The 63,473-nt window shown below is 53.9% G+C and overlaps 1 protein-coding gene across 1 annotated transcript; it reads left to right on the forward strand.

Annotated features, from left to right (window-relative positions):
* Nucleotides 1–900: 900 nt before the first annotated feature.
* On the forward strand, nucleotides 901–42,871 carry DIAPH1 (diaphanous related formin 1). The gene is made up of 27 exons (XM_088522677.1): nucleotides 901–950; nucleotides 16,304–16,456; nucleotides 17,075–17,176; nucleotides 21,499–21,629; nucleotides 21,817–21,903; nucleotides 22,376–22,439; nucleotides 23,212–23,351; nucleotides 23,505–23,613; nucleotides 23,844–23,954; nucleotides 24,387–24,505; nucleotides 25,449–25,565; nucleotides 26,673–26,788; nucleotides 27,355–27,419; nucleotides 28,112–28,291; nucleotides 28,629–29,414; nucleotides 30,255–30,369; nucleotides 30,705–30,713; nucleotides 34,570–34,668; nucleotides 34,762–34,856; nucleotides 35,124–35,225; nucleotides 36,003–36,242; nucleotides 36,385–36,514; nucleotides 37,141–37,265; nucleotides 37,553–37,717; nucleotides 37,891–38,026; nucleotides 38,888–38,974; nucleotides 42,621–42,871. Exons 2-27 carry the CDS (start codon nucleotides 16,451–16,453, stop codon nucleotides 42,755–42,757), a joined length of 3,573 nt encoding a protein of 1,190 aa, XP_088378803.1. The 5' UTR covers nucleotides 901–950; nucleotides 16,304–16,450; the 3' UTR covers nucleotides 42,758–42,871.
* The last annotated feature ends 20,602 nt before the right edge of the window (nucleotides 42,872–63,473 follow it).

Below are 63,473 nucleotides of genomic sequence, written 5' to 3' on the forward strand. Positions count from 1 at the left end.
ACTAAAAGTGCCCTCGTTTCTGCGAGGAGCCAGGAGCTGGTGCTGGGAGTGCACGGGAGGCCGAGGGCAGCCCATGTTTTCTGGTCAGTGCAAGGAGAAAAGGGGGCCCCTTCGGTGATGGCCCTCTGTGCACCCAGCGTTAGCGCTGGCAGAAGGGGGCAAACGCCACAAGGACCTGACGCGCTGCCCACGCGGATGCAGCCCTGGACGCCGGAGGGAGGGTCGGGAGCGCTCGCCGGAGCTGGAGCGCGAATCCCCGTGGGATGCTCCATCCTTGGGGTGCAACGCGGCTCCGTTTCCCTTCCTGCGCTCGCGCGGGTCACGCTGCCGCCGAGGGGACGCGAAGGGGGTTTTTTTACTCCCAGGCTCCGCTCGAGCTCCCGCTGCACCCGGGGGCGCTCGGAGGCCGCCCCGTGCCCCGAGGGCGCCGGTGCCGCCGTGCCCGGGGCTCATCCTGCCCTGCGGGCCCTGTCCCTTGTCCCCCGCTCGCAGCTCCTTTGGCTGCGGCGGGAGCGGAGCCGGCGGCCCGGGGCTTCCCCCTCCACCCGGGCGCTGCGCAGGGAACCGCCGCGCGGCCGGGGCGGCTGGCAAGGGGCGGGAGAAAGCTGGAAAAGCGCTGGGAAAGCGCAGGAAAATCCCAGGGAGCCGAAGCGGCCCCGAGCCGCGAGGGCGGCGGTTGCCGCGGAGGCGCCGCCGGGGGGCGCGCGGCGGCGGCGGAAGCGGAAGCGGCGCCGGGCGCGCGGCGGCGATGGCGGCGGCGGGGGGCTGAGGCGCGGGGCGGGGCCGGGCGCGGCCGTTGGGCAGCGCGGGCCGGCGGCGGCGGCGGCGGCGGCGCCATGGAGGGCGGCGCGGGCTCCGGCTCGGGCCGCGGCAAGAAGCGGGGCAAGGGTCCCGCGGCGCCCGAGGAGGCGGCGGCGGCGCAGGGAGACCCCAGCAAGTCCAAGAAATTCGTGAGTGGCGGCGCGGCCGGGGCGGGGGCGGGGGCGGCACCTGCCGCAGGTGCCGCGGGGGGCTCCCTCCGCGGCGGGAAGCGGCTCCGCGGCCGGGTTGGAGCGCGGGGACGGCGGGGGTCGCCCCCGCCGGCTCGGGGAAGCGCCGGGAGTGGCGGCGCTCGCGGGGACCGGCGCATCCCTGCGCGCCTGCGGCCCCGCTGCCCCTTCCCTCCCGCGCGGCCACCGGGAAAACGGAGCCGGGGGTCCCCCCCCGGTGCGGGGCTCGCGCCCACGCTCCGCTGCCCGGCGGGGAGCGCCCCGGGCGAGCGGGACGTTTCCGTGTCGCAAAGCGGCATCGCCCGCCCGCCGCCCACGCGGCTCCCGCGCGCCCGCGGACACGGAACCGCGGCCCTGCCCCGTGGATGCGGCGCTTTCCTGCCCCCCGTTACGGATCCGCGGTGGCCCCGCTGCCAGTTCACACAGCAGGGAGCTACTCTTGCTCCTTTTCTATAACTACACACACACACAAAGAAAAACACTTTTTTCTTTTTATTTTTTTGCTATTTGTGGTGAATTTGGTAGCTTTAACCCGATTATACAGCCTTGTGGTAGTGTTTCTGACAGCCTTAGCCAAACCAACCCGAAATACTCTCATTGCAGCAAGGAGGCACAAACGGGAATAGGGTGACAGGTTCCCGTCCCCTCGCTCCAAGGCCGGATTTTCAAAGTTGGTTAAGTACTTAAAGAGGCTAAAAGGAGAGCGCTGAGGTTCTGACGAGCCCCAACACCTCCGAAAACCTGCCCTTGCTGCTTTTGTTTTCCGGTTAACGGGAGTTTTGCCTATGTATTTGAACTCTTCAGTTGTAGAAACGTCAGCGGACCCGCTCGGGTTTGTTGACTGCGAGTGACCTGCTCCAAATTCAGCAGCTAATCTCCTCTATCTGCTGGCCAAGCAGAAATCCACAGTAATTACCGCACAAGGTTTTTCCATGTGCTGGGAAGCAGAGCTACCCCGAGCTGGGAAATACGACAAAAGCAGCGCTCGCTGCGAGCCTGAAATTCGTGTGAGCACCTGATGCCCTAGATGACGTTGGGGTGTATTTATAAACCTTGCTTTAGCCTCAAAAGTTATTTCTTCCTTCACCTTCGTCTCTCACCCACTGCACAGTTTTGGATATGAATTTGGTCTTCCCCGGTGTGACATTTTTGGTGGTTGATGGCTATAAATACGATGCTATCGATCCCCGTTGTTTTCTTATTTGCAAACTTAGGCTCTCTAACGTGGTCCACGCGTGTAGGTCATCGCCTCTCTTCACCAGATCGTGCTTTGCCGCCGCCTCTCCCGGAGCTGCCGGTGCTCCCGGGCTTGTGGGCAAGCCTTGCTGCCTTCCCGACGGCCGGAGCCCGACCCACCCTTCCTGTCCCGGTGACTAAGGCGCTCCGTGCTCATTTCCCATTTCTTCATCGCCTTGGCCGCCGCCTCGGTCCTGCCGTCGCGTCGCTCCGTCCGAAATGCGGCTCCTGCGGCTGTAAGGAGACAGCAGAGACTGTGAAAACTCCATCGGGGCTATTTGTGTGCATCAGCTGCAGCTTCCTAAACGGCACTTACTGAAAAATACCTGTGTGACAGTAGAAAGCAGTGAAAACAGTTCTCTTCAGAGTGCCAGCATAAACTTGCCCATCTCTTTTCCTTCACCTTCAGGATCTGGCTCGGTTCTGTCTTGCATCTGGTTTTGTTCCTTGTCATAACCTATTTCGCTGCATTAGGAAGGCCGGTTTCTTCCTTCTTTTCTCTGTTTTTCTTCCTCTTGAGGGAGACCGATTTCCTCCTCCCTTCCCTTGTTTTTCTTCCCCCAAACCTGTTTTCTGTAACAGGTCTTAATGGAAATGCTTTTTAATGCTGTTATCCTGTTGTTCTGCTCAGCCTTTTCCCTAGCTCTCCGTAGCTGGGCTTTTTGAGGCGTTTTTGGCAGCTCCGATGCCTTCTCGCTGGCTCTGTTGTGCTGGGGTGAAGAGGAGGGGGCGCCGCGTGCGCCCGTTTCCCCCCGCAGCCTCGGGGCTCTCGGTGAGGAAACTACCTGAAAATGCCCCAAATGTTTAGCCCGATATTACAGGGAGGAAACTCGGGTAGAGCTAAGCGTCTCTGCCGGAGCTTCCCTGATGCATTTCTAGATTGAGAAACGTTAACTCTGAAGTCTCATGCTGGTTATAACTCTTTTTCACTCATTTAGTGCAGGTTAACATGAGAAATTTCTTGTTCTCTTGCTTTTTGTTTCTACTGCTACTTTAGGAGTTTATGCAGACAGCTGGCATAAAATACAGTGCTAGGACTTATCCTTCTGTTACGTCTTATACGGGAATTATCTTCGTATGCATCAGGTTGGTTGGTTGTGGATGGAAGCTGAAATCTGAGCTGAGCGTTCAGCAGCCCAAGTTAGAAAACTGTAAACTTAGATCTTCAAGAGCCTCAAAATAAAAGGTGTTAAGTCCTTGGGTTAACTCATTTATCCCATGATCCTGCATCATGTCCCCACCTCTCTGCATGTCAAAAGCCAGAGCAGGATTTGCTTGTCCTGAGGCATTTATCCCGTGATCCAGAATGACATCCCCACCCCTTTGCATGTCAAAAATCAGAAGGGATCCATTTGCCCGACGTCCTGTAACACCCGATTTATTGTTTGAAAATCTGCTCTCCTGTCAACATCATTTTGGTTTTTATTGATTTATGAATATGCAGTATTTGAAGTTACTTGGCTGTTGGCGCTCTCTTATTTTTACATTTTGCTCAGGTCAGGCTTCTCGCTTGGAGTCGGAGGCTCTTCAGGAGCTTCCTTCTTCCTCGGAAAGTTTGGAGCGGGTGACAAGGTACCCGACCAGCTCAGTGTGGACTAAACAGGACCTCGGTTATAGGTTTGTGGTTTCTTTGGGCTTATGGGCAGACTCATAGCCCTGTAGGTGTTTGGCTTCTGGTGCCTTTCAAGCTGCTTTTGCAGCTGATGATTTTTCAACCCCCCTCCTCTTTAAGGAAGGAAAAAGCGTTAAGCTCTAATCTCCTCCTTTGGCCTGTTGATTAGTGAGAAAAGGAGAAGCCATCAGGCTCCGATGAGATCATTTAAGAGCTCTTTTCCTCCTAGTTAGGAGGACAAGTTTGGGCTGGGCACAAGGGGCAGCCGGGCCCTGCTGGCCCTTTCTGCACGATGGTGACTGTTACTGATTCCCTAATATGAGACCATGAAGTCTCTCTTCCAGTTCCCCAAACTGTCGCATTGGGCAGCAGTTAATAATTAAAGAGCAAATTTTCCTAACAGCACCCAGAAACTAATTATGCTGCTTGTTTTCCCTCACACCCAGGGGCCTCGAAGCGACCCGTGACTGCTGCCCTTGGTCGTGTTTTTGTCTCGTCGCAGCCCCATGCGGGTCGCAAGGCGAGTTCCCCGCTCCTTATTTCTCTTTACTTTTGGAACAGAGAGATTAAAACAAACAAACAAAAAAACAAACACAGGTGCTTGCAGCCCTGTTAGACGGCGCCTGCAATAAGGGAAGGTGCGTTTTAAACATGCCCTTGGCTGTTACGTGTTTAAAATGCCCCTTTCCCTAGTGCAGGCCCGTGACTAAGGCCTGATCCAAGGGAAGCTCCTTCCCCGGCCGCCCGGGGACTTTGCTCCACTCCTCGCAGCCCTTGTTCTTCCTGCCCATCCCTCCCTTTTCCCTGTGTTCGGCAGCAGGATCCCCCTTGAAGGCTTCTCTAACTCAGCTCGGACTTAGCATGAAACCTCGTGTTCCTCCTTGGTGCCCCTGGGGTTTAGGAGGGTTTTTTGCTGTTTGCTTTTCGCTTCCCTCACTCTTTGCAGCTTTCTGCAGCTCTTCAGATTCCTGTCGGTAAAACAGGTAGCATTTTGGGGACCAAAGTAAGTGTCTGACTACCTCCCCAGGCCCTCGCCAGCGCTGTATCCGTGAGAGTTGAGAAGGGTGGATGAGCCATTACCTGGACAAGTGAAAAGAGCCACATTTAATCTATGCTTCTCAAGGCAGGTCCAAGGACACTGCTATATCCATATACTGCCCAGAGAAGCATCGGCAGGAGAAGAGGGATGAAATCCCTGCAAAGGCCACAGTGTCTCTGCAGAGCTGGAGCCATCAGTTACTGGTGGTGCTGGCGCATTAGGACTTGCAACCAGTAAAGCCCAACACAGGGCAGAAACATGTAGAGGTTTCTCCTACAGGTGATTCAATACGGGCCTTGAGCACTCGCTGAGTCTGAATCATGAAAAGCCTCATGTGTAACAAGTAATGAGATGTTCAAGGGGTCTTGGGGAACGGGAGCCTGAAGAGCGGGTGGCCTGCGCGCCGCGTGGGGGTTTGCGGCTGTTCCGGCCGCTTCGGCAGCCGGGTTCGTTTGCTTCCTGCACTTGAAACCACAAGAAGCAGCGAGTGTCTGTTTGAGTCAGATACGCCGGAGCGGGGGGGAAGCAGCGCTTGCCTCTTCTTGCCAGGCTGAGTTGGGAGAAGGGGACGGATGAGATGGGATGTGACCGGAGGCAGGCAGGAAAATGAGGGCTCTGCGTGAGAGCAGCAGTGCTGATAACCTGGCGCCCTCATCGCGCTCCTTGGCAACGTTCTAAAGGCAGAGCCGGACCCGGGCCGTGGCGCTGCCGGGGCCGCTGCTCCGGTCTCGCTCCAGCACTGGCTCTGCTTCAAGGCCCAGGTGCCCTTCGCAGCAGAAGGAGCAACGTGGCTGTGAACTTAATCACGCAGGAGGTTGGGGCACTAATGCAGCACGTTTGGGAGGTTTCTCGTTCATAAATAGCAATGTTTTGGGGCTCATTGGAATTTGATACCCTTTGAAACTACTCCATGCGCTATCTGGGAAAAGAATGGAAAAATTTCCCTCTGCTTTGGCAGATGCAGCCTCCGCTTTCCGTTTCCTCACTGCTCGCATTGGTACCTGCAGCTGCTGCTGCTTCCTCCCCTGGGCCCGTCCCTCGCAGGGCTGAACCCCGGAGCACTGGGGCTGCGGAGCACAAACTGGTGCCACTTTTGGGTAGGAGGTCAGCAGGGCTCCTTGGATGGAGGAGTCACTGGTGACTGTGTGGCTGCTGCTGGAGGAGCTTCCGCTTCGCCTGGTGCCTCCGGAGATGCAGGAGCGGAGCTGCTGGGACATCGGGCCACGAGGTTTGGGCAGCCCGAAGCTGCCCAAGGAGGAAGGGAGAAGGATAAGCCAAACCTACCCAAAACGGCTCTGCTGGGTGTGGGGAGTATTGTGGAGAATATTGGGTATTCTCAATACCCGATGCTCTCGGGTAGAGACAGAAGTTAGTAGTGGAGCTAATAGTCTAATTTCACAGGAAAGGCAGTTGCGTTGTGTTGCAAACCGCAGTGTTGCTGTAACAGCTGCCCTGCCTCCTGCGAGGCTGCAGCATCCGCTCACATTAATCTGAAGGCTTTTCATTTTCACAAGGGTTAGTCTGCAAGCTTCCAAATGCTGAAAGCTCAGTCTCATAATGATTAAATTTTATTAGGCAGTGAGAAAAAAAGAAAAATCTCATCTCTCCCAGCCTGGAGCTAGTTGCTTTTTAAAGGCCCCCGTGTTACCGTTTGCCTTTTCAGCCCCTTTTCCATCACCCCGTCTGTTTGCTCTCTAGCCCCCAGCTCCTCTCGCCAGGACTTCCTTTTCCTTCTTCCCTGGAATTTCTCGCCCAGACGCATTGTGCTTTGGAGGAGTTACTACACGTGGGTTGTTCAGGAGCCTCGGTGGACGTGGGGGCTTGGCTGGTTGGATGAAGGGGGGCCGAAGTGGGGGAGGAAAACGCCGCGATGGGGAAGCCCCGAGAAGAGGCCGGGTCGTGGAGCAGCTCGGCGTGAGCTGGTGCCAGTGACGTCCCCTTCCTGTCCCGTCCCCGCTGCTCTTGGCGGCGCGGTGCGAAGCAGCAGTGCTGTTGTGTTCCCATAGTGACGAGTAAACAGCAGCCCTAAGTCACCGGGACGGGATGTTTCCTCCTCGCTTCGCAGAGCAACGCCCGTGTGAGCAGCTCTGCGGCCAGCGCCGCTGAAACGAGGCGGGTTCAGCTGAGGCTGGAGAGGTGACGGGCTGCTGCTTTCCCAAAAACGGGAGTTTTTCCTACCAGGGAGCTGCAGGTGTCCATACGTGCTGTCGCGGACAGCTGTTGCCTGAAGGTCCGTGTGTTCCTTGTATGGTCACTTGGAGGAATCCTGTCCCCAGAGGAGCCAACTCGAGTGCCTTGAGGTGCCACCTCAGAGGTGTTTTGGTAGCGCAAAAAAGCAAGGTGTAGCTCTGCTCTAGACAGACACGAGCCACCCCTTTGGGAAATGCTCAGGGGACCTGCGCCAAGCCCGGCGGTGCCACCTCCTGCGGAGTGGCTTAATTTCTTCCCTCTTAGCAGCTGATGCATCTGATAGCTGCAGCAACGCCCTTCTGCAGGGGGCTGCGATGCCGCTGAAGAACTTCAGCAGCAAAATAGCGCAGGCGTCCTCGGAGCAAGGTAACCGAGACACGTACTTGGCACTCGGAGCGCTCTGCGTGCGTCGCTACCTGGCAGCCTCCCCGGGGTGCTGCTGCTGAATAACGTGACCTTCAGGCCCTTCGGTTCCAGCGTCAGGATTTATAATTTGGGCTCGGGTCATTCCAGCACTGACGCTGTCAGCACGCGTCGCTGCGGAGCAGGTGATCTCAGAGCTGCCTCCACCACCAGCAGATCTGTTCCAGGATTCCTACTGTGGAAGGATGGCCCCATGAGCTTCCCTGGCCACGAGACCGGTGTCACTCGCCCCTTGAGCAGGAACTCTGGTCCCAAACGTACGTGCCCTGTCACCCCCGAAGGATTTGCACACTTCATACCCTAACAGGTTGCCAAATCAGCCCTCCCTGTGCTCTGCAGGTCTTGGTGAGATGACTACCCATATTCTCCCTATGGCTTCACTCTTCATCATTTGAAGGCTTCAAGACGTGCATTACTTCCTAAAAATGAGGTGTCAGGATGGATTTCTGGTCCTGCCTGGTGTTCTTCCCTAGTCTGCTAATAGATTTTAATTCCAGTTTTCATTGTGCTGACTCCTAACAAGCCTCCATCATGTCAAGCTTCTTTCTTTTCCAGTCCTTTCTGCAGGTTGAGTGACCCTAGAGAGGTTATTGCAACAGAGGGTGATGTTTCCACACAGCTAATCAAAACAACACCCACGCCTTGCTCACTGTCTTCTGTTGCTTTTGATTATCCAAAAAAAAAAAAAAAAAAAGATGTCATTCAATACCTGGCTGGAAGTTATTCACTGAGTCAAGTTTAAAACCTTAATGCTTCAATAAAACCCCTGTCCGTAGTGCCTGGGACAGGTTGCATGAAGTGCTGCCTGCAGGAAGGACGTCTGGGGTTTGCATCCAGGAGTTAGACGCCCAGGAAGGACAGTCCACACTCCTGGCTGCCAGCCCTCGGTCTAGTGGAATGTCCTGTAGGAAGCAGTGTGTGTTTAAGGGGAAGGTAAGTCACGGGCACGTTGTGCCCCGGTCGCTGCTTTCCTGGGGGAGGTTTATAGCCTTTCCAGCAGGTTGTGAGCGGGGTGTTCTGCTGTGCTTCACCGCTGTGAATAATGTGTAGCCAGAAACGCTTCCCCGAGGGCCTCGTGGAGGAAGAGCCTCCGGGAACGGTTCTGGTGCTGCGGGAGCCAGAGCTGCTCAACCTGGGCGGCTTCAGAGCCACGGAGAACAGCAAAGAGGTCGCAGAGCCACTTCAGTTCCCTAGGAACTGTGTGTGTAGTCCAAATCCATGTGATTCTCCACACCAATTCAGCATGGCAGAACTTTGTGTGGACAAAGATGGGTGCAGTCAACGTACTGCAGGAGCAAGTATTAAAACTGGGCAGACAGTGTATCCCAAGAAAGCAAAAATTGCCTTTAGATAGTTCTAAATATCAAGGTGTCTTCCTCTTTCCCTTCTTGGGCTCCAAAGGGAGAGGTATTTGCCATGATGGAGACTCAACCAAGGGCCATGATATGGCTCCTCTTTTTTGTCCTTTGTGAAGCCCTAAGTCCTTAGGATAACTTTGTTGCTGTGGTGTTTCCAACTCTGCCCCTAGCTTTTCCTTTAGTATTTGGTATTTACTTCATTTGCCTTCCTAGTGTTTTGTAAACGCTTTCCATTCGCAGCTCTGAGTAGCCCCTTTACTGTTTTTTTTTTTTTTAATGGCATATGAACTGTGTTTCTTTCTTCCAAAAACCCATAAATAGCTTTGGGGGTTGTCTTGGGAGCAGGAGAAATAGGGGGACTCCTTAGACTGCAGAAGAGAATGACAGAAGAAACACTTGAATGTCTTTTTTTTTTTTTTTATAAGGATAAAAGTCTTCAACACTTTTGTTTTGCCTTCTGGAGTGATACCTAGTTAAACAAGTGGTTCCTCCAGCAAGAGGAGGAGGAAACAGCTTCCAATGTCACTGACTTCAGTCAATGGACTGACTTCTAACCGTTCGAAAGAGCTAACCTGGTTATACAGAAAACTGTTCTGTTAAAAGCCATTTCTGTGTGTGTGTCACTACTGGGCAGCACATTTAACTTCCAGGGCTTCCTCTTATATATAAATACATTTTATTTATTGTTTTCCCAGGGCTGTGCCTCTGAAAAACCTTTAGGAGAATCTGCTCTTGCCCTTGGAGGAAGGGCATGATGAAATACCTGCGTGTTTTCGGTGCTCTCTAGAACTGTTTGTTTTTGTGTGGCTTCTGGCCAGAGGTTGAGTGTTGAAGCTCGGTATTTGCTAAGGTTTGGGCCCCACTTGCTGCCACAGAAGAGGCCGCTTCTGGCTCGCGGGGTCCTTGTGTCGTGGTCCCAGACTCGGCTTTGTGGCTTAGCACCAAAGTGACTTCAGACGGCGCGCGGAGCCGTTGTCGCTCCTGAGGAGGAGCACTCTGATATCCTGGGTGTTTTAGGGGAGCGATCGAGCAGTGTCTGGGTGGGAATGTAGGACGGCTCGTGAGGAAGTGCAGATGTCACCTCCCAGATACTCTGTGCAGACGTTCAGCCTGGAGTTGAAAAAGCCATTTGGCTACAGGAAATCCCCCAAGGTGAAACACAGCCTTTAATTTTGATAGAAATCCCTGTTTCTTGTGTTAAAATGAGGAAGTTTGAGCAATGTGGCTGCTTTTCCTGAATCTCCAGGGGGATTCTTTGCTGGTACAGCCTTGGCAGCACCTGGGAGGCAGGAGCAAGTAGCCATGGATGGAGGGTGATGGAAGCGTCTGCGGAGGCTGATGTTACTGCAAAGAGTGAAACTTCGGTGGGAATCCACCGAGCTGCCTCGGAGAGCTGATCCAGCCAACAGGAGAGGTCCCGGGACAGCCCCGACTTCTTCCCCTCGGCTCCTGTCAGCAGCAAAGAAATCAGTGGGAATCAAAAGTCGGTTTGTTGCTACGTGCAAGGAGCGAGGCGGTTGCTCTGGAACTGTTTGTCTCAAAGACCCAAACGCAACGATTTCGAAAATCCACTTGAATTTCCAGGAGAGCTGGGAGATTAGGAGGAGAGATCAGGAGGGAGGAAAGTATGTGCTTACTCCAAGAGAGATACAGAAAATAAACATCCAACACCACCGTGCTGTGTCTAGGCTGCTCAAAGGTTGACCAGGGCTGTGGTGCAGCCTGTGCCTCGCAGGTGAACATTTTGCAGCAGCCTCTGGTTGTTCTTTGTACCTTTCCCTCACAACCCTCCCCAAATTTGAGTGCAGGAACTGCCTTCTTTTGTTAAAATAATCACCGGTTGCAGTAAATACTGCGTGTTTTTGCATAGATGTGGGACCGAGCAGAAGGTCGACGTGATCCTGTGGCGCTCTCAACCCAGCAGATCTTTCCTGTTGCTGAGTCAGAGGAATTTCCAGGGCTTGATACCTAGCGAGGAGCTATGGAGATGGGCCAGTTTTTCTGGTCCGGCACCGCGCAGCAGCCGGGCTGCACCGTCCGCATGCACCGACCCGACCTTGCCATACCCGGACTTGGAAACGTCGGGTGGGAAGCGGTGCAGGCCGGAGGGGGCTTTGGGGGCTGTGCTTATCCATGAGGTTTCTTCCTTGGGCTCGGGAGCTTCATAGGCAGAATCCTCCCCCTGAAGCTCCTCCACCTCCGCGGTGCTCTGCGCTCTGCATCCCCTGCTCCTGCACCGCCGCGGCGCGCGATTGCCTTTCTCCCCTGCCCGTGTCTCTACCACGGCACAGCAGTGCCGGGAAGAGCTCTGCCTGGGGTAATGGCTGTGTGGGAGGACCCTGAGCAGGCACTGCCGGGAAGGATTTGTCTTGCAAGGTCCAAATGCTGCCCACACTGAAGTAGGAGGCACTGGAGTATGATTGGGAGAGGGAAGAAGGGAGAAGTGGGAGGTTAATAGCTGAAAATTAAATCCCGGATTTTTTTTTTCCCCCTCTTGCTGCAATGGTATTTGCATCTGGATTCCCTCTTTTTCTGGGGCTAAATGTCCCTTTCTAAAGATCATCTGAGTGTCTCAGGTGAGATGAGCTGCAGCAGCAGGGCAGACTGAAAGCGCCTTCTGCGTCCTCGAGTCGCTGGTGCTTCTTCCCCTCCAATCCTACCCGTATTGACTGAGCTCCCAGGGCTCCTGCCTCACAGGTTATGCATGGGAGAAACCTCCCGACATGGGTGTTTTCCTCAAGGTGCAAAGAAGGATCAGGAAGGTGACGGGGGAGCCCCCGTGGTGGTGGCACGTGGGAAGAGGTGGCCTGTGTTCGCCTTGGAGGCTTCGTGTTTGCCTTTCTGGTTCCCTTCCTCTCTGCAGCCTCCTGCCTGCGCTGGGTCCCTCAGCCTGAAAAGCAAAGGGCGGTTGCAGGAGTTGCTTCTCCTGCAGGTGCCCCCGGGGCCGTTGCTGTCTTGGGAGAGCATTCCCTGCCCGGGATGGCAGCGTCCCTTGGCGTCCTCGCTTCGCTAGCAAAGCGCGAGCTGCCGTGTTCCTGCTGGCTTAGAGCGTCGGCCGTTTGCTCCAGCGCGAGCTGCTTAATATCCTCCGTGGAAGGGGGCTAATGCTTCCCCCGGGGACATGGAAATCTCCCCTGAATGGCGCTCTGTTCACTAATTGGGGAATTCTGCAAGAGCCGGGAGCTGGAGCCGGTCCTCGTGTCCGCGTCCTCGGCTGCCCTTTCGCGGGTGCCCGTGGGAGCGGGCGGCTGCTCCGAGCAGGTCCGTGAGCGGCGGGATTGAAGCTGCCCAAGCCATTCCCATGGTGCATGATGAGCAAGATCGCACTGATGTACCCGGGTGCTCCTTGCGCCCGTGCAAAGTGTCGGGCATTTTGGATTTTCCTCTTTGCTCCAGCTCCTAAAAGCCGAGTGCATTTTTGGTTTGTTGTTTTAAACTAGGACTCAACATGCCTCTGATTTGGAAGCCTGAGCAAAAGAGCAGAAAGCTGAGGCAGGTCTAGAAAAGTGGAAGGGAGATGAGCAGAAAAGTATCGTGGCCAAAAATGTCTTTGGATTTTGGTCTGCTCGAAATATATTTTTTTTTTGTACCGTTCTGCAAACTTAACTTTTAATTAGTGGTTGGTAGTAGTGACTGGAGGGAGGAGGAGAGAAGGGCTCGCAGAGGATCTGCAGCGCCTCATGCTGCATTAATCCATGCACTAAAGGATCCCTCCTCCTCCTCCCCACGTCTTCCCATGCTGCTCCTCTGGAGTCGAAAGGGATGACTCAGGCCGAGCACTTGCCAATGGTGCAGCTGTAACTTTCTGTTCTTAATTTCCTAATTCCCCTTAGGCCGCGGATCAGGAAAACCAGGGACACGACTCTTCTCTTAAGAACGTACGTTAGGGCTCGCAGGGAAGCAACGCAAGCAGCGGGTGCTGAGGACAGCCCCGAGTCACAATCCGTGGAAAAGGAGCTGCTCGTGCCTGCCTCAGCGTGCTGGGATGCAGGGGCTTGACGGTCTCGTGGATGGGCGTTTCGGGGAGGATGAGACACAGGGAGCTGCTCATCTGCCTTCCTAGGGATGAGACATCAGGCCGCCCCAGTTGGGCTTCTGCTGTGTGGGAAAAATCAGCTTTTCATCCTAATTAGTTAGGACAAACTCATTTTAATACAGACTATCCTCCTTTGCTCATGGAAAATCAAAGTAGGCTGGTCCCCGCATGGATCCGTTCCAGGTAATTTTGTAATCGTGAACTACTTTTATCACTGAGACTTTTCCTTATTTAGCTTTTTGCTTCAAACTTCATTCCTTGTTTCCTGAAGTTGAATATCCCCTCCATGTCTGTGTAGCCATAATTACAATTTGAGTGAAAACTAATTTTGTTAAGGTATCTGTGGTGATTTGAGGAAAAAATCCTTTTTTTTTTCTCATGGAATTTGATCTGAAACCTTTCAAGCTGTTTCGAAAAGGGCAATATTTTGATTTGAATTGAAGCTACTGTGTCAGTCATTTCTTACTGATGGAAAGCTACTGTGTTTCTGTAAGGTTTTAAAGTTTTCTGTGGAAAGCCTCAAAATCTTTGTTGGAGAAACCATGTGAGCTGCCAAACTGCTGGGGCACTATGCAAATACACCCTCTTGGCACCACAGAGTTTATTACACAGTTCTTCATCAACTAGTCAAGAATGAGAATCTCTATCAAAGAAACCTGAGCAGCCTAGCTAAGAAGCACAAATGACATTTCAGATATAGAGCAAATTACTTTGTCCTGGCAAATAGTTCCATCTCCAAATAATATAATATAGCAGTGAGATATAATTGGAAGTGCAAAACACTTTGCTTCAACATGGGAATAGACACCCAGTCCATCTTGGAAGAGGGGCAGATTTTCTTGTATTTCTTTGTATCCAGGCTGGCAGTTGAGTTGCTACCTTAGGTGTTTAAGAGGTATTACCTCATGAAATGAGGTAGCCTCATATATATACCTCATATTACCTCATAGGTTGCTACCTCATTTCAACTTTTTGAGTAAGATAGATGATGTGGTGTTCTCTTGAAGCTGTGCAGTCTCCGTGCAAGGCCAACTTGAGCATCCTTGCATCGTGCTCAACGGATTGGGAGTGCAGCAACACTTTCAACATCCCAGCCACTTGCTTGGTTCCCTCACTGCATGATTGACTCTTCCCATCTTGACTTTCCCCTTGAAACTTAGGATTTTAACTTCACATTTCTCAAAGTAGCAGGATATGTCACATCACCTCTACTTCTACATCCTCACCTCGAACCTTTGGGTCTTTAGGACAGAATCACTTCAGGGGCCCTGCTGTGAGAATTTTGCTGGCCAAGTTTCTTTTTCGTTTCTCCCAAACACAGAAATACAGAGGGATTGTCTGAAAAACTTGGTTAGAGAGAAACATAGCCCCATTTATCTTCCAGAAGGTCTTGCAAAACTCAGGTTGAACTGTTATCATACTTTTAAAAAAATATTTTGTTTTTAAGTGCTCAAGTTACTCTGTTTGCCGCTGATATTTCCCCTGGGGGAGGAAGGCTGCGTGGAGCTCATGGCTCGTAACTGGCACGAGCGGCTCTGTATCCTCTTGTCCAAAACAGACAGATCCCATACACCCGTGGTCTAAACAAGCATTAATGTATCCTGATGTTCTTAAATTCCCTTCATTCCCACCTCCTGACCCTTCAGTCCCCCTGCTTGGCTGTGAGTCAGCAGTGAAACCTGAAGAGTTTTTAAAGAATGAGAAGAACAACAGAAGTTTTACATCCCCATAAATGACTTCTAAGGAAGGGGGCTTCCCCCATTTTTCTGAGTGCCCTTCAGGTGGCCACTTCTGTGGTGGACCTCAGTGCCCATCTAGGGTCGTTGGGATCCGGGGTTTCTCTCCTTGCATTGGATGGTGTGTGGGGTATGTGGATAATGTGGACGTATGGGTGGTATAGGGGTGAAATAATGGGCAAACACTTAAAATGTGCTGAGGGTTCCCTGTCCCGATTCCTACATTTTCCTGACATTTGACATTTTTGTCTAATCCCCTAAGTGGAGCTCGCAGGAGCCGCCCTGGGGTGGAGGGTAGGGGATGGCTTTTGGTTGCTTCCAGGCTCTCTGTGGGGCTCTTCAAGCTTCTCATATTTGGGTTGTGCATTTGAGGATATTTTATTGAAATGATAGTACTGACATTCTGACTTGTTTCCTCAGTAAATTAAAAAAAAAAGTAGCTGTAGAATTTCAGTGTATTTCAGGGCCCAGAGATAGCACCGGGTAAAGGGAACTTTGGTCCCTATTCGGTTGTGCAACCTTAAAAAAAAATCCCCTCTCAAAACCAAACAAAATACTCACAGAAACAATACAGACAAACATCCTTCTAATATCTGAACATTTCCGGGCATTTTTGGGGGCCTGGAGGCCTGCACCCCGCGATGGGTTGCCTGCCGCCCGCAGGGTCCGTGTGCCGGGAGGGCTCCCGCTCCTCACACGGGCACTGGATTCCCCTCAGAGAGGCCGACCTGCAGCTCCGTGCTCCCCTCACGCGGCTGCTGTCTGCCCTCTGCTGGAATTTTATCCGTAGGAAACACAGCGGCTTTTCGGAGCAGCGACGAGGGGAGCAGGGTGCACCCCGAGCAGAGCGCCTGGAGGGCGCCGGGGTTCGGCCGCGCTTGTGGCGACGCACCAAGTCGTGAGGGGAGCGCGTCGCCGCGACGCGTCTCCTGCCTCTGGGAAAGGTTCAGCCTCGTCTCTGGCTCAACGAGAGGCGGCTCAATCCACTGGGCTGAGCTTTAGTGTGGGACAAGCTTCCTGCCTGCCCTGAGGAGAGGGGCAGAGGTTCTTCATCTATCACTGTAACTGCTGTCACCGGCCTTGGTTCCCTGCAACGTTGACGTTGGAGGGACGTATGCCACATGGAGCAGCTCAGCGTTTCCGACCATTCTTTGGGCTAAGAGGATGGGGAAAATCACTGTGTTTACGCATCACTGTGTGCTCTTCCCCACTGCACACTTGTCCTGTCTTGTGTCTGAAATGTTTCGTGTCACTGATGTGTTTTTTCCCCTCTCTCCCCCCTTGTCTCGCAGACGTTGAAGCGGCTCATGGCAGATGAAGTAAGGATGGTGGTGTCTTTTGGTTTTGCTCCCTGCATGCGTTTGCTTCTGCTCGTTGTTTTCTTAGCGGTCTTAGCGCTAGCATGAACCGAACATTTGGCTCTGTGAAAAGGTTTGGATTTGGCCAGGATTTGGCCTTTTCCAAAGGAGATGCTGAACTTACATCCTCTCTAACCTACGATTTCCAAAGCTTCCTTACTAACACGCAGTAGGTTGTGGACTCTTGAAGTGTGGAGTTAAGCTTTCTCCACCGCTGCTAACCCACTGCAGGAGTGCAGGCGGGATCCTGGTGTGACGCTGGGGACAACATGTAGGTCATGAGCAATTGCTGATTTATGTATTTTTTGCTTTCTTTCTCACACCAGTTGGAGCGTTTCACTAGTATCAGGAAGAAGGAAAAGGAAAAGCCCAATGCGGCTAATAGGAATTCCTCTGCCTATTTGGAGATCCCTACTTCAGAACGGACACTTCAGGAAATACCAGATGAGGATGTGCTGGCACTTTTTGAGCAGATGCTGGTAAGCTAACGTTATGTTTTCTCTCTCCAGTTGCAGAATCTAGACTCGAATACCAGAGGTACTTAGGGGTAGATTTATTTAAGCACAGAAGGCACAAGATGATGTGGCTCTGCCTCCTGGGCCATGTGAGGGATCAGGCTTTGCGTGAGCACCATGTAGCAGTGCTCCTTCATGGTTGCTTTCTAAGGGAAGCAGTAGTAACTTTGCAGACCTCAATTTAATAACTGCTGAAGTTGACCACCCAACATACAGCACCTTCAGTCACAAGTTAAGAGTTTCCTACTCATCTACAGCCCCTAGGACTTGGGGCTGTCCTCTGCCTTCCTATAAGGTCAGCAGTCCTGCTGAAATCTGGGCACTGATACCTGCTTTGGGGAAGCAGATGAAGGTTGCTCTTGTCCTTCTCCCACACACTCACTTTTCTGGGGAAGGTCAGAAGGTAAGTGCAGGTTTTCCTTGCTCCTGACGTGCATATTTGTTTTGTCTTGGCAAAAGTGGAAGAATTCTGCCATGCTTTGGTATTAGACTGTGCTGTAGAAGGTAAATGATGCTTTGTTGGCTGAATGCTGCTCCAAGAGCAAGGGCATTTGAAAACTTGTAATTTTTTTTCTTCAATAGCTCGATATGAACCTAAATGAGGAGAAACAACAGCCTCTGAGAGAGAAAGACATCCTGATCAAGAGGGAGATGGTGTCCCAGTATCTGCACACATCTCAGGCTGTGAGTACTTCCATCCCTTAATGATGTTCTGAAATTATCTGGGGGAGCTGCTGTAGGCTCAGAAGTGGCTCCAAGACAAAAACTCCAGCCTGGCTTTTAAATAACATTTTCAAAATTTTCTTAAGATAAAACAAGACATAAAGCACAGTCCCCTGGAATAAGTCAAAAGAAATGTATCTAGACCACATAAAACCTTAGTGTCTCTAGTATATAGCTCCACAATTACTTATTTAGTTGTCCTTGGAGGAAGTTTTTAGTGAAGTGATTTGTCATGCAGTAATTAAGCTACTATTAAATTGTAATAAAGACTCATCTGTCCTGTATTTTATGTCATTTGGTCAACTTCCATAGCTGGATTTCCTGGAACAGAGGGAACCAAAGTATTCTGTAGCTAGTAATGACATCTTTTCTTCTAATAAAACTTTTAAGGAGCTCCTGCAAATGCTTCTTAAAAAAAAATCACATAGTTCTTAATACCTTGATGCATTATGAATGTGGTTTTTGATATCTTTTTTTGATATTATGATATGTTCAAAAGTTTTCTTTGCAAAAGAAAAAAAAATAGTGGAGAACTATCTCAAGGTGTGTCAAATTCTGAAAAATAACAATTTTATATGGTGACCCTATTGCTAAATAGTGAAGAGTTTGGAGAGCACAGCTTTATAAAGGCTATTTCAAAAGCCTATTTTTTCCCCATGTAACCACTGACCTCACCAAAGGTAAGAGGAAGCAAACTCACTTAACTTTGTCTCTTCAAGTTTTATTTCTTGACATTCAAATTTATTTAAAAAAAATACATTTTTCAGTTAAAAAATAAAGTCAACGTGAGGGAGAACACCAGCACATTGACAGACCCACATTTTCCTGTTTTATGTTGAGGAGAGGTCATCTGCAGTTTGCTCGTAAACATCTCATGCTGTAAGCCTGAACGGAGGCCTGACTGCTTCCAGATCCTTACAAAACTTCACCCAGGGATCACTTTAGATGGAGGGGGGAGAGAAAGGTACCTTCAAGCAAGATTTCTGGCGAAATTTCCAAATAACTCCTGAGGTTTGGGACTTGAGCTACGTAGGCGTGTTCTCTCTGAAATTCACTTGATGCTTTTCTTTTCCTCTTTTTTGACAGTCTGAATAGTCTGTACTGATACATTGAATTTGAGATCTAAGTGTTTTTATGCTGCTGGGTGAAAAACCTGCTTTCTTGCCCTCTGCACTTATCCTTAACTGTTTTCCACTCATCTCCTCCCTCACTACCTCTTCTCTCTTCCTCTATGCTTTCTTAATGGGTGCCAGCTCACAAGGCCTATTTTTCTTCCCTACCCTTGGGTCTGGCAGACACTTTCTTCCCTCAGTTTAATCTTGATTCCTGCAAGTGCTTTTTCTGCTACTGCTGCTGCTTTGGTCACCCCATTACCTGTGGGCATTTGCTTTTCCATGAAAGGTGTTGGCATCCACACCTCATTCTTCCTGTAGTTCAGGGTGTAACTTGCTGTTTTCAGATCCCATCTTTTTATTTGAAGGTACCAAAATTTCCAGTTTCATTGTGATACTCTGTTCATTAAAAAAAAAAACACACACCCTTTTCTTTCCACCCCTGCCTTTTTGTTGGCATAAGCATTTAAACCAGCCAGCTGACTTCTGAATCCTCAGTTCTTGAAGAAAGGACTGGCAAATTGGAGATCCAGGAGTTTTGGCTCCTCCACTTAAATATCCACACAGGAGAGAGGCAGAGTCCACAGAAAGAAAGGTTCCAGTGGGTGACAAGTTTTATGCAGTATTATCTTGTGCCCAGCTGCAAGATGGTTTCTAATTTCTGCTAGTGACAGGAGGCGACATATGTGACATTAGTGACTGTTTCCGTAGTGCAAAGCGGATTGAGGCAGAACTGTCACCTCAGGCGGGTCTGAGGTTAGATGCTACCCAAGGTTGAAAGTGGGACCTCCAGGTATGTGCTCCTGTAAAAGGAAGAGCTCTTTGAGTTATTGTTGGCGCAAAATATTCCGTGTAGCAGAACAGTACGTTTTGGAAGTACAATTATATCACATTGTGCCGTAGGCAGGATGAGGCTTGTCTAAAAATACTATCCTCGAATCCACGAGTTAAGGAGTAGTGGCAGCCTCTTGGTTGTGCAAGGCCTTGGCTCCCGCGTTCCCAGCTCTTTGGCATGGCTGCAGGGAGCTCTCTGGATGTCACTCAGGATGCTGCCTGCTTCCCACGGCTGCTTGTGCTGAGCAAACTCCCTTTTAGGAGTTAACTCTCCACTTAGAAGCCTGCAGGGAGGAAACTGCAGCTTAGATGGCAAAGCTGATTCTAGACCTTGACTTGTTTGTGGAGCAAAGAAGTATGGAAGGAAAAAATGCTTGATGTGGCACATTCCAGCTCTCTCAGCACGTTAGCAATGCTATCTAATACGCCGTTTCTAAGTCCAGTGCAAACAGCCACAGTTGGCCCCAGGGTCAATAACACCTCAACAACAAGGTCCAAGAGGGTTCTGGAGGACGCTGGGGGCTGCTTCTGCTTAACAGTGTCTGCAGCATGAGGAAAGCCCAGAGATGCAGTCCTGTAATTCACGTCCTTATTCCAGAATCATGGAAGGGTTTGTAGTCATCTTTCCGGATCCTGGGACACTGTTTACCAAACTCTCCTGTATCCTCCCTACCTGAGAATGGAAGAGCACTTTGAGCAGCTGTCTAGAGGCTCCTGCTATGTGAATCCTACCCTCCCTGAGCCCTTCCTCCCAAGGGCCTCTTGCTATTCTAATGTTGGCCAAATCTTGCTGGGCTTGTTCTTCACTTTTGCTTGGCTCCTCAGTGCAAGCTCCTGTTCTGGCAACATTCCTTGTCTTCTCTCCAAGTAACTCTCACGTTACCAGCTCTCTCTGTTCCTTTTCATTGCTGTTTGTTTTTTTTTTTTTCCCTGAATAGAACCTCCTATCTGGTGCCAGGAAGAAAATCATACAATGGGGGTGTGATGCATTAAATTATTGGGCCTCTCGAGAGGATGCAGTGCAGCAAGGCTGATGAGGAGCTGGCAGAGAAGAGTTTGTGTTTCAGCTGTAGAGTTAACCATTGGGGCCCAAAGTGATTAAGGAAGTTCACGCACTGTGAAAGGAATCTTGTAGTTGAGCTCAAATAGGAAGCATATCTATAAATATATATATATATATATATACACACACACACACACACACACATAAAGACATTGGGGCTTGGGTGTTAGTGTTTGGAATAAGGGAGATTTTGTAGTTCCTGGCTAAAAGTGAGCATTTCCCTGGGAGTTTGTCTTTTAAGTGCGACTCTCGTGTTATGGGTGTTAGTCACAGCTTTTGAGCCCTGTTCAGTAGCTGCGTGTGCAAGATATTATCTGGGGTAGGCAGAAGGTTTCCTCGTTGTTCCTGAACGTGCAGCCATTTTCTTGGGCCTGAAATGGGCTCAGGGCGTCACCAGGTGGGGACCTTTTGGGCTCAGGTTTTGTGATACGGAACTGGAGCTGAGACAGCCTCACGCAGAGCAGCCCTTGCAGCAGACTGTGAACCAAAGTAAATGCCCTCCTTTCTAATACAAGATACTTATCACCATCAGAAAAAGCCATCCTGCTAGAAACATATTGCAAGAACATAACGATGGACAACTACAGTTTTTTTTCTCCTGACAGTTCTTTATTATGAGGAGAAACCTGTGTAAAGAAAAGAGCCTTAAAGGGTGTGTAACAGCTTGAATGATTTGAACATATGTGATATTCTGGGGCTTTGAACCACATTAGTTCAAGGTAAAGATTTTAGGGAAATCCCTTCACTTTAGACGTTTTGCCAGAAGCTGTAGATTGGCCAAAATCAGCTTCCTGGCAGAATATAAGATCAGTTTCTTTGAACATAAAGTGAAATGATAGCCCTTTTTGGCAACAAGAGCAATGTAAACCTTTCCATACGTAGTTTTAAGCACCTCATATGGTTTAATATGAAGTGTAGGGAGAGGAGAATAGGTCTTTGGATGGAGTTGTACTTCACTTGCAGAAAAGATCTATTTTAAAGCTGTTGAACAGCGTGATATCAGTGCAGCCCCATGGAAAGCAAAGGGGAATTTCCTATTAACCAGTAACAGACCATGGATAAATAAAAGAGATCCAGGTATAGATCCACACAGCTCTTGTAAGGAACCTCTTGGAGCACTGCCTGCCTTGCAAACCTCAAAACAGTTGCTGGTTGAAACGTGTTCAAGTTGTCTCTTTTGTACGTAAAATCCATTAAAATTCCACTTAAAACCATGTTCCTGTCCTTGAGCTGCAGCTGGCCTGCATGAAGAGCTTGCTTTCTTCCCCGTGCAGGGCATGAACCAGAAGGAGAGCTCCAAGTCAGCCATGATGTATATCCAGGAGCTGAAATTAAACCTGAGGGACGCTCACCTGCTCAACTGCCTGGAGTCACTGCGGGTGTCGCTGAACAACAACCCCGTCAGGTACCGCTTGGGCGCAGCCCTGGCCAAAACTGGAATTGCAAAGGGAAAGGTTGGTGCTTTCACACCGGGAGTGAGTGAGAAGGGGTGTGTGGAAGTACCAAATTGTTCAAGGTTTTCTTTTTGTTTTTTTCTTCCTTTTGGTATATATACATGTATATTCATTATTTTTTGTTGTTGCTCCTGCCAGTTGGGTGCAAAACTTTGGCGCTGAAGGCCTCACATGCCTTCTGGATATTTTGAAAGGACTCCATGAGGAAAAAGAAGAAGCACCAGGGTGAGGAGCTGGGATTGCATGGGAATTGTTTCAGAACGTCATGGTTTCCAGAAAGCCACAAGGCCATTTGCTGCTCTGGGCTCTTGGTGGCCCAGAGAGGGAGGGAAAAGGGAACAGCGGGAGGGAAGGTTGGTCATGTGAAGCTGAGGCAGTGCTTTTTGGGGAGATTTAAGAAATATCTGTTCTAGGATGGAGATGGAGACGTGTATGGGTGTGAGAGTGGTTGTTGGGATTGAGCTGAGGGAGGCAGTAGATGGCAATGTGAATACTGGCTATGTCAGCCCTCAGTCTGGTGGCTTCCTGCATTCCTGTTTTCCACTGCCCTTTGAAGATCAGGCCCAATTAAGATGGGCTCTCTGTAATAGCAGGCAGCAAAGCAAAACCTAAGAGCTCTGGCGGCGAGCGGGAGGGATGTGTCTTGTTCCATAAGTCTGTGTTTGTCATCTGGCTGCTTTTTGTTCCTTCCTCACAGTTCGTACGACACCCGGAGCAGACACGAGATCATCCGGTGCCTGAAGGCCTTTATGAACAACAAGGTGAGTGCCCCTGGCCAGTGCCCGGAGGTGAACGTGCACGGACATGGGCACAGCGTCCTGCCCAGGGCTGTCCTCTCACCTCGGGGCCGCTACCTCCCGCCCCTCCAACGGGCCCTGCCAATGGTACTGGGAGTTTCTTGCTCTTTAGTAAATTGTGGCTGTCATCACATCGCTTGTTTTGTTTCCCTACTGTGTTTTTTGGTATCATCAATCCTATACTTAGTTTGAGATGTCCCAAGCACCTCAGGTCTGCTTTCTCAGGCCTGTGGGACTCCAGCTGCTGTTCCCTCTTTCCTGGCTTGTTCTGCACGTCTCTGATTATCTCTCTGTTTGTCTCACCTGCATCTCTTCCTCCTTGTCATGTTCTGCCTCTTCTTGTCTTACTCCTGTGCCATGGATACCTCTTTTCCCTTCTTTGTGATAGAGCTGGGGTACCTCCTTGTCGGTGTGTGCTCTTCCTTTCCTCAAGTAAACTAAGAGTCTTTCTTTCCTCCCAGGTCTGCCCATTCCCTCTGCAGCTCCTGGAATCTTAAGTTCCACTGGCAGCTTTCCTCTTGCTGGCAGTGTGTACTTGGAGGTCTATTCCTCCTCCCTCCCTTGTCATTCCCAGGTCACTTGTCGGAAACCAGGATAACACATCTTTGGACAAACTTCTGGAGCAAATGATTTATTTTCATTTCCTCACATTCACAATCATCAAACATTCCCCCTTTGCTCCTCTATCGGACTGTCTCGGTCTCCGACATTAATTCCAACTTTCTTTTCTCCGCAGTTTGGGATCAAAACAATGCTGGATACAGATGAAGGGATCCTGCTGCTTGCGAGAGCTGTTGACCCCAAAGTCCCTTCCATGATGATAGACGCTGTGAAGCTCCTGTCTGCCCTCTGTATCCTGCCTCAGCCTGACAGCATGTACGTGATGGTAGCGCCTCTGCCTTAGGCTGCTCTTGGGCTTTCTGACTGTTGCTTGCACCTCTGTGGGGTCTCTCTGCTGACTTCTCTCTTCATTTCACATGTGCTCCTCGCCTGGCCTACGAGGTAGCTGCTGATTCTCTCTCATCACAGGAACGAGCGAGTTCTGGAGGCGCTGACTGTAAGAGCAGAAATGGATCAGGTGGAGCGATTCAAACCTTTGCTGGATGGCCTGAAAAATGACACCTCGGTGGCACTGAAGGTACCTAATTTCCTAAGGTTTGGTGGGTGCTGCACCCAGATACAGCACAGCCGCTGGAGAGCTTGTAGCAACATGAGTTTGGGATGGATAAAATACTTTTGGGCTTGGCGTTTTTATTTTTATTATTATTTTTTTTCTCTCTACTGCAGCTTTTTTTGTGGTCTTCTGATTCTGAAGCACCGAGTGCCAGTCTTTGCTCAAGAGTTTTCTCTCCCTTTTTTCCCCTCTAGGTGGCCTGCATGCAGCTGATCAATGCCATGATCAGCTCTGCTGATGAACTTGACTTCAGAGTTCACATTCGCAGTGAACTGATGCGGTCTGGGCTGCAGCATATCCTTAAGGTAAGCAGCAGCCATCTCTCCTGTTTCTCACCCTTCAATACCATGGCCCCACTTAAAAACACTCAGAAAAACTATATTTCTGGCAGACATAAAGCAAAGTTGATATAATGAGACACGCTGTATTGCAGCCCTTTCGGTGGCTTTCTAGCTGCTTGCGCTTGAAGGAACATTCAGCTCCAAGCATAGATTTTTCTTTGTTTATTTGTTTAATAGTGGTAGTGCTTTTTCCTGTAAACCCATGATAATGATCTCTTCTTGTGAATAGCCAGGTTGTTCTCCCTTGGGGGCCAGTTCTTTTCGGGTATCTGCTGGCCTCAGCTGTGCCATTGTGAGCTTTCCCGGGGCCTTCTTTAAACCTTGTCAATAAATCTGGTCCAGGCTATGTTACTTTGAGCTGTGCTCTAACCTCTGACCCACTGCCATCTTTGGCAGAAGCTGCAAATGCTGGAGAATGAAGAGCTGAAAGTACAACTGACTATATTTGAAGAACAAGGTGACGAAGACTCCGATGACCTCAGGAACCGGCTGGATGAGATCCGCATTGAAATGGAATATCCTTTTGCTATGTGCTGGACTGAGCATGAGGCTGAGGAAGTTAATGTTTCTTGGAGCTTCAGAGCTCATATCTAGGTGAAAATCTGAATAGAGCTGCAGTTTCTACCAGATGAGAAAATGTGCTTCTACAAAAGCTTTTATACCACGAGGCAGGCCTGGGATTGTGAATTTGGAAAGAAATCTCCACCCAGCCCTTTGTGGAGGGGTAGATCTTTTCTGATTAGGTTTTGGGGGGTTTCAAAGCCACCCACCCAGCCTAAGTCAGGAAGATGAACCCTGACAATTTGCTGTCATGCATTAGAGTTTCTGGAAAGTTTGGCACTTTGGGATATCGAACTCACTATCTAAAGCGCACCCTGGGAGAGAGGTGAGTCTGCAGCTGCAGAGAGGAATGCTGTGAGCAACAGGAGGCAGAACTGGCCCCGGGACTTGCCAGGCTGTGGAGCAGCTTGTTTGGTGCACTGCATTCAGGTCTGCCTTCTTGGCAAGCTGTGGGTTGCTCTGTGGGCAGCACATGAGACAGGGTCCCTGTCTGTGCAACATCCAGGGAGCTTTTGGAGGAGGCCACCAGAGGGCAACTTCTGCTTTGCAGGAATGTAATGTAGAGCCTTTTCATCAGTTCATTTTAGTGTGTAGATCTAGGGAGAGCAGCCGTCTCGCTGCTGGATCCTCCCATTCCCAGATTTGGATTTTCTTTTAGGGAAAAGAGAGAAAATAGATCAAAGGGAGCTGATCGTGTGAAAGCAAGTGGTTCACAGGGAGTTGGAGCTCTTGTTGTCCTGTGAGAAGGGAGATGAGTGACCTGCTAGAAACCTCTCTTGGTTCATCACTGTGCAGGTAGAAACCCCCTGAAAACAGAGATGCGTGAAGGGAGGCAGCAAGCAGGCAGATGGCCTACATTTTCCCAGAAAACACTTTTTTCCTTAATCCATTCTTCACTGATTTCAGTGAAGTATTCCAGCTTCTCCTCAACACAGTGAAGGATTCCAAAGCAGAACCGTTTTTCCTCTCCATCTTGCAGCACCTTTTACTTATCCGCAATGACTACGAGGCCAGGTGAGGAGGGAACCTTTACCCTGGGCTGCTACAAGGTGAATGTTGCCCAGTGGTCCCTACCACGCTGCTTTTGTGCTGCAGGGAGCAGTGAATTAAGGTTGCAGAAACTAATACGAAATCATTTAATAATTTTCTTATTTTGAAGAAACTCACTATTAATATTAGTCTGCCATTCATGGTAGAATGTTATGATTTACTAAGCCTTATGTATTTAATTTCATCATGTTTCGAACTTCACTAAATGAAAAGAATTTGTTCATTAACAAAATTAACACTAATAAGAAAAACAGAAAATGTTATACTTAAATATAGGTAAAAATAAACCAGAAGAGCATCTCTGCAAGCTTAAGCTTTTCAGATTAGGCATAGTATTTTTCCTTTCTGAAATACAAGTTCTGTTAAAGCTGAGAGCATACATGATAAATATAAAGAAAAATGCCTAAATTAAAGAGAAAAACCATTAGATGGAAGAGAATAAAATAAATAATGAAAAAAAAAAAACCAACACAAAAAGATGAACATATTTTGGAAGAATAAAATAATTGCCACCTTCATTAGGTCACTAGTGATTGACTGTGAAGCCCTTTGGAAGCTTTTTCCTGAATTAATTCAGGAGAAATAGTTCCTGCTAAAATGGAAGGAAAACTTGCTACCAGCAGGAGGGCAATTGGTCCATCAAGATCCAGTTTGTCTTGATCCTTTGTTGCTTGTAGGGCAGATTCTGGGACATGACAGGTTGTGTGTCACCTGGATAGCAAAGTTGCTATTTAAAGAAAACATTCCATGAGGATCAGACCGTGTATCTGATCTCATGGTCTGCCCAGATATCTAGCCTCGTGTCCCGTCTATGAAGGTGTCCAGGGAAGCATGTAAAGGACTTCCCAGGATACCCTCCTGCCCTCCAACTGGATGCTGGTTGGAGACTCTTTAAATCACTTCAATGGGCTTAATAACCCCAAGAAAATTTGTTTTCCATAAATGTGTGTGGTCACCCCCTGAAGCTCAGCAATGCAGTGTTGAAAGACATTTCTTGTCTTGCACTACTTGCATAGCAGCAATTTTGTGAAGTGATATTAATGTTTTGTTGTCTTGTCTTCCCTAATGCAGACCTCAGTATTATAAGCTGATTGATGAATGTGTCTCCCAGATAGTTCTGTACAAGAACGGGGCTGATCCTGACTTTAAGTGCAGGCGTCTTAATGTAAACGTTGAGGGGTTGATTGGTAAGTCCTTTAGCTGTTATCAGCTCTGCTGAAACGAGCCCAATTCCATCAATCATGCTCTAAATCAAACTCTGTTATTGAATCCCTGTATTCGTTTGAGCTGTTCCCCACCAGATCTTGCTGCTTCTCTCCATTCTTTCTCCTCTAGCTGAGCTCTGTTCTGGGATTGGTCCTCCCCCTGCCAAATCCTTGGTGCAGGGATCTAGGCTGTCCCTTGTCTTCCATCACATGGGGCACACAGCTATTCCACTAATATGCTGTCCAGACTGCTGCTGTGCTTGGGCAGGGAGCACTGCCAACGATATGGTTTGCTGTGAGAGCAACTTCCAGAAGAAACCAAGTCTCTTAGGTGTTGTAGCAAAAGGAAGGCCATGTCCATCTTCAGATAGTGATGTGGTAATGAAAAGACGGGGCATCTCCAGCAAGGGCAGAGCTCAACCCCGAGTCAAACGCTGTGGGGCATCAGCAGGGGCAGTGTAAGGCTTGGGCAAGGTGTTGGAGAAGGAAAAGGAGGGGTTCACAAATGGTGCTTTTTTCTACTTAATCCTATTTCCTTTTATTTTCAGATAACTTGATTGATCAAAACAAGGTGGCAAAAAGCGAGGCCAAAGCGCTGGAGCTGGAGAAAAAGGTTTGGCTGATGGTGTGGCCTGGGCAGCAGATGTGTAGGCAGGAATCACAGTAGAGCCCATTAGACTTGACACAGTGCAGTCAAACACTTTCCCGTAATTAATTATCACTGTGCACATCCTGCTTGACCTTTCTGAGAGCAGAAGAACGAATGTTTGAATCTTAATTAAAAAACAATGTAGCTGTCACAGGGAAAACATTTGAGCTGTGCTGTGGGGCATGGAGCTCTCATACATCTCAGGCTTGCAGCCGATCTGATAGTCACCTGCAGATCATCCCTAATAGATTGCTAATAATTGAAGCAGTGATGGGATAGAATTGAAAACTTCAGTTCCTGTCACTGCCATGCAAGCAACTGCCTTTAGATTGTGCCAAAACTGTAGGGAATTCTTTCCAGCAAGAAAGGTGACTTCCCAGCAAGACACATACTTCAGTGTGAGTATGTTGTGCCTTGGGATCTGTCACTACGAGACTGGATATCGAGACCAGACGGCTTTGCCTCTTGGATTAGGCAGAGGAATGAATCTTCATCTCTGGTTGTGTGATTTGGAGTAGTGCACAAGAGCTGTGTTATGCAGGCTACGTAACCTCTCTGAGAGACTTTTAGCAAAAGAAAGGAAGGTCCCTTCTGTCCCCTGCCCACACACACTCACTGCGCTCCTGGCGCAACTCATCCTTTCCCTGTCTCTGCAGCTGAACTCAGAGCTGACTGCACGGCAGGAGCTGCAGGTGGAAATGAAGAAGATGGAGGGGGACTGGGAGCAGAAACTCCTTGATGAACGTCTAAAGAAGCAGAACTTGGACGCAGAGAAACAGCAAATGGCTGCGGAGAAGCAGGAGCTGGAAAGCAAAGTCTCCCAGCTGAGTGAGGAGGTAAATGTCAGGCTGAGCCGCGGGCTGGGGAGTTGGGCTGGGGTTAGAGCAGCTCTTCCCTTTTCTCCTCACAGTGGCCATAGGTCCCAGGCCAGGAAGGTCACTCCACAGGTCACTGCTTTGGGCCTGGCACGAGGCTCTGCCCTTGAGCAGAGCTGCCTGGAATTGGTTTCCTGGGGCTGCTGTGGGCTCTGGCTTTGCATCGACCAAGGGATTTGGCAGCAGCTTGTGAGGAGATGGGTTAGGGCTTGGACACAAGCCTATGGGAAGTGTTTCAGCATGGTGCCTGTTTGCTTCGTGTAGCTGGTGATGGAATGTTGTTTCTGCTGTTCTTCAGATTGCAAAGCTGGAAAAGGAGCTCGAAGATGCAAAGAGCGAAAAGGCTTCATTCTCTTCTACCTTGCCTCTTCCTTCAGCTGAAGGCCACACAGGGATCCCCCAGCCAGCACCTTCTTCTCCAGCTGCCCCTTCTGGGGACATCCCCCCTCCTCCTCCTTTCCCGGGTGCTCCTTCAGTGAGCATCCCACCTCCTCCTCCTCTCCCGGGTTCTTTTGGAACCATCCCACCTCCTCCTCCTCTCCCAAGTTCTGGAACCATCCCACCTCCTCCTCCTCTCCCAAGTTCTGGAACCATCCCACCTCCTCCTCCTCTCCCAAGTTCTGGAACCATCCCACCTCCTCCTCCTCTCCCAAGTTCTGGAACCATCCCACCTCCTCCTCCTCTCCCAAGTTCTGGAACCATCCCACCTCCTCCTCCTCTCCCAAGTTCTGGAACCATCCCACCTCCTCCTCCTCTCCCAAGTTCTGGAACCATCCCACCTCCTCCTCCTCTCCCAGGTTCTCTTCCTGGAGCCATCCCACCTCTTCCTCCTCTCCCGGGTGTTTCTTCTGTGGGAATCCCAGTAGCCCCTCCACTCCCAGGCATGAGTGGGGGCATCCCTCCCCCACCTCCTCCTCCAGGAGCTCCTGGGATCCCACCGCCTCCACCAGGAATGGGGGCACCTCCTCCTCCCCCTGCCCTTAGTGGCTGGGGACCTTGTGCAGCTCCAGTTCTTCCATACGGATTAGCTCCAAAGAAGGCTTATAAACCTGATGTGCAGCTGCGGAGAGCAAACTGGTCCAAGGTAGGACGGAAATCTTCGGGTCATCGTGCACCCTGTCCCTACAGCCAGACAAGCTCCTTTTTCTTTGTGTCACATCTCATCGCTTCACAGTGTATTGTCCAGTCTCATCCTGGTGTGCAGAAAGCAGAGCAGAGTCGTGGGGACCAGCAGTGCTCAGTGGCCAGAGGGGCACCCAGCTGGGTGCAGCTCCCTTGGGTCCCAGCCTGCGGCTCACAGTGCACAGGAACAGGCTGTTCCCTAGTTAGGCTGCAGCCCTGGATTAATGCTTAATTACATTTAACTGCACTCATGTTCATTGAACGTTTTCTGCCCTCTGCCTTGTCAAAAGGGCTTTGAAGGTGGCTCCGTGATAGCAATATAATAAGCATAACCTTTTGGAAATATGCAAACAGCAGATAATTACCCTGCTCGATAAAGTCTGGACTACTTTTGGCATTTAAATTAAATTTTCCCCCCGCTCTTTCTTCCTTTTAACTAGGCAGGAGTGATTTGCAATGAAAATGAAGTCTGAGTGAAAGGGGTCAGGAATATCTGAGGGTGAAAGAGGATGGGTGAAAGAGAAGTGAGAGTCAGGTTTTAATGGTGATTTGTCTCCAGCTCCGAACTGGTGTTTAAAGGAAGGAAAACGTACGCCCAGATTATTTGTGAGGATGATGAGAAGACAGTGGTTAGAAAGGAGATACATTTTATAAACCGGAGAGAGATGCATTGAAGTTGGGAGACAGTTGCTGTGAAGAATTTTAGGAGCTTAGAAAACAAAGGCGATTCCAAAAAATGTATATGGAGAAACATGGTGAATATTGCTTGTTTCCAGCCATACCTGCTTTGTCTTTGTCGCAGATCGTGGCCGAAGACCTCTCTCAGGACTGTTTCTGGACAAAGGCTAAAGAAGACCGGTTTGAGAGTGAGGATCTCTTCGCCAAGCTGACGGTGACCTTTTCTGCCCAAACGAAATGTGAGTGCCCACTTCAGCATCACTGTGAGAAGCATCAGGGCAGGGCTGCTGCTTGCAGGGCTGCTGGCTGGCTGGGGAGGGATGTTACAGGGTTGTGTCTGCTGTCGAGGGAAGGAACATGAGCGTGGCTGCAGCTCCGAGTAGTTTGTCACCATGCAGAAAACTTTCTCCAAGTGCTTTTGTGGATATAAAGACCAAAATTTTGCAAGAGTGTGGGAAGCTGACAGTCAAATGTAAAGCTTGCAGTCCAATGTCTTCAGATGAGCTAACTCTTTTTTTTTCTTTCCCTGCCCGATCCACTCTACATCTCTGGATTCATCTTGCATCACCTGTAGCCTCCAAGAGTAAGTAGTATCTGTCGTTTCTGCAATGGTTTGGGGAAATCTAGTCTTTGAAATACAATTCTGTGGAAATGGGAGTTGCTACCTCACAGTGAGAGACACTCGGATAGTGGTAGGTAGACCTAGGTAAGGATCTCCTTGCAGGAACATGCTGGCTTGGTCTCTGTGCCTCTACTAGTAACAGGAATAGATTCTACAGGTTGTCTTGTCGGGTTACTATGTTGGCTCCAGCTGCCTTTTTCCTCTTTGTTCCTTTAGTTGGAAACAGTTGAGAAAAGGATGTACAAATCTTGTCCACTAGGCACCCAGGTTCTCTAGTGCTGATGTCCTCATGGTCCTTGGCTTCTCCCCAAGCACATCATTGAAGGTTCCCACATGCAGAAGATAAACTGTTCTCCTGTCCACGTACAAGTTCTCTGCTGTTGTCCTCTGCATGTTACCTCTTGTACTGGTGGCTTGGATGAGACTGTGGAGCATGGCAGCAATCTCTGAGCCTTCTTCATACTCTTAGAGCTCTCCAAAATGGATGAGAATTGGCTTGCTAAAACACGATTGTTGGGATGCTGTCCACTCAAAAGTTGGGAAATAGCAAGGGAATGGTGGCCATGCTGTCTCTACTGACCTCTACAGACAGCCCTTGTCACCAGGAGAGTTACCCGGATCAAGGACTTAACTGAGCTACAGCCTCAGAAGCCACTTGCATCCTGCAAGACTTGTAAGTTCTGCCTTGCTGTTGGCCTAGTTGTGCAGCTGGCTCTGCATGCTGCTCCTTTGAGATTTACTATATTAGTTAACGTGTCAAGTAATACTTAACGTATTGGACTTGATATAGGGTTTAGAAGAGCTTATCAGCACAGCTTCAGTGCTCCCTGGAGTTGGATCGCAGCGGCCAAAGCACCTAATGCTCGGTCAGATTTGACTTTGAGGATTTGTGTGATGCTGAAGGCGGTGATGAACAGCCTGCAGCCTGGAGGGAAGGGGTTGGAAATGCATGGGGGTGGCAGGGCAGACCTGCAACCAGTCTGGCAGGGCAAGAGCTGAGAGCTGATATGTCACCTTGGACAAGAGGGGCAGACAACAAGGCGAATCTGCACTGGCCCCCATCACACGTGCTTTGTGTATATTCTTCCAGAATCTCGGGAATCCAAAACCTGATTTCTGGTTCTGTCATTTATTTCCAGATCAGATCTCAAAACTGCTTTTATATTTGCTGCGGGATCACAGAATCACAGAAATGTTGAGGTTCAAGGGGCCTCTAGAGATGATCTGGTAATGTTGGCATGTCATCCTGTACCTTACGCCAGCATCACCGATGATGTCCCTCTCCCCTGTTGAATCCAGTTTAAAGCCCCCTCAATGAGCCCTGCTAGATCATGACTAAAGTTGGGAAAGATGAATCCCAAGCAGTGTCAGCTGGGAAGTTTCCTGGTGAGGTCCTTTACCCAGGCCTCAGGAAGGCAGCAGACTTCCCTTAAAGGAGGGTCCCTTCTATGTGTTGGACCCTCTGTTCCTCTTGCTGTGGAATCGCCCGCAACTGTAACTCACCTTTTCTTCCTCCCGCAGGTGGTTGCAATATGGGGGTTGGTCCTTCTAACCCTGGCAATATCTCCTGCGGAGAGGGACCCTTGCCCTCTCCATCCATTGATTGCCATGCAACCTCCAGGGCCTCAATATATGTTCACAGAGGTGCCTGTTTGGGTGAGGACGGATTTCTCTTGCCACCTCGAGCCTGGACTTGTTTCTATTCGCTCTCACCTTTCCAGCTTCTCTCTCAGCTGGAGGATGGAAACAGCATTCCCCTGTTCTTGAGGAATTCCTGGTGCCTGTTCACATTTCACAGAGGCCAGAGCCTGGCGCCACCAGGTGTCTATCACACTCTCTGAACCCCAGATACGCCTCAATGTTTCCACCTCTTGTCGCAGCTCAGCTGCCATGCCGAGGAGCTCTTCCCCATGCTTGTACCTCACACACGTGCAATCCCTACAGCTGTCCCAAGGTGCAGGGAGGCTCCAGGCTGCCTCGCCCTGATGGCCGCTCCTCACCTCGCCTTGCGCCTCGCCTCGCACCTCACACCTCGCCTCACTCCTCACCTCACACCTCACCTTCCCTGCGGTGCCGTGTGCTGCTCGCCACGCTCCCAGGGGGCTGCCCTTGTACTGGTGAGGTTTTCTGGCTGAATTGTTGGTTTTTTGGTGGATTTGGCTCCTCTGGGAAAGGCTACCCAGCGCGAGCCTCTGCTCGGAGCTGTTCCTTTCGAGGCCCGAGCTGGGAAGGCGGTTACTGCTCCCGCCGCTCACGCCACCTGGGGCTGCGGTCCCTCGCTCTTCGTGTTGCCTGTCCCTTCGCTTTGCACCTTTGGCTGCACATTTAGCTCCTTGGGGAAAAGTTGCCTGAGGCCAAATGCCTCAGGAACCTGCCTCTAATGCATGTTGGCCCCCGAGGGGTTGCACTAGCACCCCTGAAACGGGGTTGCAGCTCGGAGTGGGGACAGTTCTCCGCTCTGCATGGCACCACCAGAAGCATCACCTGCCCTGCCTGTTCTCCATGCTCCTTGGCACTGATAGCAGTGGGTGCCCAGCTTCCAGGTTACTTTATGATTGTGGAATTCCCACAGCAGTTGGTACAGAGGGAATCGGCCCTTTCCCACACGGGAAGAGTATCCGCAGGCGTTTGGGCCAGGCAGGGCGGCAGCCGGGCTCTCGTCCCCAGGACGCCGAGGAGCTCGTTCCCAGGCCGCTCTTGCTGCCATTTGGGGTGTTTTCCTCCCTCAGGCCCCCGCAGTGCAGGGCCCGCTTGCGGATCTGCCTTTGGACACCAGGTGGCACCTGGATCTCTGCTGTTTGCAGCCAGCCTTGGCGACACTGCTGCAAAAGGGGGAGGAAGCAGCGAGTCAGGGAGCGTGGGCAAATTCCCGGCGCTGGAGGCGGCCGGGAGCTGGCGGGAGAGGCGCCGGGGCCGGGACAGAGGAGCAGGGGCTGCCTTTCCCAAGCGAGTTCCTGCCTGGCTGCAGAAAACACTCTGCCCTGAGGATGTTAGTGCCCAAAACCGCTCTTGCCCTGGGCTTTTTTCCCTGGTGCTATTGACTCCCATCACACATGGTTCTTGTCCCGCCTGGGAAAGCAGGGGGTTTCTCTGGGAATGTGCACGGTGCCCTGGTTCTGTGTTCATGTTCTGAGACCACGTGAGAGCTGGGAGGTATAAGCAGGGCAGGAAGAGGCAAGCAGGGCGAGGAGGGAAATGAGGGTTGTTCCAGGGGTGCTCCAAGGCATGGAGGAACAGGGGGTGTCAAGGGTGAGACAGGCCTGCTACAGGAGGGTTGTGAATTCAGAGGAATGGCGCTTTGGGGAGTTCATGTTAAACTTGGATTGTCACTTGCAAAATATGTTGTGTGAGAAGGGAGGGCGCCTGAGAAACTGGTGTAAGGTAGAGGGGGGGTTTATTCACAGGCTGCAAGAAGGTCCAGGAGCTGGGATGACACTGGGCATCTGCTGTGGCTCCTTTCCTATGCAGGACACCACAAATTTTGCACATTCAGCATCTTACATTGTCCTTCGATATACAGGTGGATGTTGTCATCTTGGCCTGAAGTCTCTGGTTTTATTTAAGGCAATAGCTGTCCTTAGCAAGGTTATTTCTTTTTTTTTGTTGTTGTTGTGGAGAAGTAAAGACTGTCTGTGTCTGTGACAAGGGCAAGGAGAGCAGCCCTCTGAGCCTCCTCTAACCTTTCGTAAACCCTTGTTATAGAGATTCACCAGAGCTTTGTCGTCAGTTGCTAGGACAGTTCGGTTCAGACAGCACATGAAGAAAAGCTCCTGCACTTGAGCTTTTTACACCTTACCTGTATTTTGTGTATTCACAGCCAAGAAAGAGCAGGAGGGTGGAGAGGAGAAAAAGACAACTCAGAAGAAAAAAGTCAAGGAGCTGAAAGTCCTGGATTCAAAGACTGCCCAGAACCTATGTGAGTGTGACAGGATTTGGGGCCATTTCTTTCTAAGCGCTGGGCAGGGCCTTGTCCCTAAAGATTCTGTGTTTCTGTTTTGGGTCCTGACAGCCATTTTCCTGGGGTCTTTCCGCATGCCCTATGAAGAAATCAAGACCGTCATCCTGGAGGTGAATGAAGCCGTGCTCACCGAGTCCATGATTCAGGTGAGTGCGTGCCCTGCGCACACGCAGGAGGGAGGTTTTTGTAGGTGGCTGCTTCCCAGTTTTGCTGTGCTGCGGTTTGGCAGAGAGTGACCCAGTTCATGGCAGAGCCTCTCTGAAGTTGTTACCTCCTTCCTTTCTCATGTGGGAAGAGCACAGAGTGTAACAAAGCTGTTTTTTCTCTGTCATTTGGACGTCTCCATCGGTTGCATGTGTTGGGACAGAGGTACCAGAACCAAGCAAGCCCAAATGTCTGCATTTCTCTTGTAGAACTTGATTAAGCAAATGCCAGAGCCAGAGCAACTGAAGATGCTGGCAGAGCTGAAGGATGAGTACAATGACCTGGCAGAACCTGAGCAGTTTGGGGTTGTGGTGAGTGCCTTTCCATCTGCTTGGACAGAGAGATGCATCAGCAACTCTCTCTAATGAAGAAATGGCAGTTTATCTAGCGCTGCTGTTTGGTCACTGTCCGCGCGGCCGTCGGCAGCTGGAAGCAGAAGGCCCGGCCTAAGGAGCTGCGGCCGCTTCAGAGACACGTGGGTCCTGCCCAGGGACCCTGTGGCCCCGCTGGGCTGGTGATGGTCCCGTGGGACCAGATCAGTCCGTGCTTGTCAGGAGAAGCCTCTTCCATGTCTCTCGAAACAAAACCTTGTGCCTTACCCTGCTGCTGATCTCAGTGCTTGTAGCTGCCCTGCGCTTTGACTCGGGTCAGCACCAAACAAGGGCTGCAGGTGTCTGAGCCGTGGGAGCGTCGGCATCGCTTTAGTGTCTCCTGGATTTGATCTTGCAAGAGCGAATGGCAGCGGTGATTTTGTGCAATGGAAAAGGCTCCTGAGCGCTGCTCGTGGTGTGCTGGTGCATCCTGTGCGACTCGCCCGCCTCCTCCACCGCTTGGGCTCCATCTTTTGCTTGGTGGAGGGGGTCTGAGCTAGGATGTGTGTGGGTTAACACCAGACACCTGGTGTGTGCATGGGTGTGAGTCTCTGAAGAGCAGCTGCTCTGCGGTGTCTTTGGGACTCTGGAGAGTGGGTCTATAGAGAGCTGTAACTTGTGGTGAGTAACCGTCTGTTTTCACCCCCTTCTTTCTCAGACCACCTCAATTCTCCCCCTTTATTTGTGAACACTTTTCCTTTGCCATTCCCTTCTCAGATTAGCTCAGTTTCTCGCCTTCGACCCCGTCTCAATGCCATCCTCTTCAAGCTGCAGTTCAATGAGCAAATAGAGAACATAAAGCCTGAGATTGTTTCGGTGACGGCAGCCTGCGAAGAAGTGCGCAAGAGCAAGAGCTTCTCCGGCCTCCTGGAGTTTATTCTGCTCGTGGGCAACTTCATGAACGCCGGTTCCCGGAACGCCGGTGCCTTTGGATTCAACATCAGCTTCCTCTGCAAGGTGAGTGCTTTTCCATGGGCAGCTTATGGAAGTGCTTCCTACCCTGTGTTTATTTCCTAGCAACCTGCGTGTGGGACTGGGGATAACTGTGGGCTGAACAGTCCTGCTCCTTCGATGAGTTTGTTCTTTTCTTCATTGCCAGCTCCGAGACACAAAGTCCTCGGATCAGAAGCTAACGCTGCTGCACTTTGTGGCTGAGCATTGTGAACAGTCCTACCCCAACCTGCTGACGTTTCCGGACGAGCTCATCCACGTGGAGAAGGCCAGCCGAGGTACCACAGAGGGGCAGGGGGCCCTCACCTTTTCTTTTTGGAGAGAGCAGAAAATGGAGGTTTCGGAACGACTTGGGTCAGGGCTTTGGATCTTGGCATTTCTGAACAAAACTGGGGTTGTTTATGCATCTGGGGTGCTCCATGGAAGGTGGCTGCAAAGTCTAAGACTGCCTCCCAAGGAAGTGTTATTTTTGTGGAAGCCTTTTCACCGTGGCTGTGCTTTTCTGTGCAGAGCAGTGAGGGAAGCATCAATGCAACAGGCAGATCCCATGGCTGGAAGGAAGGATACCCCCTGTTTTGTGTTGGGATAAAGAGTAGGGGGCTGCTGAGGCTGTATCCAGGGAGGAAGGAAATGGAGACAGGACCCTATTTCCTCAAGGGTCTGAACGTTCAGATCTTCCTCATTGAAGTGCTGTTTTGCAGCAGTTAATCATCAAGTGGGAGGAGTGCGACTTGCCTGAACCGAAATCAAGGTTGAGCCTCCTTTCTGGCAGATATCCAAGGTGTTGTCACTGTTACACAGTTCTGACAACAATTGCAGGATAGAAACGGTGCTCCTCGTTCAACAAATATTTTGGGAAGGTCCTTCTCTCATTCTGTATGTCTTTTGGGGGATTTGTTTTCAGTGTCTGCTGAGAATTTGCAGAAAAACTTGGACATGATGAAGAAACAAATTTCAGATGTGGAGCGCGACACTGAGAATTTTCCAGTTACTACTGATGAAAAGGACAAATTTGTGGAAAAAATGACAATATCCTTTTGCTTGTACGAAGGAAAATGTTCCAAAGTGGGTGTGAGTTATGGTAGAAGGGATTCGCAAGGCTCAGCAAGGTGTGAGGAGGGAGAGAGCAGAAGGTCCTCTATGGAAAAAGGCCTTTTTGTCGTGCTGCCTAAAGAGTGGTGCTCTGTGGCCTGGGAGGATTTTGCGTTTGCCCCAGGGACGCTGTTTGCCACGAGGAGGGATCTCTGTCGTCCTGTTGCTTGCTCTGATCCTTCCTGCCTAGCAACTGGCTTCTTTCCTTGACTCTGGGATTTCACAGCTTTATTAAGGATGCCAAGGAGCAGTACGACAAGCTGCGTATGATGCACTCAAACATGGAAAACCTCTTCAAGGAGTTAGGGCAGTACTTCCTGTTCGACCCCAAGAAAACCTCTATTGAGGACTTCTTCATGGATCTGAGCAACTTTAAAAACACGTTTCTGGTGAGCAAGATGCTTTTTTCTTCCTACTAGCCTGGGCTCTGTTTCCTTCGTTGCCCAGATCTACCAGAATTTTCCTCTTCAAAAGAGTATTGTTAACTGCCTTGGTGTGCTGGTTTTGTTCCCCACCTCCCCTCCATCATGCAGCCCCTGAGCATCTGTTTCTCCTGTTGCAGCAAGCTGTCAAGGACAACCAAAAGCGGCGTGAAACGGAGGAGAAGATGCGCCGAGCGAAACTGGCCAAGGAGAAGGCTGAGAAGGAGCGGCTGGAGAAGCTGCAGAAGAGGGAACAGCTGATAGACATGAACGCAGGTATGAGCTGCAGCTGGGTTTGGGGACAGCAGAGGCTTTGGACTCGCTGCACAGCCCTGCTGTCAGCATGTGCAGAGAACTGTGAATGGAAAGAAATGTTCTGGAGGTGGATGCTGAGAGATGGAGGTTTGGGGATATCTTCTCTGTAAGAAAAAAATGAATAATATTAATGAGGTGAAGTTCTGTGTGTGGGAACAGCAGCTTAGTTTAAAGCTAAGAGCTTTAAACATGGGGGTTAGGTGAGTCACCTCCAGAAAGGTGCAAAGCCTAGGAGGGTGCAGGAAACCGGGCTGAACTTGAGAGTTTTTTTGAGGCACTTCTCATCCAAATAAAATACAGAAATTTGAGTTACACACCAAGGGCAATAAGATATAACGGGCAAAGATTCAGTGAGGGAGGGAGAATTCCGGAGAGGGAGGGAGGCCTGGTGCCCACCAGCGTGAGCACTCGTGTCTCCTGCTTTCCTGCTCACTGTTCTACTAAGGCACCAGTCTGGCATCAGGCCCGTCTAGTCCAACCCAGGTGTTTCAGATTTCTTTGCAAGTTTATTTTAAAAAGCGAACAGGGGAAGGTCGTAAATAGCCCAGTGAGCTCTCCCAGGGCTGATTCATGGCTTTGGTCACATGCAGCTCTGTGGGGCAGCCTTGGGGCTTCAGCCTGAGTTACCAGCTCTGATTCCCCCTTCCTCAGCACCCAAGGGCCCTGACCTGGGAGCGGGTTGGTCTGCGCAGCAGTAGATCCTACACGGGGGTTTAACAACTGCTTGGGAACAGAGCAGACCTGACAGCCCTTGTGGCACTGCTGGAGTCTGCTCCCTTTTCTGCCGCATGGATTTCACTGGGTATCCTGTTTTCTTTCCAGAGGGTGATGGGACAGGCGTGATGGACAGTCTGCTGGAGGCGCTGCAGTCTGGAGACGCGTTCCGCAGGAAGAGGGAATCGCGCCCTGGTGGGTATCGCTCACGATTCAAACTCTGCTCCCAGGGGAGAGAAACTCCGAGGTCCCTGAGTGATTTCTGAAGTCTCAGGGCCAGCAAGGGAAGCAGGGGCAAGCCAACAAAATGTATCCTGTAATTTGGAGTTTGTTTCTACCTGGTTGCTGTTGACTGCTGTGAAAATGACTGTCATGGTACAGATATCCAGCTGGTCTTGCTGCTGTTGGTGGTCACTTACATGTTACATCCTTCTAATGCATTTAATCACACCACTTCCCTGCGCTCCTCTCTTGGTGCTGGCTCACCTGGCTCCTCTCCCTGCACCCGCTCCTGCGCTGTCTGCTCTTCCCCTGCACAGTGATGAGGAGCAGGACTCGGAATTTCCTTTCCAGGCCGGTCAGGGCCAGGGCCAGGGTCAGGGAGGAGTGTCCCTTTTACCTGCGTGAGTGGGGCCAGTATGAGACTCTTGTGTTCCTGCCAGGAAGACTTGCAAAAAGAGACTTCTTGGGAAGCTGTTTGAGTATGGGGAATGGCAAAATGGCAGCTGTCAACTTTGGAGCTTTGGGAAGGTTTCAAGGGTTGAGTAGCTGGGTCAGGATGGAATCCCAGAAGGGTTGAGATTGACAGGGACCTCCAGAGACCATCTAGTCCAGAGATCATCTAGTCCAACCCGCTGCTCCAGCAGGGACACCCAGAGCATGTGGCACAGAGTGGCACCCAGGTGGGTTTGGAGAATCTCCAGAGAAGGAGCCTCCACAGCCTCTCTGGGCAGCCTGTTGCAGGGAAGCCTGTTCCATGGAAAGGCCAGTGATGTCCAAGCCCTTGAGGGAAGAAGCAGCCAACGGGGATTCTCGCAGAGCAGTAAGCAGAGCTGGGTTGATGGGTATATAAAGAAAAGAGAGGCCCACACCAGCAGGAGGAGATACAGGTGGAATTTTAATAACCAATAGCAAATAGCCAGTAGATATCCTCATGCCACCCAGTGATGCATTACATCAGGACAGGAGTTTGTAAGATCTGCAGTGTCAGTGTTCTGGCAGGAGCTTTGTCCTCCATCCTGCAGACAGCAGCTCCGTGTAGATCCTGTGGCCTCTCATCTCGACTCCGTCCCTCCGTAGGCAGCTGTGCGGGTTCCGCCGCGAGCAGCTCCAGCGCCAGCCCCCAAAGGAGTGGGAAAAGCTGCCAGGCTGCTGGGAATGCAACTGAGCAGCTGAAAGGCCTCCTTGGAGGGGAGGGAAGGCAGCAAAAGGGGATCCCTCAGTGACCTCTCCCTACCCACTCGGTCCAGCAGCTCGTGTCCGGGCTGGGAGCCCTGCACGCGGTGGGGGGATGTCCTAGCAGCCCCGGGGACCATCTGACTGGTGACTCTCTCATTTCCTCTGCTAGACTCTCTCCTGTCCCTCGGTGAGGTGGAGGAGGATGCGCCTGAGCGGGTAACACTTGGGCATGTTGCTCTTCCCTGCCCCACGCGTGTGTCTGTGACCCCGCGGTGCTGCAGGCAGGGAGGGTCGGAGGAGGAGCCGGAGAGCGGCCGCAGCCTGAGGCCGCGGCTCCAGCCACGGCTCCAGAGCACAGGTTTTTCAAAAGGGCCCTTTTCAACGGTAACTTTAGAAGCGTTTCCATCTCTTCCTCGTTCTTCCTTTTGCTTTTCTTTAAAAACAAATCTTCAGTGCCTTTCCAGATCCAGTACATGACCCAGCCTGGCTGCCTGGCCTGGCCTGGCTGCCCTGGGGGCTCCGGGCTCCCCGGATCCAGCCAAAGCCGCTGCTTCTCACTGCTTCCCTCCTCCTTCCCCGACCCTCTCTGCTTCAGTTCCTCCCCTGTACCTACCCGGGTAGGTGCTCTCCATGCCAGGGCACAGTCTTGGCCCTTGAGGACATCACGTGGGCAAAGGGAGCTGTGTCTGTGCATGTCCTGCAGTTGGCACTCGGATAAAGGTGCAGGTTGTGGGTACAGGCAGGACAGACAGCAAAAAACTTTCCAGACTTCGCTCTGGGGCAGGGATTTAAGTGGAAACAGCAGCCTGAATTCCTGCCTGGATTCAGGTGAGAGACAGGAAGTGATGTGGGCTGCAAGCAGAGGGTACAGAGAGCAAGTCCTGGAGCAGAGCAGCTTTGGGAGGGAGGGAAGGAGGGAGGGAGTGATGAGGATGAACTGCAAAAAGGGACCACAAAGGTCAGCTGGAGGAGCATGGACAGAAGTGGAGCCGGACAGAAGCTCGGAGGTGCTGCCCGGGGCTGGCTGCAGGGAGGGCTCGGCGGCGTCCTTAGCGCTGGGCTGCTCTTTGCGGCCGTGGAGGAGGGATCTGAGAGCCGAGAGCTCTCGAGAGCTGGGGGGTAGAAGCAGGGCAGAAAGGGGCACGCGGGGGGAGGAGGGAAAGGGGGGTTGTTGCAGGTGCTCCGTGGCGTGGAGGACCAGGGGGTGTCGAGGGTGCTCTGGAAGGAGATGGGCTCGTGGTGGCCATTCCTGCAGCCCCCGAGAAGCCCTTAAACCCCGCCGGGAAGCTGCCCGGTTCCTGCAGCGCCGCCTCTCGCCCGTGCCCCCGCGGGGCTCTGCTGCCTGCCCGGAGCCTGCTGCTCCCCAGGGCTGCTGGCCGGGAGCGCGGGCTGCAGGGGCTCGCAGAGCCCGAGGAGCTCGGGTCTCTGCTCTGCAGCCGCCGGGCAGCAGTTGGGCAGCTGCTCTGTGTTCCTGGGAGCACCCCCTTCCCTCCCCATCTCCTTTCAAATGCAAATTTGTTTCTCCCTGGATATTCCCCGAGGAGCTGGTGCATGAACCTTGTGCATGAAGCGCAGCCGGGGCTGGTGCACGTTGTGGGCTGGTTGCAGTGCGCGGCTGAGCGCGTTGGTACTGTGTTGCGCCCCACCGAGCCTGGGCGGGCTGGCTGCTGCCTCTGCCCCGTCAGAAGGACCGCGGCCCATTTCCACCGAGCGCCCAACAGGCCCAGCTGCTCTCCGGGGGCACAGCCGCTGGTCGCTTGTGGGCAGCTCGGGGGTGTTGCGCCAGGTCTGGGTGCACTCAGGCCTTTCTAGCCCCTTTCTTACCCTCAGGCTCCTGGGGTTAAGGCGTTTGGGTCCCAGGAGCAAGGGCACCTCCGGGACACGAGCAGCGGGTCCTCCCGGTGCTCACCCGATGCTGTGGCTGCAGGGCAGGGCTCTCCCGTGGGTGCTCCCGACCCCTCTGCCCGCCCTGCCGCTGTGTTCTTGATGCTGCCTCTGCAGCACTGGCCCCGCTGGCTGGAGCTGCCGGGTGTTTTTCTCCACACTTACAATCTGCTGACAAACACCCCGCAGGCGTTTTGTTCCCCATCTGCCTCCAGGAATCTTTTCCACACACCGTAAATCCCAGGTGGGCTGATGTTTCCAGCGAGACTTTTTGCCTTTGCTCAATCCCACCCTCAAGGTCCAGGCAATCCCACGGTGGCTTCCCCTGGCGTTCCTCGTAGACTCACAGCCAGGGAAGGGCAGGAATTCTGCAACTCTGGCTCCTGTGTTGGAGACTTTGTGATCCCTGGTGTCTCGGGGAGTGTTGGCCAAGCAGTTCTGGGGATTTCCAGCTGGCCAGTGCCCTGGAAAAAAACAATCTGTCCCAAAAGTAGCCTCAAGGGGGCGGGGTTCCATCCCCTGTTTCTAATCTGTTATTTTTTTTTTTTTTCTTTTGCAGGAAAAAGAAAGAGAAAAAATGGCTGTGTTCCCACCTCTATGTTAGTGGCAGAGCTGTTGAAGGAAGAGGATGCGAGTGCAGCGCTGAGCCTCGGGCTCAAGAACAACGAGAAAGCAACGGAGGGAAGGGCTCCCTAAGGCAACCAAGAAGAGCAACAGCCACTTGAGCTGGACTTTGTGCCCTGGACTAGGGCTGAAACCTGCAGAAAAGCGTTTGACAGAGGAAGCAAAATACACTGGATGATTCTGGAATCTGTGTATGGGCCTGAGGGGTAACTGCATTTCCTTCCTGCTCCTGGGGCTGCTTGTGCCAGCTTTGAGCCTTTCGTTCTTGCTCTAGATCTCCCCTCCAGCCTTCGCTCGGCCTCCGCAGAGCTGAGGGGCCAGTTGCTTTAGCCGAACCGGAGGGGCGCCGAGGGCAGGGGCTCCGCGCGGCGGCGGCCTGGGCACGCGCGGCCCGGACAGAGAGGGCAGAGCCACCGCCCACCTCCACCTGTGTCCGTGTTGGGGTGCCAAAGCGGGGACCTTAGACGCTGCCTTAACCCCGACTGTTTTAGTCTCTGTTACTTTGGGACTGACGAGCCAGACCTGCCAAAGCTCCGTGGCTCCGAGGGATTCTCCTCTAGTGGCCCCAGAGGCTCTTCCTTCCGCGCCTCTCTGCAGGAGGGAACCCCGTAGGTCAACCAAGCTGGACTCCTACTTCTCCAGATGCTGTTGTGTCCTCGTACCAGCACCTTCTGTGCCCTCGTCCCATCGCGCGCTGGGAAAGGAAGCGATTCCCGAGCTGCCGGCGGTGGGAAGCTGCGCCTTGGTTGCCCTCAGGAGCTCTTGCTGCCCCGCTCGCTCTCCGCTTGCTCTATTTATTGCTAGCGTCCCTCAGCCCTCCCTGCTGCTGGCAAGAGCACAGGGAGGCGCGTGCCCGAAGGGACGGGCGCGAGGAAGCCGCCGCCCCCGCTGCGTGCGCCGCCTCCAGGAGCCGCGAGGACCGTGGTGACGCACGGTACCGTGCGGGGCTGTGCCCCAAGCTCGGAACCTGCCCAAGGTCCGGCCCGGTCCCAGTGGCAGCTGCTGGGGCCAAGCCCAGGGCTGCGGTTCCTGGCGGCACGCGAGCTCCACGGGCTGGCGCGGCGGGAGGACGTGGCCTGAGGACGTGGCCCGAGGACGCGGCGCCCGGGCTGGAACTGCGGAGGCCACTCGCTTCCCCGTCGTGTCGTGCCATGCCCGGCGCCCGCTCCCCTGGCACGGGAGCCGCCTTCCACAGAATCACTTTGCAAATGTCTCTATTTTTGTAGCAGATTTTGTTTTAAAAGAAAAACAGTGAATGTAAAGTGAGAATACCCAAAACATTTGCATGGCTCTGGGAGTCCCCTGCTGTGCCCCGTGGCGGCCAGGCCAGCCCTGCCCCGGCGGAAGCCCCAGGGCAGCAGGAGCTGCCTCGTTCCCCCGCGGAGCCTCTGTGCCCGTAGCTGAGACGCTGCCTCTGCTGCCCCCTCTCCTCGTGGCGCTGCTGGAGACCCTGTCTGCTTGTGGCTCTGCCTTGATGCCCTGGTCACGTCCAAGCAATGGAGGGGTCTGTATCCCCCGGGGCCCGCTGGGCTTGGCGCCCACAAACGGTGTCACAGGCCGCCCGTGGCAACACGGGGACGAAACCCACGGCGTAAGGGGCAGCCGCGGCTGCCTCCTCGGGTTACCCCTTCCCGCATGGACTTGCGGGATGCTCCGGCGGGGGGAAACCAGGCACACGAGGCCCTGGCTGTGCTCCGCTCGGCGGTTCCTGCCTGTGGGCCTTGCCCAGGGCTTCCCGGGAGGGAACAGGGCTGATCCCAGCTCACCTGGGAGTCAGTCCGGGAGAAAGGAAAGGGACTGGGAGAGAAGACTTGTGGGGAGGGAACGACGGGCACCCCCAGGGTGGGCAAGAAGGGCCGGCGCAGCCCAGGCAGCGCGTTGGGCACCCGGGGGCTCTGCTGCCAGCAGTGGTGAATGCCCGGGACAGGGCAGGTCCTGTCCTGCGGGTGCCCTGTGGGGAGCTGCCCCCAGGCCCTGTCCCACCGTGGGGCCGCCGCAGCCTCCTTGGCTGCTCGTGTTTTTCGTCTCCTGTCGTGTTCAAGAGCAAGAGACTTTCCGTGTTGGGAGCGTTTCAGGTGTTCTTGGGACTTGTGATCTCGTCTGATTGTTTGGCTGGAAATGTTAATTAAAAAAGGAAAAAAGAAAACAAGCCCTGGGCCCACGTGGCCTTCCCGGCCTCCTATGTCCTTGGAGCATGGCGACCCGGCTGGGAGAGGGTCCGGCGGGCAGAGCGCCCGGCCCTGCCCGGGCAGCCCCAGGCCAGGCCCGAGAGGCCGGGGCCGCTCTGGGCTGGCGGAGGCGCCGGCGCCCGCGGGGTCTGGCCGTGGGACGTGGATCCCAGGGCTGCTTCCGCAGAGCTCTTTGCTGAGCAAGAAAAGCCTTGGTGGCGGGGGGGCTGCTCCCACTCGGCCCCGGCGCCCGCCGAGGCAGGGGGGGTTGAGCCCCTGTGGGCAGCGGCCGAGGCGCTCCCTGCTCCCCAGGGCGGCTCCAAGGAGGCTTCAGCCCGGCCTCCGCAAGTGGCCCCCTCCCTGCGAAGGGGCGAGAGCGGCAAAGGGCCGGCAGGACGGTCAGCGCGCGGCCTCCGCGGGGGAGGCCGTGTCCCCCCGCGCTCCCCGGGGCCCAGCCAGGGGACTCGGTATCAGCCAGGAGCTGCCCCAGCACAGCCGAGCACCAGCGGCTGCACCCGGCAGCCCCAGAAAGCTGCAGGATGGGAGACAAATGGGCAGTGAGCTGCACCCAGCTTAGAGCGTCTATTTTTGGGGGAGGGAGGGAAGTGGCTTGTAAGGGTTTCCTTAATCAAACCGTTTTTTTTACGGCTTTGCAGCTGTGGGTGAGCACTGCTCTGGTAGCACCATGATAACCATGACGGTTCCTTTATATGTACAAAGTATGGAGAAATAAATGTTATTTTCGGTACAAAAACGGCTGTGGTCTGACCTCTCTCTGTTCCTGGTGCTGAGACCAACCTGCCTTGGAGACCCGCAGTGCTCGGCCCCGGGACCTTCTCTGTGCGCCGGGAGGCTGCCGGGGTGGCATCTGCAGAGGGGCAAACTCCTGTCCAAAGCCCCACAACCCGTCCCTCTTCCAAAGAGCTCAACCATGCTCGAAGGCAACTGTTCGAGTGTGGCAGCAGATCAAGCTTTGCTCCCCAAGTGGCCCCTGCAGCTCCAGGCACCTCTCGTGGTGCAAGGGCAGGAAACGGCTCCTGCAGCAGAGCTGAGACGCCCTGGGCTGGGGAAGGCGCCGGCAGGATGGTGGGACAGAGCTGCTCCTGGCAGCCCCTCAGCCCCCGACCTCCTGCACTGCTTCCTCCTCGGGCCCCTTCCTGGCTTGGGCCATCCCTCTTGCTGCTGCAGGGAGAGTCAGGCCCAGGGCTGCTGCCTGGACACCCCACACGTTTCTGGAGCTGGGCCCGTGGGCACGGCGGGATGGGGCTGCCAGGGTAAATTTAGAGAGAGGGCAGAGCCCTCATTATTGCCCTAGACTAGAGGGGAGGTAGTAACAGGGAGCAGCCTGTGCACTGGAGGGAAGGCGAGGGATGGGGCGAAGGGGAAGGAGCCTGCGAGCACCCGGGCTGGCAGCCCAGACCCCCAGGAGATCCCAGCCTCGAGCTCTCCTTCACACCCGCTCCGCGTGGCAGAGGCGGCTCCTGGCCCTGGCAGGAGGCGCTGGGCAGCGGGGAGGTCTTCACCAGCAGGGCCAGGGGCTGCAGTTGCTCTCTACGCAAGGGAGCAAACGGAACGCTTGGAGTGTGAGGCCAGAGCCTCTGGGTGAGGGTTAAGGGGAGGCCAACAGGGCGACACTGCGGTGAGTTTTGCTACAAGCCGCCGAACCAGGAAGAGGAAGTGGAGGAGGCGTCTGCAGGCAGCTGCAAGAAGCCCCACGATCACAGGCCCTGGTTCCTACAGAGGACTTTGACCTCCCCAGTATCTGTGGGGAAGAGAACACCCAAGGAACCATCAGTGCAGGCAGCTCCTGCAGAACCTTGGGGATAACTTTTTGATGCAGGTGGTGGATGAGCCAACGAGGAGAGGGGCACTGCTGGAGCTGGTCCTAACAGAGACGCTCTGGTTGGAAAATGTGAAGATTGGGGGCAATCACTGACCATGCAATGTTGAAGTTCAAGATCTTGCGAGGAGGAAGCTGGGCAAGAAGCAGGGTTGCAACCCTGGATTTCAAAAGAGCCAACTTTGACCTCTTCAGGGACCTACTTGGAGGAATCCCCTGGGCCAGGGCCCTCGAAGGGAAGGGAGTCCAGGAGAGTTGGCCAATATTCAAGCACCACTTCCACCACGCTCAGGATCGGGGCATCCCTACAAGAAAGAAGTCAAAGAAGGGAGGCAGGAGACCCGTGTGGATGGGGAAGGAACTCTTGGGAAAACTTGAGCAGGAGAAGAAGGCGTATATAACATGAAAGAAGGGACAGATCGCAGGGAGGAACATAGGAAGATGGTCAGAGAACGCAGGGATGCAGCAAGGAAGGCCAAGGCCCGTTTGGAATTAAATTTAGCAAGAGCTGTCACGGACGACAAGAAGGGCTTCTACAACCACATCAGCAGCAAAAGGTCCTCCTTTTGGAGGGAGGACCCAGTTTTGGAGAACGTGGCCCCAGTGCTGAGTGGGGTGGGTGCCTTGGTGATGGAGGATGCAGAGGAGTTAGTTTGTAAATGCTTCTTTGCTTCAGGCTTTACTGCTAAGGCTCGTCCCCATGAACTACACAGACAGGAGAGAAAATCTGGAGAGAGGAAGACTTTCCCCTGGTTAAAGAGGATTGGATTAGAGGTTATATAAGCAGACCAGACACCTGCAAATCTATGAGCCCCGAAGGGGTGCGCCTGTGGATATTTCTCCTAACTCTCCTCCTATTTGGAAGAAGAAAAGTTGTGTCTTTGTCTCTTCTACATCCCCCCTACAGCTCTGCTTTTCATTTTCCAAAGCCTTGGATCAAAGATTTCCCTCTCACGTTCTTCTACACCTGGTCATCAGCTTGAAGCACTTCAGAAGCAGAGATCCAGCAACCATGTCTTCACTCACAGTGTATTTGCATCCTTTTTTTTTTCTTTCCCTACTAGACATTTGTAGTTTCTTTTCCATTCTGGTTACCTCGGGCCCAGGTTTCCAGGTGCAGGAAACACTTTCACCAGCCACACTCAAAGCACAGAGAACTGCAGCTCTCTCTTTCACCTCATTCTCCTTGAAACACTGGCACTTCTCAACCCGTTTCCAAGCTGTCTCCCTTTTCAGGGCCCTCTCCATCTCTGTTCCTTTTGTCCGTAGTGCCACACAAGCCCCTTCTCTGCAGCTTTTCATGTAGCTCCCTGGATGTACCTCCATGGATTACGAGGATCAAACATGTAAATGGTGAGCAACTGCAGCGAGACCAGCTGGATATCTGAACCACAACAGCCCTTCTCATGACAGCTGATCACAATCGGCTAGGAACAAACCCCAAATTCCGGGATACATTTTGTGCTTTTCTCCTGCTTCCCTTGCTGGCCTAGAGACTCCAGGAGTGCCTCACTCCAGCACCTCGGAGGCGCCAAGGAAGAAGAGAAGCTGGGGCCGAGTTAATCGTGCCCAGAGTCAATAGAGGAGAGGAGGGCGCTGGGGCTGCCCGGGGCTCCCGGGCGCTGCAGGGGGGACATAGGGAGGTGTCGCCCTGCCCGGGCCCAGGGGTGCCCCGGCCCTGTCGGCGCTGCGGCGGCGGTGTCAGAGCCGCGCGGCCGGGGGCTTCGCGGTTGGGAAGGCCCCAGGTCAGAGCCGTGGGTGCCCTGGGCTTGTCCCGTCCTGAGGGGCTTGTCCCGCCCGGGGGGAGGCGGCCGCGGAGGGGGTTTTCGGGGGCCTCCGTGTTCCCGGGGCGGCGGCAGCGCCGCCAACGGCCGCCTCGTGCCGGCGCGCGGGGCGTTTTGGCGCCTTCCGGCGGCTGAGGCGGGAGCGCGGCGGCCCCTGCGGGCTCGGCCGGGGCCGTCCGCGTTTCCCCCTGCGCTGCCGCCTTCTGCCGGGGGGACCCTGCGCGTGCGGCCAGCGCCGGCCCCCCGCGGGGAGGATCAATTGTGAGAAGGGAGCGCGAAGGTCGGCGTGGAAAGGCGCGGCCAGGAGGAGCAGAGCTAGCGCGGCCGGACAGAAGCTCGGAGGTGCTGCCCGGGGCTGGCTGCAGGGAGGGCTCGGCGGCGTCCTTAGCGCTGGGCTGCTCTTTGCGGCCGTGGAGGAGGGATCTGAAAGCCGAGAGCTCTCGAGAGCTGGGGGGTAGTAGCAGGGCAGGAAGGGGCACGCGGGGGGAGGAGGGAAAGGGCGGTTGTTGCAGGTGCTCCGTGGCGTGGAGGACCAGGGGGTGTCGAGGGTGCTCTGGAAGGAGATGGGCTCGTGGTGGCCATTCCTGCAGCCCCCGAGAAGCCCTTAAACCCCGCCGGGAAGCTGCCCGGTTCCTGCAGCGCCGCCTCTCGCCCGTGCCCCCCGCGGGGCTCTGCTGCCTGCCCGGAGCCTGCTGCTCCCCAGGGCTGCTGGCCGGGAGCGCGGGCTGCAGGGGCTCGCAGAGCTCGGGTCTCTCCTCTGCAGCCGCCGGGCAGCAGTTCAGCAGCTGCTCTGTGTTCCTGGGAGCACCCCCTTCCCTCCCCCTGGCTCCTTTCAAATGCAAATTTGTTTCTCCCTGGACTTTTCCTAGGAGCTGGTGCCTGGCCCGCAGCTGGGGCTGGTGCACGTTGCAGGGGGAACGTGTCGGTACCGTGGAGTAGTTTCCCCGTGGGGTGGATGCAGCTTTTCTCCTGTTCAGGCTGTGTTTCTCTCAAAAGCAGAAATACAGAGGGGGTGGCTCTGCGAAGTGAAAGGCCCCTCCAAAACTCTTAAGTTTTTTTTTTTTTTTTGAAGTAAAAAGCTATAGTATTCTATTTTTAAGTGCTCAAGTTGCTCTGTTTGCTGCTGGTATTTCCCCAGGGGGAGGAAGGCTGCGTGGAGCTCATGGCTCGTAACTGGCACGAGCAGTTCTGTATCTTCTTGTCCAAAGAAAGGACAGATCCCATACACCAGCACAAGAATTAATGTATCCTGGTGTTCCTAAATTCCCTTCATTCCCACCTCCTGACCCTTCAGTCTCCCTGCTGGCTGTGAGTCAGCAGTAAAACCTGAAGAGTTTTTAAAGAATGAGAAGAATAACAAGCGTTTTACATCCCCATAAATGACTTCTAAGGAGGGGGGTTTCCCCCATTTTTCTGAGTGCCCTTCAGGTGGCCACCTCTGTGATAGACCTCAGTGCCCATCTGGGGTCGTTGGGATCCAGGTTTCTCTCCTGGTGTGTGGGGTATGTGGATAATGTGGATGTATGGGTGGTATAGGGGTGAAATAATAGGCAAACACTTAAAATGTGCTGGGGGGGTCTCTGTCCTGATTCCTGCATTTTCCTGACGTTTGACATTTTTGTCAAATCCTGTAGTGGAGCCTGCAGGAGTCACCCTGAGCTGGAGGGGAGGGGGTGGCTCTTGGTTGCTTCCAGGCTCTCTGTGGGGCTCTTCAAGCTGCTTACAGTTTGGTTGTGTATTTGAGGGTATTTTAAGGAATTGAAAGTGCTGAAATTCTGCCTTGTGTTTCCGCAGCAAGTTTAAAAAAAAAAATCAGTCGTTGCAGGATTTCAGTGTGTTTCAGGTCCCAAGATAGCAGTGGCTAAGGGGAACTTTTGTCTCCATTCCATTGTGCAACCGTAAAAGAATCCCCCTCAGATACAAACAAAAAAACCCCAAATCCACAGAAAGAAGCCAAACTCCTTTCTAATAAATTCCTAAGCATTTTTTAGCTGCCCGGGGCTGTGCCGTGTGCTGGGCTCTGCCGTCCGTGCGCTCCATGTTGTGTCGGGTGCGCAGGGCTCCGCTCCGTCCCCTCGGAGAGGCGGGTGTGCAGCTCGCGGCTCCCCTCACGCGGCTGCTTTCTGCCTCTGCGGGAATTTCATCCTAGGAAAGGTGGGAGCTGTTAGGAGCAGCACCGGCTGCCCCCGCAGCAGAGCCCCTCGGCCCGAGCAGCCGGTGCTGGCACTGGGGCACGGCCGCGCAGAAATCACAGGATCGTCAGGGTTGGCAGGAGCCTTTGGAGATCACCCAGCCAAAGCCTCCTGCGCACGCAGGGTCACCTGCACCGGGTTGGGCTCAGGAGGGGACCGCGTCGCTGAGATGCGCTCTGCACCTCTGGTGGAGGTTCAGCCTCGTCTCTGCCTCAGCGGGCGGCAGCTCCAGCCATCCCTGGTCCTTCTGCAGAAAAGGACATAGATCCCCCTGGATGCTACATCTGGTGGCATCTCGAGCCTCTCATCGCGAGCCCCATTCGATTGAAGATGCTCTAGAACAAAATCCCTGTACTCATTTGAGCTGTTCCCCACCAGATCTTGCTGCTTCTCTCCATTCTTTCTCCTCTAGCTGAGCTCTGTTCTGGGATTGGTTCTCCCCCTTCCAAATCCTTGGTGCGGGGATCTAGGCTGTCCCTTGTCTTCCATCACATGGGGCACACAGCTATTCCACTGATACCCTGTCCTGTTTGCTGCTGTGCTTGGGCAGGGAGCACTGCCAACGATATGGTTTGCTGTGACAGCAACTTCCAGAGGAAACCAAGTCTCTCAGGTGTGGTGGTTAAAAAAAAAGGGTAATGTGAGGTATCAGACAAGGAAAAGGGAAGTTTCACAATGGTGCTTTTTTTCTACTTAATTGTATTCCCCTTGCTTTTATTTTCAGATAACTTGGTTGATCAAAACAAGGTACAGAGGGAATCAGCCCTTTCCCACACGGGAAGAGCATCCGCAGGCGTTTGGGCCAGGCAGGGCGGCAGCCGGGCTCTCGTCCCCAGGACGCCGAGGAGCTCGTTCCCAGGCCGCTCTTGCTGCCATTTGGGGTGTTTTCCTCCCTCAGGCCCCAGCAGTGCAGGGCCCGCTTGCGGATCTGCCTTTGGACACCAGGTGGCACCTGGATCTCTGCTGTTTGCAGCCAGCCTTGGCGACACTGCTGCAAAAGGGGGAGGAAGCAGCGAGTCAGGGAGCGTGGGCAAATTCCCGGCGCTGGAGGCGGCCGGGAGCTGGCGGGAGAGGCGCCGGGGCCGGGACAGAGGAGCAGGGGCTGCTCCTGCTGCCGCCGGGGCAGGAGGCAGCGAGAGCCAAAGCCGAGAGCTCGGCTGGAACCAGCAGCTGCGGAGCTGCCCGAGAGCCGCTGCCCAGCGAGCGCCCAACTCTGCCACACGCGGGGACATAAAGCAGAGCTGCAGGTTCCTGCCTGCAGGTGACTTGATCCATCAAAACAAGGTGGAGAAAAGCCAGGCCCAAGTTGGTGGAAAAGGTCTGGCTGCCGATGTGGCCTGGGCAGCAGATGTGTTGGCAGGGATCACAGCAGAGGCAGTTACAGCTGGCCCTGCTCCAGCAGCGCTGCCAAACGCTTTCCCCTGTTACTCACCCCTGTGCACGTCCTGCTGGGCACTCCTGAGAGCAGAAGAGGGAATGTTGGCATCTTCATTAAACAAATGTAGCTGCCACAGGGAACACATCTGCGCTGTGGGACATGGAGCTCCCCCCGCACCTCTCTGGCTTGCAGCTGGTCTGACAGTCACCTGCGGGTCCCCCTGTCCCCTGCCCACACGCACTGTGAGCGCTCACTGCGCTCCGGGCTCAGCTCCTCTGTTCCCTGTCTCTGCAGCTGGACTCGGAGCTGACTGCACGGCAGGAGCTGCAGGTGGAAATGAAGAAGATGGAGGGGGACTTGGAGCAGAAACTCCTTGATGAACGTCTAAAGAAGCAGAACTTGGACGCGGAGAAACAGCAAATGGCTGCGGAGAAGCAGGAGCTGGAAAGCAAAGTCTCCCAGCTGAGTGAGGAGGTAAATGTCAGGCTGAGCCGCGGGCTGGGGAGTTGGGCTGGGGTTAGAGCAGCTCTTCCCTTTTCTCCTCACAGTGGCCATAGGTCCCAGGCCAGGAAGGTCACTCCACAGGTCACTGCTTTGGGCCTGGCACGAGGCTCTGCCCTTGAGCAGAGCTGCTGGAGTTGGTTTCCTGGGGCTGCTGTGGGCTCTGGCTTTGCATCGACCAAGGGATTTGGCAGCAGCTTGTGAGGAGATGGGTTAGGCCTTGGACACAAGCCTATGGGAAGTGTTTCAGTACGGTCCCTGTTTGCTCTGTGTGGCTGGTGATGGAATGTTGTTTCTGCTGTTCTTCACGTTGTTAAGCTGGAAAGGCTTGAAGGTGTGTAGAGAGAAAAGGCTCCATTCTCTTCTACCTTGCTTCCTCCTGCAGCTGGAGGCCACACAGGGATCCCCCAGCCAGCTGCTCTGCTCCCAGATGCTGCTTTTTGGCAATTCCTGTGCCCCTTCCACTGCTGGGTCCCGCTCCTGGGGACATCCCAAAGCCTCTCCACTCCCAGGCATGGGTGGGGGCCTCCCTCCTGCCTCCCCCCTTCCTCCAGGAGCTCCTGGGATCCCACCGCCCCCACCAGGAATGGGGACATCTCCTCCTCCCGCTGCCTTTGGGGGCTGGGGACCTTGTGCAGCTCCGGATTAGCCCCAAGGAAGGTTTATAAACCTGGTGTGCAGCTGCGGAGAGCAAATTGATCCAAGACAGGACTTACGTTTTTGGGTCATCCTGCACCCTGTCCCTTCAGCCAAACAAGCTCCTTTCCCTTGGGTCGCATCTCATGGCTTCACAGCAGGAGTTGTCCTGCTGGGGTGGGTTCCTGACCCTCCTGGCCATAGTCTGCACACAGAGGAGGTCTCACCCTGGTGTGCAGAGAGCAGTCGTGGGGACCAGAGGTGCTCGGTGGCCAGAGGGGCACCCAGCTGGGCGCAGCTCCCTTGGCAGCCCCGCGGGGTCCCAGCCTGCAGCTCGCGGTGCACAGGAACGGGCTGTTCCCTAGTTAGGCTGCAGTGGTTCCTAAAAAGCCTGTGGAGAAACGTGGTAAAAACTGCCTGTTGCCAGAGGTGTCACCTGAGAGGAGCTGAGAGCGAGGCAGGTGGATGCCTCTTTGGGAGCAAAGGGAATTCAGACGGAGCTAGGATTCCTTTACAGCCAGACCTCTGTCTCTTGCCTGTCAGGTTGAAGAGGTGGAAAGAGGCAAAGGCGGGTTTGGGGGCATTGGTGAAAACGTGCAATCTCTGAGATTTCCTGGAAAAGAAGAGCGTGGGGGGCTGAAGCAAGTCACAGACCTTGGGCACTAATGAGAACAGAATGGGGACGAGAAGGAGCTTGTGAATGATGCTGAGGCTGTGAGCCGAAGGGAGGAACTGAGGGGAAGGAGCCCTGTGTTAACGGCCTCTGTGGATCCTGCTTTGCCTTTGCTGCAGATGGTGGCCCAAGGCCCCTCTCAGGACTGATTCTGGACGGAGGCTGAAGACGAGCGGTGTGAGAGCGGGGATCTCTTCGCTGAGCTGATGCCGACCTTGTCTGCCCCAGCAACGTGTGAGTGTCACTGCGAGAAGCATCAGGGCAGGGCTGCTGCTTGCAGGGCTGCCTGGGGAGGGACGTTGCAGGGTCCTTGTCCCCTGCTGAGGGAGGGAACAGGACGTGGCTGCAGCTCCCAGTCGGGCTGTCTCGCCAGGTCCCCGTGTTGTCTCCATCTGCCCTTTTCCTCTCTGTTTCTTTACTTCGAAATGGTTGAGAAAAGGATGTGCAAATCATGTCCCCCAGGCACCCAGGTTCCCTGGTGCTCATGTCCTCGTGGTAGGTGCCTGTGACAGCTTTTCCCCAACCACAGCATGAAGGTTCCCACATGCACAAGATAAACTGTTGGCCCGTCCGCGTGCAGCTTCTCTGCTGCTGTCCTCTGCATGTTGCCTCCTTGACACAAATCCTGATTTCTTGTTTGATCACCTATTCCCAGATCAGACATCAAAACTGCTTTTCAGTTTGCTGTGGGAGGGCTCAGGAAAATGCAGAATTCTTTCCAGGAAATAGTTTTGTTTCTGCAGCTTCTGGGGGTTGCATTTTTAACAGGCGGCAGCTGTTTGATCTCTGGCTCCTGCTGCTTTTACCCGGGTGCTCCTAGAACTAGTAAGTGGCAGCAGCAGAAGCATCACCCGCCCTCCTTGTTCTCCGTGCTCTTGGCACTGATAGCAGTGGGTGCCCAGCTTCCAGGTTACTTTATGATTGTGGAATTCCCACAGCAGTTGGTACAGAGGGAATCGGCCCTTTCCCACACGGGAAGAGCATCCGCAGGCGTTTGGGCCAGGCAGGGCGGCAGCCGGGCTCTCGTCCCCAGGACGCCGAGGAGCTCGTTCCCAGGCCGCTCTTGCTGCCATTTGGGGTGTTTTCCTCCCTCAGGCCCCCGCAGTGCAGGGCCCGCTTGCGGATCTGCCTTTGGACACCAGGTGGCACCTGGATCTCTGCTGTTTGCAGCCAGCCTTGGCGACACTGCTGCAAAAGGGGGAGGAAGCAGCGAGTCAGGGAGCGTGGGCAAATTCCCGGCGCTGGAGGCGGCCGGGAGCTGGCGGGAGAGGCGCCGGGGCCGGGACAGAGGAGCAGGGGCTGCTCCTGCTGCCGCCGGGGCAGGAGGCAGCGAGAGCCAAAGCCGAGAGCTCGGCTGGAACCAGCAGCTGCGGAGCTGCCCGAGAGCCGCTGCCCAGCGAGCGCCCAACTCTGCCACACGCGGGGACATAAAGCAGAGCTGCAGGTTCCTGCCTGCAGGTGACTTGATCCATCAAAACAAGGTGGAGAAAAGCCAGGCCCAAGTTGGTGGAAAAGGTCTGGCTGCCGATGTGGCCTGGGCAGCAGATGTGTTGGCAGGGGTCACAGCAGAGGCAGTTACAGCTGGCCCTGCTCCAGCAGCGCTGCCAAACGCTTTCCCCTGTTACTCACCCCTGTGCACGTCCTGCTGGGCACTCCTGAGAGCAGAAGAGGGAATGTTGGCATCTTCATTAAACAAATGTAGCTGCCACAGGGAACACATCTGCGCTGTGGGACATGGAGCTCCCCCCGCACCTCTCTGGCTTGCAGCTGGTCTGACAGTCACCTGCCGGTCCCCCCTGTCCCCTGCCCACACGCACTGTGAGCGCTCACTGCGCTCCGGGCTCAGCTCCTCTGTTCCCTGTCTCTGCAGCTGGACTCGGAGCTGACTGCACGGCAGGAGCTGCAGGTGGAAATGAAGAAGCTGGAGGGGGACTTGGAGCAGAAACTCCTTGATGAACGTCTAAAGAAGCAGAACTTGGACGCGGAGAAACAGCAAATGACTGCGGAGAAGCAGGAGCTGGAAAGCAAAGTCTCCCAGCTGAGTGAGGAGGTAAATGTCAGGCTGAGCCGCGGGCTGGGGAGTTGGGCTGGGGTTAGAGCAGCTCTTCCCTTTTCTCCTCACAGTGGCCATAGGTCCCAGGCCAGGAAGGTCACTCCACAGGTCACTGCTTTGGGCCTGGCACGAGGCTCTGCCCTTGAGCAGAGCTGCTGGAGTTGGTTTCCTGGGGCTGCTGTGGGCTCTGGTTTTGCATCGACCAAGGGATTTGGCAGCAGCTTGTGAGGAGATGGCTTAGGCCCTGAAGACAAGCTTTTGGGAAGCGTTTCAGCACGGTCTCTGTTTGCTCTGTGTGGCTGGTGGTGGAATGTTGTTTCTGCTGTTCTTCACATTGCTAAGCTGGAAAACAGGCTTGAAGGTGTGTAGAGAGAAAAGGCTCCATTCTCTTCTACCTTGCTTCCTCCTGCAGCTGGAGGCCACACAGGGATCCCCCAGCCAGCTGCTCTGCTCCCAGATGCTGCTTTTTGGCAATTCCTGTGCCCCTTCCACTGCTGGGTCCCGCTCCTGGGGACATCCCAAAGCCTCTCCACTGCCAGGCATGGGTGGGGGCCTCCCTCCTGCCTCCCCCCTTCCTCCAGGAGCTCCTGGGATCCCACCGCCCCCACCAGGAATGGGGGCATCTCCTCCTCCCCCTGCCTTTGGGGGCTGGGGACCTTGTGCAGCTCCGGATTAGCCCCAAAGAAGGTTTATAAACCTGGTGTGCAGCTGCGGAGAGCACATTGATCCAAGACAGGACTTAGGTTTTTGGGTCATCCTGCACCCTGTCCCTTCAGCCAAACAAGCTCCTTTCCCTTGGGTCGCATCTCATGGCTTCACAGCAGGAGCTGTCCTGCTGGGGCAGGTTCCTGACCCTCCTGGCCATAGTCTGCACACAGAGGAGGTCTCACCCTGGTGTGCAGAGAGCAGTCGTGGGGACCAGCAGTGCTCGGTGGCCACAGGGGCACCCAGCTGGGTGCAGCTCCCTTGGCAGCCCCGCGGGGTCCCAGCCTGCAGCTCGTGGTGCACAGGAACGGGCTGTTCCCTAGTTAGGCTGCAGCGGTTCCTAAAAAGCCTGTGGAGAAACGTGGTGAAAACTGCCTGTTGCCAGAGGTGTCACCTGAGAGGAGCTGGGAGCGAGGCGGGTGGATGACTGTTTGGAAGCAAAGAGAATTCAGACGGAGCCAGGATTCCTTTACAGCCAGCCCTCTGTCTCTTGCCTGTCAGGTTGAAGAGGTGGAAAGAGGCAAAGGCGGGTTTGGGGGCATTGGTGAAAAGGTGGAATCTCTGAGATTTCCTGGAAAAGAAGAGCGTGGGGGGCTGAAGCAAGTCACAGACCTTGGGCACTAATGAGAACAGAATGGGGACGAGAAGGAGCTTGTGAATGATGCTGAGGCTGTGAGCTGATGGGAGGAACTGAGCGGAAGGAGCCCTGTGTTAACGGCCTCTGTGGATCCTGCTTTGCCTTTGCTGCAGATGGTGGCCCAAGGCCCCTCTCAGGACTGATTCTGGACGGAGGCTGAAGACGAGCGGTGTGAGAGCGGGGATCTCTTCGCTGAGCTGATGCCGACCTTGTCTGCCCCAGCAACGTGTGAGTGTCACTGTGAGAAGCATCAGGGCAGGGCTGCTGCTTGCAGGGCTGCCTGGGGAGGGACGTTGCAGGGTCCTTGTCCCCTGCTGAGGGAGGGAACAGGACGTGGCTGCAGCTCCCAGTCAGGCTGTCTCGCCAGGTCCCCATGTTGCCTCCAGCTGCCCTTTTCCTCTCTGTTTCTTTACTTCGAAATGGTTGAGAAAAGGATGTGCAAATCTTGTCCCCCAGGCACCCAGGTTCCCTGGTGCTGATGTCCTCGTGGTAGGTGCCTGTGACAGCTTTTCCCCAACCACAGCATGAAGGTTCCCACATGCACAAGATAAACTGTTTGTCCGTTCGCATGCAGCTTCTCTGCTGCTGTCCTCTGCATGTTGCCTCCTTGACACAAATCCTGATTTCTTGTTTGATCACCTATTCCCAGATCAGACATCAAAACTGCTTTTCAGTTTGCTGTGGGAGGGCTCAGGAATATGCACAGTTCTTTCCCGGAAATAGTTTTGTTTCTGCAGCTTCTGGGGGTTGCATTTTTAACAGGCGGCAGCTCATTGATCTCTGGCTCCTGCTGCTTTTACCCGGGTGCTCCTAGAACTAGTAAGTGGCAGCAGCAGAAGCATCACCCGCCCTCCCTGTTCTCCATGCTCCTTGGCACTGATAGCAGTGGGTGCCCAGCTTCCAGGTTACTTTCTGATTGTGGAATTCCCACAGCAGTTGGTACAGAGGGAATCGGCCCTTTCCCACACGGGAAGAGCATCCGCAGGCGTTTGGGCCAGGCAGGGCGGCAGCCGGGCTCTCGTCCCCAGGACGCCGAGGAGCTCGTTCCCAGGCCGCTCTTGCTGCCATTTGGGGTGTTTTCCTCCCTCAGGCCCCCGCAGTGCAGGGCCCGCTTGCGGATCTGCCTTTGGACACCAGGTGGCACCTGGATCTCTGCTGTTTGCAGCCAGCCTTGGCGACACTGCTGCAAAAGGGGGAGGAAGCAGCGAGTCAGGGAGCGTGGGCAAATTCCCGGCGCTGGAGGCGGCCGGGAGCTGGCGGGAGAGGCGCCGGGGCCGGGACAGAGGAGCAGGGGCTGCTCCTGCTGCCGCCGGGGCAGGAGGCAGCGAGAGCCAAAGCCGAGAGCTCGGCTGGAACCAGCAGCTGCGGAGCTGCCCGAGAGCCGCTGCCCAGCGAGCGCCCAACTCTGCCACACGCGGGGACATAAAGCAGAGCTGCAGGTTCCTGCCTGCAGGTGACTTGATCCATCAAAACAAGGTGGAGAAAAGCCAGGCCCAAGTTGGTGGAAAAGGTCTGGCTGCCGATGTGGCCTGGGCAGCAGATGTGTTGGCAGGGATCACAGCAGAGGCAGTTACAGCTGGCCCTGCTCCAGCAGCGCTGCCAAACGCTTTCCCCTGTTACTCACCCCTGTGCTCGTCCTGCTGGGCACTCCTGAGAGCAGAAGAGGGAATGTTGGCATCTTCATTAAACAAATGTAGCTGCCACAGGGAACACATCTGCGCTGTGGGACAGGGAGCTCCCCCCCGCACCTCTCTGGCTTGCAGCTGGTCTGACAGTCACCTGCGGGTCCCCCCTGTCCCCTGCCCACACGCACTGTGAGCGCTCACTGCGCTCCGGGCTCAGCTCCTCTGTTCCCTGTCTCTGCAGCTGGACTCGGAGCTGACTGCACGGCAGGAGCTGCAGGTGGAAATGAAGAAGCTGGAGGGGGACTGGGAGCAGAAACTCCTTGATGAACGTCTAAAGAAGCAGAACTTGGACGTGGAGAAACAGCAAATGGCTGTGGAGAAGCAGGAGCTGGAAAGCAAAGTCTCCCAGCTGAGTGAGGAGGTAAATGTCAGGCTGAGCCGCGGGCTGGGGAGTTGGGCTGGGGTTAGAGCAGCTCTTCCCTTTTCTCCTCACAGTGGCCATAGGTCCCAGGCCAGGAAGGTCACTCCACAGGTCACTGCTTTGGGCCTGGCACGAGGCTCTGCCCTTGAGCAGAGCTGCCTGGAGTTGGATTCCTGGGGCTGCTCTGGGCTCTGGCTTTGCATCGACCAAGGGATTTGGCAGCAGTTTGTGAGGAGATGGCTTAGGCCCTGGAGACAAGCTTTTGGGAAGCGTTTCAGCACAGTCCCTGTTTGCTCTGTGTCACTGGTGATGGAATGTTGTTTGTGCTGTTCTTCACATTGCTAAGCTGGAAAAGTAGCTGGAAGGTGTGTAGAGAGAAAAGGCTCCATTCTCTTCTACCTTGCTTCCTCCTGCAGCTGGAGGCCACACAGGGATCCCCCAGCCAGCTGCTCTGCTCCCAGATGCTGCTTTTTGGCAATTCCTGTGCCCCTTCCACTGCTGGGTCCCGCTCCTGGGGACATCCCAAAGCCTCTCCACTGCCAGGCATGGGTGGGGGCCTCCCTCCTGCCTCCCCCCTTCCTCCAGGAGCTCCTGGGATCCCACCGCCCCCACCAGGAATGGGGGCATCTCCTCCTCCCCCTGCCTTTGGGGGCTGGGGACCTTGTGCAGCTCCGGATTAGCCCCAAAGAAGGTTTATAAACCTGGTGTGCAGCTGCGGAGAGCACATTGATCCAAGACAGGACTTAGGTTTTTGGGTCATCCTGCACCCTGTCCCTTCAGCCAAACAAGCTCCTTTCCCTTGGGTCGCATCTCATGGCTTCACAGCAGGAGCTGTCCTGCTGGGGCAGGTTCCTGACCCTCCTGGCCATAGTCTGCACACAGAGGAGGTCTCACCCTGGTGTGCAGAGAGCAGTCGTGGGGACCAGCAGTGCTCGGTGGCCACAGGGGCACCCAGCTGGGTGCAGCTCCCTTGGCAGCCCCGCGGGGTCCCAGCCTGCAGCTCGCGGTGCACAGGAACGGGCTGTTCCCTGGTTAGGCTGCAGCGGTTCCTAAAAAGCCTGTGGAGAAACGTGGTGAAAACTGCCTGTTGCCAGAGGTGTCACCTGAGAGGAGCTGGGAGCGAGGCGGGTGGATGACTGTTTGGAAGCAAAGAGAATTCAGACGGAGCCAGGATTCCTTTACAGCCAGCCCTCTGTCTCTTGCCTGTCAGGTTGAAGAGGTGGAAAGAGGCAAAGGCGGGTTTGGGGGCATTGGTGAAAAGGTGGAATCTCTGAGATTTCCTGGAAAAGAAGAGCGTGGGGGGCTGAAGCAAGTCACAGACCTTGGGCACTAATGAGAACAGAATGGAGACGAGAAGGAGCTTGTGAATGATGCTGAGGCTGTGAGCTGACGGGAGGAACTGAGAGGAAGGAGCCCTGTGTTAACGGCCTCTGTGGATCCTGCTTTGCCTTTGCTGCAGATGGTGGCCCAAGGCCCCTCTCAGGACTGATTCTGGACGGAGGCTGAAGACGAGCGGTGTGAGAGCGGGGATCTCTTCGCTGAGCTGATGCCGACCTTGTCTGCCCCAGCAACGTGTGAGTGTCACTGTGAGAAGCATCAGGGCAGGGCTGCTGCTTGCAGGGCTGCCTGGGGAGGGACGTTGCAGGGTCCTTGTCCCCTGCTGAGGGAGGGAACAGGACGTGGCTGCAGCTCCCAGTCAGGCTGTCTCGCCAGGTCCCCATGTTGCCTCCAGCTGCCCTTTTCCTCTCTGTTTCTTTACTTCGAAATGGTTGAGAAAAGGATGTGCAAATCTTGTCCCCCAGGCACCCAGGTTCCCTGGTGCTGATGTCCTCGTGGTAGGTGCCTGTGACAGCTTTTCCCCAACCACAGCATGAAGGTTCCCACATGCACAAGATAAACTGTTTGTCCGTTCGCATGCAGCTTCTCTGCTGCTGTCCTCTGCATGTTGCCTCCTTGACACAAATCCTGATTTCTTGTTTGATCACCTATTCCCAGATCAGACATCAAAACTGCTTTTCAGTTTGCTGTGGGAGGGCTCAGGAATATGCACAGTTCTTTCCCGGAAATAGTTTTGTTTCTGCAGCTTCTGGGGGTTGCATTTTTAACAGGCGGCAGCTGATTGATCTCTGGCTCCTGCTGCTTTTACCCGGGTGCTCCTATAACTAGTAAGTGGCAGCAGCAGAAGCATCACCCGCCCTCCCTGTTCTCCATGCTCCTTGGCACTGATAGCAGTGGGTGCCCAGCTTCCAGGTTACTTTCTGATTGTGGAATTCCCACAGCAGTTGGTACAGAGGGAATCGGCCCTTTCCCACACGGGAAGAGCATCCGCAGGCGTTTGGGCCAGGCAGGGCGGCAGCCGGGCTCTCGTCCCCAGGACGCCGAGGAGCTCGTTCCCAGGCCGCTCTTGCTGCCATTTGGGGTGTTTTCCTCCCTCAGGCCCCCGCAGTGCAGGGCCCGCTTGCGGATCTGCCTTTGGACACCAGGTGGCACCTGGATCTCTGCTGTTTGCAGCCAGCCTTGGCGACACTGCTGCAAAAGGGGGAGGAAGCAGCGAGTCAGGGAGCGTGGGCAAATTCCCGGCGCTGGAGGCGGCCGGGAGCTGGCGGGAGAGGCGCCGGGGCCGGGACAGAGGAGCAGGGGCTGCTCCTGCTGCCGCCGGGGCAGGAGGCAGCGAGAGCCAAAGCCGAGAGCTCGGCTGGAACCAGCAGCTGCGGAGCTGCCCGAGAGCCGCTGCCCAGCGAGCGCCCAACTCTGCCACACGCGGGGACATAAAGCAGAGCTGCAGGTTCCTGCCTGCAGGTGACTTGATCCATCAAAACAAGGTGGAGAAAAGCCAGGCCCAAGTTGGTGGAAAAGGTCTGGCTGCCGATGTGGCCTGGGCAGCAGATGTGTTGGCAGGGATCACAGCAGAGGCAGTTACAGCTGGCCCTGCTCCAGCAGCGCTGCCAAACGCTTTCCCCTGTTACTCACCCCTGTGCTCGTCCTGCTGGGCACTCCTGAGAGCAGAAGAGGGAATGTTGGCATCTTCATTAAACAAATGTAGCTGCCACAGGGAACACATCTGCGCTGTGGGACAGGGAGCTCCCCCCCGCACCTCTCTGGCTTGCAGCTGGTCTGACAGTCACCTGCGGATCCCCCCTGTCCCCTGCCCACACGCACTGTGAGCGCTCACTGCGCTCCGGGCTCAGCTCCTCTGTTCCCTGTCTCTGCAGCTGGACTCGGAGCTGACTGCACGGCAGGAGCTGCAGGTGGAAATGAAGAAGCTGGAGGGGGACTGGGAGCAGAAACTCCTTGATGAACGTCTAAAGAAGCAGAACTTGGACGTGGAGAAACAGCAAATGGCTGTGGAGAAGCAGGAGCTGGAAAGCAAAGTCTCCCAGCTGAGTGAGGAGGTAAATGTCAGGCTGAGCCGCGGGCTGGGGAGTTGGGCTGGGGTTAGAGCAGCTCTTCCCTTTTCTCCTCACAGTGGCCATAGGTCCCAGGCCAGGAAGGTCACTCCACAGGTCACTGCTTTGGGCCTGGCACGAGGCTCTGCCCTTGAGCAGAGCTGCCTGGAGTTGGATTCCTGGGGCTGCTCTGGGCTCTGGCTTTGCATCGACCAAGGGATTTGGCAGCAGTTTGTGAGGAGATGGCTTAGGCCCTGGAGACAAGCTTTTGGGAAGCGTTTCAGCACAGTCCCTGTTTGCTCTGTGTCACTGGTGATGGAATGTTGTTTGTGCTGTTCTTCACATTGCTAAGCTGGAAAAGTAGCTGGAAGGTGTGTAGAGAGAAAAGGCTCCATTCTCTTCTACCTTGCTTCCTCCTGCAGCTGGAGGCCACACAGGGATCCCCCAGCCAGCTGCTCTGCTCCCAGATGCTGCTTTTTGGCAATTCCTGTGCCCCTTCCACTGCTGGGTCCCGCTCCTGGGGACATCCCAAAGCCTCTCCACTGCCAGGCATGGGTGGGAGCCTCCCTCCTGCCTCCCCCCTTCCTCCAGGAGCTCCTGGGATCCCACCGCCCCCACCAGGAATGGGGACACCTCCTCCTCCCCCTGCCTTTGGGGGCTGGGGACCTTGTGCAGCTCCGGATTAGCCCCAAAGAAGGTTTATAAACCTGGTGTGCAGCTGCGGAGAGCACATTGATCCAAGACAGGACTTAGGTTTTTGGGTCATCCTGCACCCTGTCCCTTCAGCCA

The sequence above is a fragment of the Tinamus guttatus genome, unplaced genomic scaffold, assembly GCF_059628265.1.
Source record: "Tinamus guttatus ecotype Peru unplaced genomic scaffold, ASM5962826v1 Tinamus_guttatus_pri_ptg000155l, whole genome shotgun sequence".
Classification (NCBI taxonomy): domain Eukaryota; kingdom Metazoa; phylum Chordata; class Aves; order Tinamiformes; family Tinamidae; genus Tinamus; species Tinamus guttatus.

Bases quoted from the DNA above. Each gene is read 5' to 3' on its own strand.
- DIAPH1 (XM_088522677.1), top strand. The intron at 26,789-27,354 runs GTAAGTCCTTTA...TTTTATTTTCAG, and splicing joins AAACGTTGAGGGGTTGATTG to ATAACTTGATTGATCAAAAC. The intron at 37,266-37,552 runs ATATCCTTTTGC...CTGGGATTTCAC, and splicing joins AATTTGTGGAAAAAATGACA to AGCTTTATTAAGGATGCCAA.